This window comes from Nymphaea colorata, chromosome 4 (assembly GCF_008831285.2).
Source record: "Nymphaea colorata isolate Beijing-Zhang1983 chromosome 4, ASM883128v2, whole genome shotgun sequence".
NCBI lineage: Eukaryota > Viridiplantae > Streptophyta > Magnoliopsida > Nymphaeales > Nymphaeaceae > Nymphaea > Nymphaea colorata.
The window spans coordinates 19,969,991-20,042,079 of record NC_045141.1 but is presented as its reverse complement, the minus strand read 5'-3'; the positions used below and the strand labels follow the sequence as shown (position 1 = coordinate 20,042,079).

At 39.7% G+C, this 72,089-nt stretch overlaps 5 protein-coding genes across 6 annotated transcripts; 3 read left to right on the top strand and 2 right to left on the bottom strand.

The window, feature by feature from the left end:
- Window positions 1-6,720: 6,720 nt before the first annotated feature.
- Window positions 6,721-8,972, top strand: LOC116252891 (probable inorganic phosphate transporter 1-3). Its single transcript, XM_031627503.2, has one exon. It carries the CDS (start codon window positions 7,100-7,102, stop codon window positions 8,729-8,731), a length of 1,632 nt encoding a protein of 543 aa, XP_031483363.1. The 5' UTR covers window positions 6,721-7,099; the 3' UTR covers window positions 8,732-8,972.
- An 18,702-nt stretch (window positions 8,973-27,674) lies between these two features.
- On the top strand, window positions 27,675-29,116 carry LOC116253128 (AP2/ERF and B3 domain-containing transcription factor RAV1-like). The gene has a single exon (XM_031627898.2). The coding sequence runs from the start codon at window positions 27,985-27,987 to the stop codon at window positions 28,957-28,959; it is 975 nt and encodes a 324-aa protein (XP_031483758.1). The 5' UTR covers window positions 27,675-27,984; the 3' UTR covers window positions 28,960-29,116.
- A 10,150-nt stretch (window positions 29,117-39,266) lies between these two features.
- On the top strand, window positions 39,267-47,855 carry LOC116252750 (serine/threonine-protein phosphatase PP1-like). 2 transcript variants are annotated; one of them, XM_031627252.2, is made up of 4 exons: window positions 39,267-39,833; window positions 41,886-42,445; window positions 42,532-42,759; window positions 47,315-47,855. In XM_031627252.2, exons 1-4 carry the CDS (start codon window positions 39,656-39,658, stop codon window positions 47,336-47,338), a joined length of 990 nt encoding a protein of 329 aa, XP_031483112.1. In that variant the 5' UTR covers window positions 39,267-39,655; the 3' UTR covers window positions 47,339-47,855. The 2 variants fall into 2 exon arrangements, with proteins under 2 accessions (XP_031483112.1, XP_031483113.1); XM_031627253.2 differs by having other exon boundaries at window positions 39,833-39,964.
- A 4,843-nt stretch (window positions 47,856-52,698) lies between these two features.
- LOC116252751 (ethylene-response factor C3-like) lies at window positions 52,699-53,789 on the bottom strand. Its single transcript, XM_031627254.2, has one exon. It carries the CDS (start codon window positions 53,646-53,648, stop codon window positions 52,962-52,964), a length of 687 nt encoding a protein of 228 aa, XP_031483114.1. The 5' UTR covers window positions 53,649-53,789; the 3' UTR covers window positions 52,699-52,961.
- Window positions 53,790-68,130: 14,341 nt separating this feature from the next.
- On the bottom strand, window positions 68,131-71,088 carry LOC116252746 (putative receptor protein kinase ZmPK1). Its single transcript, XM_031627245.2, has 2 exons — window positions 70,168-71,088; window positions 68,131-69,971 (listed from the first exon to the last, which is right to left on the bottom strand). Exons 1-2 carry the CDS (start codon window positions 70,839-70,841, stop codon window positions 68,252-68,254), a joined length of 2,394 nt encoding a protein of 797 aa, XP_031483105.1. The 5' UTR covers window positions 70,842-71,088; the 3' UTR covers window positions 68,131-68,251.
- Between the last annotated feature and the right edge of the window lie 1,001 nt (window positions 71,089-72,089).

The following is a 72,089-nucleotide window of genomic DNA, read 5'->3' as shown; positions in this document are numbered from 1 at the left end:
AAAAAGGGGGAGGAGATGACTGTGTAGAAGGTATAGAACAAAAAGGTGTTGTACTCGTCGAGTTGAGACTTTTGATTTCTTTTGTATTCTTGCCCTTGTTAGTGTGCGGATTCCTGGGAGGTGCGTTTGCTTTTGCTTTCAGCTCCTTGCAAACTCGACCAGCCCACTAGCCGTGTCGCTGGACCCAGTGTCCCCGAATTCAGAACTGTCGCAGGGTCAGCCATGAGCAGCTGGGACATGGATGTGAACCCACCTAGCCTACTTCGTGCGTCGATAAAGTTCGGAATCACGAATATACTTTTTTCTGATTAGTGGCGGAGCTAAAAATCTAAGCTATGGACGCCATGTTCCCATTGGTCCAAATCCGCGACCGGCACCGGATGGTGGAGACTTGTTGAAAGGGAGTGACATGTAGCGTGCTCTTATTTTTCTTCTAAAAGTAAAGATCCTGTTAATCTTTTTTTTTTTTTAAAGAGGTTTTTGAAGTTCATGCTCAAATTGAGCAACAAATAATGTTAAAAATTTAGTAAAATAGAAAGGTAAGAATTGGTTTCTAAAATTAACTTAAAGCATATGTGAATGTTTTTTTTTTTTTTTTGGTGAAAATAACTTCATAAATGGGTTCTCCATCTTGGGAAACTCAGGAAGCAACATACAAAGTCTTGTTCTTCCGAAGCATTGATAATGAAGGACCTGAACTTTTCCTTTTAACTCAAGTACATATTTGCACCACGAGGAAACATGAACATTCGTTCAAGTACACCTGCCAATATGAACATTCCTTCAAGTAGTTATCAAAGACAATAAAATAAATTATCTCCTATTATGACCAGGTTGAAACCGTTGTTTGAATTAGGTTATTAATTAATTTATAATGATGTTATGATGTTTTTAATCATTAAAACTAAAACATGCATTTGAAAAAGAAATGATGTGTATATAATATATTATATATATATATAGTTTAGTCATAAAGAGCATAGAAAAAAGCTGCAGCTAAAGTTTCTATTTTTCAGGTCAACTGAAGCTCACTTTAAGTCATTACATAACATTATCCATCAAAATGTCGCTCTTTAAAAATAAAAACCACAAAGATATAAGCAAAATGGTAGGCTTGAAAGTGGAAATTTCACAATAAAACGACCGGTTCTGTCCTTGTTGCGATTTTGCAACCAAACGCCACAAAGGACAACGAGAAGATATTTTTGCAAAGTGAAATTGAATCTGAAGAGGAAAAAAAATTGTGTGACGGCACGACAAGTTAGCAAAAGACACTATGGAGAGGAGCGTTGACGTACAGACTTAACCATATTTTATTCTCATGGTCTTCATCACGTTGGCAGTATTTCTCTTTCAAAAAAAAATATTTTATATTTTAAAAAATTATTTTTTTTATAACCTGGTTGGGCTTATGCCTAAGTTTAGGGTGTCAAACCGAGCCCAAGTTTCAGACATCTGCCCCGGCGGGGCCAAGCTGGCGTCATGCCCACCCTTAATATATATATATATATATGACAAAAACCTCACCCTATGATATTTAAAGTTTTCTTTTGAAATATAACCTTACCAATATGATCTTAAAGATGAGTTGATGCAAAATATATATTAAGTTGAACATTTTTTGGGTTTTAAAAGCATTTTTATCATAAGCAAAAATGAATGGTTGTCATAGCCTAACATTTTGACAATAGAATAAAACATGTTTTATATCAAAATAGGTTTTATAAATATACTAAAATGTTTATATTTTATTTAAAATATATTTTTTTAGCAAAAAAATTAAAGGGTCTTGTTTTTGTCCTTGAAGAAAGTTTCTGATTTCTACAACTCTCTCTCTCTTTATATTATATTATATTATATATATATATATATATATATATAGGGAGAGAGAGAAAAAGGCCGTATTGTGTGAGATTGCACCGAGTGGCTCTGCATTCATCACGCTCTCTCTGCCACTTGCTCATTCTGCTCTCTTATTTCTCCTTCATTAAAACTCTTGTCCGGTCTTCAAGCATTGAAGGTGGTATGGAGCCCCTTGACAGACAACCTCTTGTCCGAAGTCTAAGATAGCCCGTTGACTGACCTGAGTCTTGCAAATTGGATGTTTTGAGTGTCCCTTCTACCAAATGGGATTTACATTGAGAATTAAATGAATCTCGGCGCCGAGCCAAGACATGATGATCAAGGGTCTTGCCGGACCCATGCGTTTGGCTTTGTGCGGTAACAGCTTCATATTTGGGAGCAAGCCAACGGCATCACCTGGGTTGAGAATCATCCCAAAACATTCATGATAAAGCACCTGCTCCTCCCTTTGAACTTTGAAATGGCGCCCAAATTTGTTAAGGAATATATTATTGTGAGTTGTCTAATCAACATAATCAAATGTCTTATAAACGACCCTTCTTTTTTTGTTGTTCAAATTAGTATCATTAGGTTCTTAAAACTGTATAGAGAAATCCAGCCGTAGGGACATTTTATGAGTCTCATATAAATTTGTCCCAAAGATTAAGATAGATAAATGAAATACTCAAACTAATGTTTTATGAATCTTCTTTGAAACAAATAAATTCATAGGAGTGTCCATGCTAAAGGTTGTTTGGTAGATAGAAGGTTTTGTGAAAGTTTTACCAATTTGTTTTAAAGATTGTGACAGATTCATAAGCACACACAGTATTTTATGAATCTATTACTATACTATATTTGAGGGTAAATATATGGTAATTGCATATATATATATATATATATATATATATATTCAAAATTCATTCTTATATGACTATGACGTGGAGTTGACGTCAGCGAGTATGAAGATGTCGTCTGTCACAGTGGCGTTGGCGCATCACGCTCGACAAGCGAAAGTAGAGGGAAATTTTGAGGAACTTGGAATTCCAAGGCAACTAATTTTCAAAGGAAAGGGTTTGCTTGTTCCTCAAGTGAGTAAGATTATCGCAGCGATGGCGAATAACGTGTTGACGCAGCTGAGCTTGGTTTGGCACCTGTTTACTTACTTTTTTCTCTTTTTCATAATATCAAGAAAGATGCGATAAATATATTTAAAGTTAATCAGTCACCTAATCTCCGACAAGCAAACCGCGGAACCATATAATTTGGTTCCCACGACTTCTTATGCTCTTGATTTTCTATATTTTTTTTTTACGAGTTGTTGTAAAATCGTCCTTATAGGCAATGGAGGAATCCATTAAAAATGATTTTATCTATCTAATTTAACATGGACGACTGGTTGGTTTAACATGATTTCAGTAAATGGTTAGCTTAGCTATGTCATTAATGATGTAAGCATGACACATGGTGAGGTTTTTATTTGGTATTTTTCAGTAAAACTTAAAATCTCTAGAAAATCTTGCATGTATTTTGGCAAAAAAAATCCTAAAAATTAGATTTTTGAGAAAGGATAAAATCAATTTGAAAAAATAATTTTTTTTTAATGCAAACTTTTGAAAGTGAGACTTCAAAATGACTCCGTGCAATTCCATGATTTTTCGAGCAATGCCATACTTTTCCACACTGGCAACGCCCTTGACTTTGCCTTCAATAATTGCACTTTCGCCCCATGCATGTAGTTGCTTTTTAAACCTAAGGGTCGGTGTGGAGCCGAGTCGGCTGAATGGTAAAACCCAACCTGGGACTGGTCCGATAGCTTGGGTTTCAGCCTGGGCTCGGCCCGTTTGATAATAATTTTTTTTTAAATTATAAAATAAATTTTTATAATATAAAATATATTATTAATAATAAATACATATAATTAAATTAAAAATAATAAAAAATTAATTATTAACGTTAAAATTTTTATTAGCCTATTTAAGCCCAACATGTTTGAAATTGATGAAATCTAAAATAACATACTTTTTGCTAACATGGTAAAAGAACCGTCGTGAAATGTGTGGTTGATAAAGATCTTAGATCACACTTAAAATCCTTGTTAAAAGAAAATTTGTGTGTATATATATATATATATAATGGAACCGAGCCAACATATTAGGGTTGATTTTAAGTTTCAATAAAAAAAAATTATGTTAATCGATTCCAACCTCCCTTTGTTTTCTTATTTTAACTTTTTTCATGTAGGGCTGGACCTTGGGCCCGGCCATCGGTGGGGGCGGGGAACTCGTTAAGGATTAAAAAATATTTTTTTGTTTTTAATTTTAATAATAAATATTTTATTATTAAAAATATATATATTTTATATTTAAAAAATTTATATTTTATAGTTCAAAAAAATTATTTTATTGAAACCAAGCCAGGCCAGGTCGAGTCCGAGTATGAAGCCAGACCCGGGCTCGTTGGAACTATTTGGGCATTATTTTAATGGCCGGCCCTGGCCCAATGCCCACCCGAACATGAAAAAGTTCGGGTTCGACAATTATTTTTAAAATTTTTATTAATATATATTTATAATATTTTATTATATATAAATATTATTTTATATTAAAACATATATATTTTAAAATTTAATTGAGCGGAGCTGGGGCTCACGTTTTTCTAGTTGGGCCCCAGACCTTTGACCTTTGCCCAGGTTGAGGACTGCTCCTTACCTTAGGGCCCTTAGCCAGACTTAAGCGCGTCTTTCAAGGTTCACTTGCTCCCTCCATTGGTTGTTTAGATAAGCAGCCTGTTATCATTTTGATTGTTTTATAAAAATATTGTGCACCAAATCAAAAATTGGTAAAATTCATTGCACATGATTTGAAAGTTATCGGTCTCTGGGTTGGGTTCGAAAAACCGATTCAACTGACCTAATTATGCTCGATTTGATTTAATTTTTATATTATTTTTTATTTAATAATAGTAAATATTATTAAAAATATTTTTATATTTAAAATTTTTATTTTATATATAAAAGTTTTTTTTTATGTTAACGGGAGTTGCGGGATCCAGGTAAGCTGCATCGAGTCCTTAATTGTGACTCTTATCGAACCGGCCCGAGCCGAGCCGAGCCGAGCCGACAAAGGTCACCTAACAATCCCTCTCTTTGTTTTTTTATTTTAATTTTTTTTCCCTCACTTTTATGGAAGCATAAAAAAGGGAACCTCTTTGGATATTTTATTGGGCGAAAAAGGAAGGCGTTCCGTACTTGGCTCTTTTCCAAAGAGTTGGGTAAAGTTTAAGGGGCAGAAGAGTAAAATGGGTTTCTGTCGGTAAAAAGCCAAAGAAGTGTGAATCTGGAACCCACGCGCCTTGACTGGCACGGTCCACCGCCGGGACGGGCCAGCCCATTAGGCCCGAGTCGTGGCCCGACTCGCACCGGCGCTTTCTTGGGCGTCGCAATCGAGTGGACGTACGCGCGGCGACTTTGACCTTTCCATCGACACTGTTCCTCCGGCAAGCTGTACCCCTTGTTCTTTTTAGATGGAACCGTTTTCGCCCTCTCCTTTTGTTGTAATCCCAAAAACAAACACGCCTACAGTTTGCACACTGTTCACGTAACCTTTTTATTATTGGCTGTTTGTTGGATATTAAAATTGAATTTTGACAAAATTTGTTTTTTTGTATAAAACTTAATTTTTATTAAAGACCCATAAATTTATTTTTGTTCTTTTTTCACTTGTCATCCAAACCAAACTTACAAAACTGAGTTTTAATCAAGTTTTCACAAAACTTGGTTCTCACAAAACCTTTTTTTTTTTTTAAGATGTCATTCAAACACTCCCTCACGCTTTTTGTCATATTATTGAGTTTTGGAGGAGCTGAAAAACAGGAGGCTCGCATTGCATTGAGAAAACAGCATAAAGGTTCCTCTCAAGAAGGAAATTTTTATTTATTTATTGATTTATTGACTCCTGACCTCTACCGACGCAAAGTCAATGCAGCAGGTTCGTCGCAAACGTAAATTGGTATCCTAACTGTGCATCTCCCAAATAAATGCATAAAACGGACTTATTTTCAGAAATAAAATATTTCCGTCTGTATTTGAACGTCAACGGGATGGATATATATATATATATAAAACCAAGTTCCAAAGTCTTTTATATAAATAAATAAAAAGAATAAAACGCCAATTATCTGGACCCAAATTCTCTACCTTCAAATACTCAACATCGCGTTCACATGCAGAAGGAAAACACCATTATCGTTGCAGTTTCGGAATCAGAAGGTGCCCAAGGTATATTCGGTCTCCCCGCGATCCAGACTTTAAATCCACACTGCGCTTCCCACCTCTTCGACCAACGCTTGACTATTTATGTAAACTGCATATTTTTTAAACAAATTTTCTAAGCACCCACCATATTACTTTGCATTCAAATGTATTTTTTTGATTTAACCATCCACAGAACTACGAATTAATTTGTCTACTTTTTTAAAAGTATTAACATTGCATAAGAACAAAAGAGGTAGTTTGGCAGCAAAGCAAAGACCATCTTGTAAGTGTCTCATCAATTTGTTTTGAAGATTGGAGTAAGTTTAGGAAACAATAGTTTTACAGTAACAAAATGTTTTTTGTGACAAACTAATCCAAATCCAAGATTCCTCTAAACAACTGCCCTCTTAGACTTTATTTTATTTTTCAAAATATATCATATATTTCTCATCAAACTCTTTTTTCATAATCCCAATTTCCTAGGAATTGAATAGGATCCGGTTTTCTGCTGAAGATCCAGATATTCGCTATGGCGAGACCAGATATTTATCTTTCCCCACGAAGAAAAGTTCGGGCGAAGCTGAGGTGGAAGAAGGACGGGGCCAAAGCAGCACAGAGGCTCTCTCTCTCTCTCTCTCTCTCTCTCTACAGGAAATTTCTTGGTGTTGACGGGGGAGGAGGAGGGGAGTGCCTAATAACGGCAAGCCAGCGCATAGACGGGAGATACGGAGAGAACCCAGCCGGCTCCCAACCACCGCCACAGAATATTCCGTCTGCTCTTAACAGTATAGCATAGCTGCCCCTTCGGTCCTTGCTATAAAAAAGACCGATTCCCCTTCTCTTTCGTCCATCCCCAAAACCGAAGCTCAGGTCAGCTCAGCTCAGCAGCGGGGAAAGAGAGAACCAGGCGGTCAGTCCAATTCCTCCTTCTTTCACCTCCTCTCCTATTTGGTTGCTCAGAAAGTGGCAGTGGCAGCTTCGTCTTCCTGAAAGTAAGCGGCCATGGCCAATAAGCAGCTCCAGGTGCTGGACGCACTTGATGCTGCCAAGACTCAATGGTACCACTTCACTGCCATCGTCATAGCCGGTATGGGTTTCTTCACCGACGCCTATGACCTCTTCTGCATATCCCTCGTCACCAAGCTCCTCGGCCGCATCTACTACTTCGATTCCACCTCTGCCAAGCCGGGAACCCTTCCCCCCAACGTTTCCGCTGCCGTCAACGGCGTCGCCTTCTGCGGTACCCTCGCCGGCCAGCTCTTCTTCGGGTGGCTCGGTGACAAGATGGGAAGGAAGAGAGTGTATGGTCTTACGCTTCTTCTGATGTTCGTCTGCTCCATAGCCTCGGGCCTCTCCTTCGGCAAAAGCCCGACCGCCGTGATGGCCACGCTGTGCTTCTTCCGCTTCTGGCTGGGGTTCGGCATCGGCGGCGACTACCCGCTTTCCGCCACCATCATGTCCGAGTACGCCAATAAGCGCACCAGGGGGGCCTTCATCGCCGCTGTGTTCGCCATGCAGGGGTTCGGCATCCTCGCCGGAGGGATCGTCTCCATCATCGTCTCCACGGCGTTCGACAAAAGGTTTCCGGCACCCGCCTACGCAGTCGATCGCGCGGGATCGACCGTCCCGCAGGCCGACTACATCTGGAGGATCATCCTGATGTTCGGCTCCTTCCCGGCGGCGCTCACCTACTACTGGCGGATGCAGATGCCGGAGACGGCAAGGTACACGGCGCTGGTGGCGAAGAACGCGAAGCAGGCGGCGGCGGACATGTCGAAGGTGCTCCAAGTCCAGTTCGAGAGCGAGCAGGACAAGGTCGAAGTCATGACCACCGGTGACAACCACAACTACGGCCTGTTTAGCCGGCAGTTCATGAAGAAACACGGTCTGCACTTGCTCGGAACCGCCTCCACCTGGTTCCTCCTCGACATCGCGTTTTACAGCCAGAACCTCTTCCAGAAGGACATCTTCTCCAGCATCGGGTGGATCCCCAAGGCCGAGAAGATGAACGCCATCCACGAGGTGTACCGCATCGCCCGCGCACAGACGCTCATCGCCCTCTGCTCCACCGTCCCGGGCTACTGGTTCACCGTCTTCTTCATTGACGTCGTCGGCCGCTTCGCCATCCAGCTGATGGGCTTCTTCTTCATGACCGTCTTCATGTTCGCACTGGCCATCCCCTACAACCACTGGAAGCAGCCGGACCACCGCATCGGCTTCGTGGTCATGTACGCCCTGACCTTCTTCTTCGCCAACTTCGGCCCCAACGCGACCACCTTCGTCGTCCCCGCTGAGATCTTCCCGGCGAGGCTCAGGTCGACCTGCCACGGCATCTCGGCCGCGTCCGGGAAGGCGGGTGCGATCGTCGGCGCCTTCGGGTTCCTGTACGCGGCGCAGAGCAGGGACCCCACCCAGACCGACCGCGGCTACCCTCCGGGCATCGGAGTGAAGAACGCCCTCATCGTGCTCGGCGTCGTCAACGCCCTCGGGTTCTTGTTCACCTTCTTGGTCCCCGAATCCAAGGGTCGGTCCCTCGAGGAGATGTCGGGCGAGGCGGAGGACGAGGAGGCGCAGCCGTCGGGCGAGTCCCGCTCTGCTCGAACCGCCTCGGTTCAGTACGGTTTCAGTTCTTAGAGGTATTGTCACCGGCGACGACAGAGAGATTGTGGGGAAATATGGCCGCACAGCCGACGATCTCGATCCCTCACGTCCTTCTTCTTGCGTGCACAGTCTGTCAGACGTTTTCATTCTTTTTTGTCTTTCTTAGTTTCTTGATTCTCCTTCTCTTTCTCTCTTCCGTCCTATCAGTTGCTTGGGATACGTGTAATATGATTTTGAAGATTAATAAGTACAAGAAACCGAAGGTGAAAATGCATCTTCTTTGTGTCTTTCTTTTTTGTATTTTTTCCTTTGTTGAGTTCGTCGTGAATTGGTTGCCGTCCGGCGTCGAGCGCATCCGGTAAGCCTCCAAAAGGTTGCTTTCAAGCTAAACGGGTGCATGTGAGGGACTCCAATTTGGGTGTTGGAACCACATGGCATCACAATCTCACAATTATTAATCCGTCCATCGGGGGCCTAAAATGTTATGTGTCGATTCGATTCGACAAATTCACCATAACCTCATCACCAATTCGAGCATACTCAAATACTTGTCTTTTTTGCAACAGAACCAAAAAATTGATTATAGAGCATTGATTAGTTTACAAGAGCATATGCCTTTATATTATGCGGTTCGAAAGTGGCAATGTTCTTAATATTTAAGAAGCTTGGTGTGATTATGTGCAGCTTTTAATCATCGAGTCTAGGAATAACTGACATAATTAGCGTGGTATTTTTTGATCCATTGTTATGAAAGGATTGTTTGTTTGGCGTGAGGCCAAAAGACTCTGCCAAGTTTGTTGGAAAAAAGAGTACTCCGATGGCCTCTCACAAGTGAAGTGAAAGGAAGTTTCGAGGCATCGCCCCTCGCATGGCATTATATGGAGTGGGGACCCTGCAATTAAAGAATGCCTACCGACTGCTGCATGTGACCGTTTCTCCCACATCCAAGTTTAATACTTAATTGATTATATTCCACAAACTTACTTTGGTTGTTCTACTTACTAACTAAAGTTGTCTCCACATATACATCATACTCTACTCTACATCTCCTTTTTTAACTTTAAACTTTAAGGGCTATTTATAGTGACAACATTTCTTGTAAGTTTTATGAATCTGCCTCAAAGATTGAGGTACATTCGTGAAACACTTAGTTTTATATCTGACACATCTACCCTAATCTTTAGAAGAGATACACCTAACATATTGTAAATTTTAAAAAATTTTAAGGATTATTCATATATGAATAAATAAAAAGAAGTATTAACAAATAAGGAGTTATTTTTTGTGGGCAATAGCAATTCTTGATTTTAGCGTTTAGGTAGCTTTGACTGCCTCCTCCTCTAAATTCTCAAAGAATTGAATGAATATTTTGTAAGATGCCCTTTGCCTCGTTTCTTTTCTTGATCTCCTCCCCCTAAATAATAATAATAATAATAATAGTAATAACAACAACTCTTGGCATGCATGCTTACCTAGAGCAACGGAGTGAGCAAACCACTTGTATAAGGAATCTGACTACTTGGGAAAAGGGAAGGGAAGCCCTTATTTGGTGTGTGTGTGTGTGGAAGTGGAACAACAAGACTTGGCGGTTGGCGTGCAGGAAACAGGGTTAAAAGGCGATGGTCCTCAACAAACAAACAACTTTATTGGGAAGAGCGTTGCGCAACACCAGCACGTTCTTCCCCTTCTCAACAAGTTGCTGCTTCCTGTAGCGAGGCTACATCTATTTATAAGTACCTATGTTACATAATCTTAATGCATCTTTAGTTCCTAGCTCTTATAACCGTCTGGCTTTGGACACAAAACCATCCATCCCTCTTGCATCTGAGCATTAACTATCGCCAAAAATAAAATTTATATATATATATATATATATATATATATATAGCCTTGATTTTCAATTGTTCAAATTTTACACCGATTTAATAAAAACGTATAGGCTCCGATGGAAAGTGATGGTAACCTTAGTCAATCCGTGGCTTTTAAGTAACGATGAGGCCAGAGTTGAGGACCGTGTGAACTATGGAGAGGGGAAAAAAGAGGGGACGTCACGGCCAAGTTTGCCTGTGCAGAAAGCGAACCAAAGGACAGCTTGACAAAGACAAGAGGAGCCGCCATATTAGACCCGTTAAAGCTATCTCATATCTTCTTTATCTCATATTAGACAACACTTGTTTGCAGGCGAGCAAATCCAAGGAGATCAAGCCCATTTGATTTATATCATGTGAATTTTTTTTTTTACAAAAGTTTTCAAACTTGGAAAGAAGATTTTATAAGAATTCTGGAATTAATAGCGCCTGAATTTTGGATCGTAAGTTGCATGCCCAAAAAAAAATATTATAGTTATTTTTTTTATTTTTTAGACATGAAAGTAAAAATCTATTGCTGTTTTTTTTTTTTTTTGCACTTTCTGCACAATTCAGGAGTCCTTTTAAGCAGCTTGATGGTGGATCATAACATAATTAAGTTACTATATCCTTATCCATTTATATCCCATTTGATTTATATAATGTGATTTTTTTTTTTTGCAAAAGTTTTCAAACTTGGAAATAAGACTTTATAAGAATTCTGGAATGAATAGCGCCTGAATTTTGGCTCGTAAGTTGCATGCCCAAAAAAAAATATTATAGTTATTTTTTTTTAATTTTTTAGACATGAAAGTAAAAATCTATTGCTGTTTTTTTTTTTTTTGCACTTTCTGCACAATTCAGGAGTCCTTTTAAACAGCTTGATGGTGGATCATAACATAATTAAGTTACTATATCCTTATCCATTTATATATACTCTCATATGTCATATTTGATGAGAATTATTTGATTAATTGATTTTAACTATATTAGAAAGTGGATACTAAGTTTTAAAAAATTAAAAACTTAGCTGGTAGGTTGTTTATCTTTATTTCAAACTTCCGGAATGCCAACTTTTTATGTTGCAAAAGAAATGATATCAATATGTAAGTTGAAGAATAGTGGATTCGTCACACCGAAGTATCACAAGCATGTCATGATACCTTGGTGGTAGGACAAAATACTCTTCATGCAATGCAAGTGTTTTTCTTCTTCTTTCTCTTCTAGAAAGCACAATTTCAAAACCCAAAAATATTCATGAAAAACTGAATTAGCTAGGCCCCAAGATTGTAACAGAATCATAAAACACTACGCTATGGTGTTTAACGAATTCATGGAATCAAGGGCGGAGGCAAGGTAGGGCTCCCGCATAGGCTCTGGCCCTACCTCAATTTTTTTTTTTATTACATATAAATTTTAAAAAAATTCACTTGTTATATATAAAAATTTAAAAAAATGATATTTCGGCACTACTCAAAATTTTGAACTTCTTCATTAAAAGTTTGTGGTTCCACTCCTACATGAAATGGAACTCATTGCCAAACCGTCCATCAGAAAGTGAAAGAAAGGAATTAGCTCCGGCAAGGGGACCTCGGAAATGGACCTTGTTCCTTAGCATGCACATCAATCAGCATCTTAATAGCTACAGTGACGTGAACTTTCATCATCCCGTTTGAATCTAGCGTTTGGGCCGGAACGCGTGAGAACGTGGGAACTACGTTCCAACTTCTAAGATGGCTCCATTTAGGGGTCGCCAAAAAATTCTTCCTGAAAAGTACTGTTGACCTGACGGGGGAGACTTCTTTGGGGTTCATATCCACCAATCCGTCCAGTTAGTTCGAAACATGAGAACCGGGCGAGAGGTATTTAATGTGGTCGATTTGCAGTGCTTTAAGTGGTAAAAAGATTTACCGTAATGAATTCATTATATATAATCTCGCTATTATTCATGCTCTTTTCATGCTCTTTTTTACTTTTCTTTGTTTTTAGGATCCAGAGCTATGTTAATGCTTGGCGTGACCTCCTATAAAGTTTTTTACAATTTAGAGCTGCGTCATTGCCGAGTGTAAGTTTAATGTGTCGTCTATTACTAAAATGCTCTTATCCTATTAGGTAGAGTACGCGCATAGGAACCAAACTCACAACGGGTTCTTTCTGCACCCTTGTTTGACAAGTTATGTTATACCCCTCAACATAAATGCACTTAAACTTCAAAAGTTAACGAAAAAAAAGTCAAGGATACAAAGCGTGAACACGAATATTCGTTCCTTTTATGTGCTATAGTGGGAAAATGCTTGTTTGATTTATACGACCAACGTTTTATATGTGCTTGTAAGAAAAGAGAGTTTGTCAAGACTATTGTCTGCTTTCAAGCAATACGTCAATTGGTAATCAATTATAAGAGTCACAATAATATAATTAGTGTTGCACATGAGGGCCCTTCTCTTACACTCTCAAGCTAGCTTAAGGTTAGGAATTTATCTGTGGGTTCATGTGCAGCCAAAAAATGTACATGAGCGACTTTCGAAGCAACCCTTGACCCTAGGCTCTGGGGAACGCGGGGCAGCCTTCACTGTTCCTCGGGGTAGCCTTCACCTCTCACAAATTGCCAAAACAGATGTACCTTATTGCGCTCTCGCAAATTGCCAAAATAGATGTGCCTTATTGCGCGCTAGTCAAGCCCACGGTTTTCTGGGTCCCATAAAAAAGCACTTGGTTTTCTATGTTACCATCACCTTCTATTACCAGGTGCAAAATTTAAGTTAGGGGAACATTAAATTCATCAAAAAAAAAAAAGTTTTAAACAAAAATATTGGAAGAAAGTGCCGGATATTTGAAAAACAACAAATCACCACTAACCTTTTTAAAATTAACAAGTACATGCTCAATTTTTGAGGATATTCTTGAAAGCCACATGCTCATAGAAGCCAAAATTACCTTTCTTAGGGACAAGATAACTGAAGTGGTGCGAGCGTTATGATGTCAATGTTTTCTGTCTATAGACAACCTTTCGAGAATTTCTCTCGATGCTCGAATGCCTATTCATTAACTTTCAAAAAGTTGAGTAGTCCTTTGTTATTTGCCGAAATGTTAGACATTTTCTCCTAATTTTTTTAGATATCTATAGATTAAATAAAATGTTCTTAAAAATAAATAACTAATGAAATTGAGTGCCGAATTGCTATTTTCCGAAATATTAGACACTTCTTCATAATTTTTTTTTTTAAATATTTGTAGATTAAATAAAGTGTTGTTAAAAGTAGTTGAGAAAATGAAGGCAACCATTTATTGAGTCAAAAGTATCATCAACAAAATATTTATTGCAATTATAAACGACAACTAAAAACAAAAGAAAAGGATAAAAACGAATTTAAATAATAACCTAATTAAATCATAGAAAGTTGAGAGGTCAAAACTCATTTGTATGTCATCACCCTGTTCAAACCACGGCTCCCCCCACTGACTTGACATTGTTTTTGATTCGGACATGGATATGTTACATCGAGAATCTTATCAGATCCAAAGCTAAATCCAAGATCTTAGCGTCTGAACTAAGACCGGAACAAGATACAGCCGATTACATCGAATTGAGAAAAATTTAATAAAGAAGATTAATTCCTACTCCCCAAAGTTGGAATCAACTCTGATTTCATGTGCACAACAACTTCACATATTTAACCGACTTAGCTAATCCAAAATTAATCACAAGGTGTATAAAATCTAACTCTGAAAAACACAGGCAAATTTGATTAAACACAGTCAAATATGCTATCCCTTCTTCAAATTGAAGTTATACTAATCTAAAAAAAAAAAAAAAGGTTCGATCACGAAACTCAGATCTGTTGGACAATCCCATCCAAGCACATAATTGGCATTGGAGAACACGGAATTCTGATTGTCCAGTCCGTGGGCTCGAAGAAGAAAGCGATGGGTTCCCTGCTTCCACAGGAAAATTATTGGCTGAGATCAACTGAAAGTGACAATGCAAGATTCCTTTGAGAAAATGTGGTGAAGCAGATGGCAAGTTTATCTCTTTCAACAAGAGAGCAAGAACCACAAGGAAATTAAACTAAACCCATTGACTTGACTCTGGAGTCCACGTTTGGGACAAAATCCGAAACTCGGAACTTAAACGAGTGATTTCACCGTGTGGGGTTCACTCGGCCTGGTGAGCAATGGGCAACTGCCCACACCAGTCTCTTAAAATTTCTTTATTTTTAAATGATCATCTTTAAACATTTATCCACACACACATATATATATATATATATATATATATATATGAATATTTCTAAAGGAATAACCCATTAAACTGCAACGCCAAAAAGGCTGGCAAATTAAAACTTAATCTACACTCCAGCTCGATGCGATTCAGAACTTCCTTTTGTCATTCGTTCCTGAACAAGATTTAACAACATTCACTTGATTGATTTTATATGTATGTAGAGTAATGGGTTTAACCAGTCTGAAACTCAGTTGTTCTACTTTCCTCATCCTCTCTCACTCTCACCATTTTCTTCTCTACTGCTTTTCCTTTTTACTGCACAACAATCTTCATTCTTCCCCAACCTCAAATGGTGAATTTTATCTAGGAGGTAACATGAGAACTGACTTTACAACATTCCATGCCAAAGGATTCTAATATTCTAATTTGATATTGCTAGATGATTAAAAATTAAAAAGTCATTGGTATAAGTATTATAAAATGTTGCTAAAGCTACCATAAACCTTTGTTGTATAATAAACTGCCACTGAAGTTCATATTGACGGTATTTTTTAAAATAAATTTTAAAAATTTTAACCATTTAGCAACATAGACTATGTTCAACAAATTATTAGAAAATGCCCTTGTATTTCAAAAACAGAACTTCCCATGTAATGCCAAAGATGGAATTTAAGAAATTATTTTTTTCTCGAGAAAATAACTAAAATGCCCATTTTCTTCAAAACTGATACATAAGATCCTCCTCTCCCTTAACACAGGGCTCCAAGTTAGGTGCCGAACACACAAACTGTTCTTGGCTTCAGGTATCTCTTTTAATACATAAATTTGAAAATTTTACAGACACGCTCCAACATTTCACATTAAGCTGCGTGAATTATATACAAAATGAGCAATTAATTGAGAAATTGAAAGAATTGCATTTTTTCAAAATTGTCGTGCAGATTTGCTTATATTGTACTTCATATGGCATCAATGTCACCTGGGTGCATTTCCCAGGAGCTCGCACCTGCACCGCGTGCGTTGCGGGTGCGCTCCAGGTGCGCACCCAAACCGCACCCGATGATGAGGCGCACCCAGGAGAGTTGGATCAAGTTCCGAGTCGAATCCAAATCCAAACCAAGTTCATTGCGTGTATGGTGTGTATGGTTTGGATCTGGATATGATTTCGAGATGAAACCAGATTAAAAATCCACAAAATCAAATCTTCGTCGGCCATCACATCTAATTTAATACATCTATAGATGTATCATATGTTCTCTTTTCTCTTTAAAAAAAAAACGATACAGGACTAAAAAATTGTGGCTTTCATAAAACGATCTGTTTGCCTTTTTTTCAAACATTTCTTTTTTGATTTTTTCCCACTATCATAAAAATGTATAATTTTAATTGTGTTATTCAATTTCTACGAAAAATTAATAATAATAATAATATTAATATTAATAAAATATCTTCACCGCACCGCCGCACCTAATTTTTTTGAGATGTGCCGCACCGGCACCCGCACCCGCACCGGCACCCGCACCCCGCATTCAGGTGACATAGTATGGCATGAAAAATCAGGCGTCTCATTAAATGGTTCAATCTGTCAAGGTATCTATGAATATGGATCGATTCGGATTTCATGTCAAATAGTAGAGTATCAAATAGCAGCCTTGAATCTGGAACCGCTAGCAAAACCAAAATATGTGCCTTCGAACTGGTGTTGCTTAAATGTGAAGCCACATAAAACGTTGAGTTAGGTACCGTAGTATCGGATCGACAGTAGATATAATCCAAGCAAAACAATACGAATTCGGTTGAAACGCAAGATCCAATTCATATGTTAACAAATCATGCATTCGAAATCTTATATTTCCAATATTGTGCCCATAAGCCATGAAGTTTGTACAAATTCTTGCTTTATTGAGTTTGAGTGCAAATATCTAACATACTTGTTTGCCTCAAGTTACACTTCCTAATCTCGTTTACATGTGCAGGAAAATTGTTTCCCATTCTAGTGAGTTTTTCTTTTGGATGTTTACTTACGAGAAACCACCTTTGAGCGTAAAACCCTCAAAGCCATACTCTTATGCCTTCAAGGCTTTGGCTTCCTTTGGGGTTTGGATGAACCTACAATAAATCCTTCAACTTGGATGTCGTGCTTGCTACCGTTTGCAGCCCATAAGAATAACACACCGAAACATGATGACGGCCACTAGATTCAAACTTTGAACCCTTTGACTGTGAACTACACCCCTTTAGACCATTCCCATGAGTTGAAAGTTGTAATTAGATTCCCTAGTTTTGAGATTTTCTTCCAAAGCAATATGGGCTAAGATATGATCTTCATGCCCAAAATCTTCAACATTTATACAGAAACTGCAGTTCCTTTATTAGCAAATTCAATTCTATAAGCTCCAAACATTGAAATCTTTAACTTTCAAACTCTTAAATAAACAAGCTGAAATAAATGTTAATCTGACTCGTTAGTAGTGAGTCTGATTCTAGCTAAGCATGCATGACTTGTTCAATTAGTTTTGACTCGTTCCTTAGCAGTACTTGCCCTTTGCATTGGCCTGGACTTCTTAATTTCGTGGCAAACATACACATACACCAGTTCCGGTCGAGGAACATGCGCGCTTGTGTAGGCAATTGCACACACACACACACACGATCTGATGCCAAACGGAGCAATGTGATTTTCAATTGAAAGAAGGCCGCATGATGCTGCCAGCAGGTCAGGTTCGGAGTGTTCTCACCATGGGCAATCGAATTAGGAGATGAAGAATAGACCACAGACTAAACTCTTTCCGAACTTCGAGATGACATTTCAACATTGGTTGAGAGCTTCAATACCTAGAGTGCGTTTCCATGTTCATAATTTGACAGAAGTCTGCATAATCACAGCTTATCAATCAAATAAGAAAAGAATTTAACAGCAGGTAAATTGATCAGTTTATATATAGGAAAGCATCATGGCTGCAGTGAACTAGCTTCTCTGTTTCAATTCCCTCTTTCTCATACGTGCATAAAATTCATGAATTTTGTCGTCCAGCATTTGTATCCACACATCTGGCTGTTCCTTCAAAACTCTGATTGGATAGATCCAGCTATAGTCGAACTGCCCAAATCTGTGGTTTCGAAAATTAAAGACGTCTCAGATCGGGTCTGCAGATTCACATTTTATGATACTATCAAGATTCAGGGTGCACAAACTCCAATATATTCATAAAATTTTCACTGGGTAGCTCTTGCATATTGAAGTGATCCACATTCCATTTCAACTTAGGTTGTCTACTGCATATATAGGTGTTGATCCGGATTTCCTCTTTACAGAAATCACTACCACTGGCACTGGGATATTACTTGAATACGAATATTGCACCAAAGTACAGGTTGAAGGGGAAAAGAACCACTGTAGGTCAAGACTAACAGAATGGCGAAGTATGAAGAGAAATGTGGTAAATTTTGAGTTTGGTCCAAGCTGAGTTTTTTGCTTGGTTTTAAAATTAGTAGAGGATCAATTTCCTTTCTTGAGATCTCTGATTTCCCGAAGCAATAGCTCTAATCTCACTGTTTCTCGACCTTGACAGCTCTGATCATCAAAGTCACTCTCTATTTTTCTCCACTCTTAAGCGTTCGATGGTCACCGAACCCATGAGGAGATCAGAAAGGAAACATGCTTGTCAGCATCCGGGGTAGTTGTCAAGTTTGATAGTACTCCACACTCAAACCATGTGTATATTTGCTGAACTAATGGCATCATAATGGTCAAATGTGGCTCGGAGTTAGAAATAGCAAACATTCATTAATGCTATGAATTCCCAACTGTTCCATGTTCTTGATAAAAATCAATATGGAAGGTTCTAGGTCCATGTCTGCACCTACTACATGAACCGACAGTTTGCTTTGGAAGTTTCAATTGAAACATTTACTCTGATTTTCCAAGGACCTTGTATAATTTGGTTTTTCTCGTTATATAATAATGAAGATTCTAGATCCATGGTTAAGTTAATGTTAGCTGGGTGATTCCAATCCAATTGGTTTCAATCCAGTGGCTGCAGATTCAAGAGTGCCATGCATCATGTTTTAAATAGTTTTGAGTTTTCTTACTTCAATATATGTATATTTAAGGAGATTTGATGAGGGTCTGATTAATTTTACCAAGGGGACGTTCTAGCAAACAATTAATATTTGGTTTATCGTTATCACTATCTATGTCTTAAATTCATGGATTTTTGAGTCTAGATGATGGGTGTCTAACTTGAGATCAAGTTTTACAATTCTAAAGTGTAATCTTCGCATCTTGCAAACATATGATTCAGATGATCATTTTTAGAAATCAACGGCATAAGATCCAAGGATCAGATATAAAATCCTAAGAGCTTAGATCACTTAATTTAGATCGAAGACCCAAGGTAGTCAAACACACCCAGTTCACACCTACATCCGCTATACCGGCTGCTTGACCGATTTGATTTCAAAATCAAATTTTCTTCAAACTGATTTAACTAGCATCGTGATAAATGTGAGAAGGTAGGACCGGAGTACTACGGCGGGGAGCACCAGCATAGTATACCCCATTGATCTGTCGATTTTCTAAATGAGTCTTGTCTGGGTATCAGTTCACCGATGTAATGTGGGAATCGTGCCCATATTAAAAATATTTTGGCATCGTAAATGTACCACCACAGTCTTAATACATTAATATAAAGTACAATTATACAGCTCTAGTTCCCCACTTGAACTCGAATTGGGGAACATATATACCAACTCTTAGAAGCTGACTGGTGCATAGTTTTCTTTTGGAACTAATAATTCAATCATCAAACAAGGAAAACTAGCCCATTCTATCAGTAAACTAATGTACAGTGGTCTTAGCTAGGTCAGACCAAATTGGTGGTTAAACAAGTACTTTGGTATATAGAGGCAGCACGCAGCCTTAATCTGTAATATAAGTTCAAACTATGCATGCTTATAAGAAGGTGATTGATGGAGTTTTGAAGAAAACTAGCTCATTCTATCAGTAAACCAAGACACAAGGTTGGCCCTGATTGATGATAAAAGTGACTTGTTTGTAAGGGTGGTTGGGCTCCGGATAGACTGATCAATCTCCTGTCTTATGGTCTGACTGTTTTGAGAGATACAGAAGGGACTGAACGCACTGATTGTTCATCTGATCTGTGTACGTCTCCTTGGTGAAACATTGCCAAGACGAGGATTTTGTTTTACTGCAGACATCAATCTTTACTACCATGGGAGCAGTTGCTAGGCCCAAGGAAGAAGAAGTTGTTCTGCATGCATGTTGGGAGGTTAATTTTTTCGTCTGAACTAATCTAAAATTTTGCTGAGAGAATAAAGAAGGGAAACTCATGTAGACTTCATTTCGTTGTTGAACTAGAAGAAAGTTTCTTAAACCCTTCTTGTGTGACGTTTGTTGTTGTCAATTAAGGTGCAAAGTGAAAGTAAACTTTTGTACTTTAAAAAATACACCTGAAAAAAGTTTTTCTTCCTGCCCCCATCAAACATCTGATCCGTAGAGGCTAGTGCCTTGGATGCTTAGATGACGGTAAAACACCAGCTCATATAAGGAAAAAGCAACCATGCTAAGGAGACATCATGTACAGTACTGAAGAAGGAGCTGAACTGGGTGCCAGGTTAAATGCCCAGTTTCATCCGAAGTCATAAAGGAATCGATCCGATGAAGAATACAGTGAAAGATGTCAAAGCTCAAGCATTTGGGCATAAATAAATATTAATGTTTCTGTCAGGAAAACAAATAGTATGTTCTCATGTCAAAGTAGAAATCAGTAAAAAGGATGAGATCTCCTTATCCATGACAAGATGTCCGAAGCGTAGGGCATAAGAGATCTTCTTACCATATGCAGATGATAAATCAATTAATGAGAAAACTGGCGGCACAGAGCTAAATTTCCATGAAGTCTCATCTTGTCATGAAGATTACTCTTTTTCATTTTTTCCCTTAAATTGGTGCATGCTTCTTGTAGCACACTATAAATTTAGTCTCATCTTCAAGATTGTGAGGGGGCTTATAAAGAGGAGTCAATAATGAGATGATTGTTCTGATTTTATTTTTTTGGGGTTAGAGCCTAAATTACTAGGAGACATGTTTAAATCCATCGAATGAGTAGCCCAAGCCCAAGAGTAGGTCGAGTTGTTACACTTCTTGGATCCGATCGGTAACCTCTCTTCTCTGTGTGGATGTAGTAAGATCTCTTTTCTCCTAGAACCTATCCCACGTTAAATTTTCTCTCTGGGTTTCCTTTATTATCGTGTCCCACCACATGCCATTGAAGTATTTCCCAGTTGCCGGTCTTTGTCAAAAGCTGACGTTTTTAGTTCACCCTCTACAAGAGTCACTTGCTATGGAGAAGATGGATCACAACTGAGGTCGGTATTATCTGCCCAAGGGTGGGTGGCATAATGGCCTGGACAATGGTTAGGCTGTTGTGGGTCACTAATTTGAATAACATGCGAGTTACATTCTCTTTGTTGAAAGCGGATGAAACTAGTGTACTAGGCGACATTTACATCGGTGGCTTTATAATAAGCACGGACACAGTCTTGCACCTTGAGAGCAAGGGGAAGGCTGAGGGGAGGTCTGCATAATCATTTTTTATGAGCAAGAAATTATCAACCCAATGACCTGAAAAGTAGCCCAAAAGCCCCCTTCTCATTTGCCTCTGGGGTTCTAAATCTATTTCAATATTCAATGTCTTACCACTACCACTTAAGATGGAGAGGTATAGTACTTATAAAAAATGAACTAAAAGCTCCGACCAGCTATCCAATGCCCTTGAGGCGCATGATCATACTTTACAGGCTTACCAGAACTGAGGCAAGGCAGATATTATTTTACAATACCCTTCTCGAGTTACATGCACTAGTGCACAACATTTTAAGGCATCCCAACTGACTCCACTTGCATTGGGTGATATGCATAGAAGCCTGTGTACAATGCACAGGCCTGTATATATAAAATAACAGGTTGAAGGTTTTAGCGCATTGGTGATGCTGCCACGGTCCGTACTTAATTGAAGCAGCAGGACTGTATGCTTTGATAAGAATTAAATGTTCGTGGTTTGTGCCTTAGCAGTAGTATTGTACTGTGGCATTGTGGGTCTTTTCGCCCAGGAAAGAAACACAAAAGGTGTCCTGACGTAGATTGACTTGTACACGTCCTGAAACGTCTCCAGTAGTTGGGGCCACACAGTTCATGCATCTCCATGGATGGAGCTCCAGTTGGTCCCGTTCAGGACACTACATTGTTCAGCTCAGTCGTCCTTGAAGGCCCCAGCAGTTTCAGACGAAAACAAGCAGGTCCCCTCTACCTCCTCATTGCTGTCGATCGCAACATAAAACGCCGATATTCTCTCTCTTGATAACTTTGATGCAACGGCCGGGATGCACACCATTCATACACACACCCAAAAACAATAAAAGAAAAAGGTAAGCAGAGGAACAGAACTGCCGTATGCATTATTTCGTATCTTCTTTTCACCACGGAGTTGCACTATTTTTCCCCCCTTCAAGTTGAAATTCTCTCATTATTGGTTGTACATTCAACAGGGTGAAACTTTATTCGAGTCCTATTCATCTAAAAAAGGCAAGGTCTCAAATATTTACAGTAACTCCAATTGGCCAGTAGCTATTGTGTACAGAAACTATCATTGGAAGGAAAGACCAAATAGGGAGACGATCTAGTCATTGAATTGAATTGGGCATCAGATAAATGTCTTCATGAGCTTAGGACGTAGTACCGGATGGAACCCGCCACCCGCATATTAAGTTGCTGCAAACCTCATCTAATTACCAAGCCAACCAGTTCTGAGATTAGCTACCGCACAAACTATTGAGCCGAGCAAGCAGCTGATTGTGACTTTCTTTTTGGGGGTTATCTAAATATGAAGGCTAACGGGGCTACTCCTTTGTATACAGAAGTAACTGGTTATGACCGAGACAGATTGGGAACACATTCCTTCGTCAGGTTTGTTTGCATTTTTTTGCTTGTAAATTATCAATTTATGGCTAGATATAATATTGCGTGCAGTCAACCATTTTGATGCTCTCTGAAATGAGGAAACAAAAGCTCATATATCATCAAGAAGTATGATCCATCTTAGAAGCTCAAGTTGGTTGACATTTTCAGAAAAACGTTATTCATACTAAAGCATGATTCATAACAACTAAATTCTAGTGAAGGCATCCTTGTGGTTCAAGTGAGAATCATGTTGACGTGTATATACTCTTTAAGGATAATTGAAGCGCTGCCAGTTTCTTAACACACATAAAACATCCAACTTGCTACTGTTGGTCAGTGGTGGAGCCACAAATATCTGGCTGAGGCAGACCCTTCAAAAGAAAAGAAGGGTCTGAGGGGCGCCAACACGTAAAATAAAGAGCTAATTGTATATCTCTATGTGTCTCAGATATTAATTACGTCAGTAAATGATGGGGACGGTGCCATTGTGCATCTACCAATGTTGTTCATCAAGGAAACGATGAACGGCGTGGCGATGCACTTGCTTGCATGATTATCAACTGCCACTGCACGAAGATCAAAGCCTAAAGCTTTCCTCCTATGGGAGAGAGGTGGTAGTCGTAAGCAGGCAGCTAGTTCAGCGGCGCCCGTGGACAGGCAGCTAGCAGAGTGATGGTCACCACACAATTGAAAGCACACTTATCTGCATGACGCTGCCAGTTGAAGGCAAGCACACACACACAACCATTTAAGATGAATCATTGGTTGCGTCTGGTCATGTATTTGATACCTCATTGCTCAGACGCCTCTTTTTAACCGCACTAGACGGGCCTTGTCCTGGCAGCGCTATCTCCCACTCTGACGTACTCCTCCTGCTGCTCGTGAAGCTCTTCTTTCTTCATTTTGATAGTTTTATCTCGGATACCATTCAACTTTACCGGCCCCAGCTCATTTATCTCCTTCATCAATCTGCCATTAATGGAACCACAATGGAAAGCACAACCATGTCCCGGCCGTTGCCATGCTTTTGAAGTAAAAGCGTTCCCAAACAAACAACAGACACGACTCTTTTTATTTAAGATATTTTCAGCGGATACATGCACCACATTTGTCACTTGAAAGTTTGAAACTGAAGAGGAAAGGTAGAATAAAATTTACTGTCATTCACCCTCGTTGTTCGTTGTTAAAAGTCAAGTTTAGAGACTTCAAAAATAAATCATGGGACTCTTTTATTTTGGAGTCCCCATCAAGTTCGGTGCCCACTATGGGTGGGCTTCAACTCACACCCGAGCTCAGTTAGGATGTCATATTATTAAATTACTTATATAATAAATGTTCTTTTGATATTTTTTTATATAATATAATTATTCAAGTATGTTATATACATAAATAACTAAATTGTAATAGTATGTTTATTTTGTTATCTATAATAAAATTAATAATAATAATAATAAAATATTCTCACCGCACTACTGCACCTAAATTTTATGGGATGTGCCGTTCTGGCACTCGCATGACACCAACACCCGCACCCTGCACTATGGTAACATAGCTTCAAAAAACAAAAGCAAAAGGCAGAAGGAATCAATATTCAACCCACTCGATGGCGCAATCGCTATATTGGACCACACCAGCTTGTATTTAATTGTGAAAATGGTGTGGTCCGGTTGCTTTCTGGCTTGCAGGTTCACAAATGAATCAAGTAGTTCCATGTTCAGCCACCCCCGCCCCCTCCCACTGCCCCTTGAAAAGAAGGGCCACAAAAAGAAGGGGCGGTGACCCGAACAAGAAAAAGAAAGGAAAAAAAGGACTTGTGTGGTTTGTTGTAGGTGAATAAGAACACATATGTGGCGCTGCAATCAGTCCTTAACACACAGCCCTCGGTCAGATATGCACTGAATAGTTAAACTCCCTAATGCTGTCCACATGTAACTCAAGACATTTTTTTCTTTCTTCAAGGAAAATCTTGTATCAAGATAAAAAAAAGTTTAAGAATGACTTCAAAAAGTAGTAAGATTTCTAATTTGATCAAGTTCAAGGTTGGTTTTGAGGTCGATCATCCAACAATCTAAGCCACTCAACTGGTTGGTATCCAGGTGTCGTGTACACTCAAATGCGCACCACACTATAGCTAATTCAGGTCCATTCTATGGCAGATCATTTGAGTTATACCACAGAAAAACTGTTGGACGGCGATGCCGCAAACCGATGGGCTCCGATCCCCTCCAAGGTTCCATCAAATCGATCTCCAACAGTAGCAAAATCATGCACACTCTTGTGCATGAAAATTTGTATGCAGGACCAGGATGCCTTCATTGAAATACAAAAAGAAACTTTTGAAAAGGTAAATAAGGAATCTGACAAAGTCTAAAGTGTCCGTTACTTCGTAAAAAAGTTTCGAAAATGCGTCTACCTCCTTTGTTGCGTGCACAGAGGTATGAATGGGAAGACAAAGAATCTCCCACAATAGGCATCCATGAAACAGTCTCCGAGTGGGTTGTCATATGTCATAAGAGTTCTCAGACCCCATCTGATCTGAGACCCAATTTGGGTGCACCTACATGCCCAGATCGAGTCACCAGCAGTGCCGAGCTTAAAATGGAGGAGTAAAAACAAAGGATCAGCATCAACTAGAAAGATATATTAAAAGGCAAGTTTGGCTTTGTAAATATGCTAATTAAAGACCATGATAAGAAATTGATCTCTCTCTGTCCCTCTTTCTTAAAGTAGTCAAGGCCTGTAGCGTAGCTGATTAGACCTAAAATGAATCAACAACACATCTCAAGTTTGATCCCGTGGGTGTTACATATTGGTCGGTATTAAAGCGAGAGATTGAGGGTGATGTCCTTTGGATTAAACACAAAGGTTGTGGTTGCGCTCCCTTCTCCTTCCTTTCACCTCTCTCTTTCTCTCTCTAGCTATTGGATTGATGGGCATTTCACCTCTGTCTTTCTCTCTCTAGCTACATTGCATTTCAACTCCCTCTTTCTCTCTCTCTCTCTAGCTGCTTGGATTGATGGGCATTTCACCTCTCTCTTTCTTTCTCTAGTTACTTGGATTTATGGGCAGGTTGAAGGCTTGCCATCAGTCTGTGGGTGGGCGTTAGGTCATTGGGCAAGTTGCTTTCTCTCTCTTTCACTAATCTCTTGACAGTCCTTTAGAGCTGGACTAAGGGGTGTTATTCAGTCATTTTGGAATGGGCTGTTCCCTTCTCTCTTCCTTCGAACGGAGCAAAGAAAGTATGTGGTATATTAGTTTATTAAATGATACCAATTGGTCAACCTTGGCCTGTTCTTATCGCTGGCCAAACTCTAATTCATGACTTGTCCTGCTCATCAACGTGACTTGCCCTCGTTTGGTCCTTGACTTGTTTGGTGCCTTTCATGTTCAACAGACCGGAAACTTCAACCAAGCTCAATCGCAGCTTTTGGGAGTGGTTCATAATCTTTTAGGCTTATGATATTCTGGGGATATTGTCTCTTCGGTGACATCTGATCTTCTGGAAAAGTTGGGACCCATAATGGTGACGTTTCAGAGTCTTTTTTTTTTCTTCAGAAACGAAATCGTGGTCTTTTACAGCCATTATAGATCTCATGCACTTTGAGTAGTCAATAAATCTTGTCTATAGATGACATATATACATGGATAAAAATTAAATTCTAAGTTTCTGTAATCTAATTGCTTAATTAGTCTATCTCTCTTTATTTCATTCAATTGCAAGTAGAGATCAAATAGGAAATAGGAAGAAGCCGAGCAAAGTTTTTCTCGAGCTGCCGGAGCAATCACATTAATCCACAACTTGATGGATACCTGTCGGCCGTCTATGATCATGCCTTACCTCTCTCTCTCTCGCTCTATAGATCTGTAGACACACATTGGACGAATGGTATCTAGTGATGAACTGAGCCAGACAATAAAGTGTAGAAGCGTGTGAGGGCAGCCAACCTGCTGGTGGGTCCAACAGCACCATCAATTTGAAAAGGTGGCAGAAAAACTTGCTGAATCTTTTACCGCCTGCTTCCTCTACCAATTTGGATTGGACGCAATAATGCTAGGCTGATTGACAGTTCTTTGAATTGAAATCAAATGGTCACAGAACTAAGATTGCTGATTAGTTGATGGCAGCTCGGATGAAAGGTTTTGAAAGTATAAACAGATGAAGCTGTTTGTGACCTGATCTCTACTAATAGCAATGTCTTTAATTAGTTATTTCCAGCAACTTTTTTTGGGTATGCTTTCCCAAAAAAATAACTACGAATTTTTTTAATTGTTAATCTACCAAATTTAATTTACTGCAAAAGTGTGAATCATTTAAAGTTTGGTCTCAATATGATCAACAATCCATTCTGCATCGCTAATGTAAAGATTGGTGGTCAGTAACGTGCTACCAGAAGAACAGAGTCTAACTGCCAATTTAAATGTGAGAAGTAAAAACCTTAGTGCAAATTCTTTGCGGGGCCCTGAAACGAGGGTGGGATGTGGGCGGATGCATTTTCCCGCATTGATTTAGTAATGCCCTTCCTGGGATGCACCTTCCTTAGGAACATGGAGAAACGCTATCTATAGCTGTTCTATTGTTGAATCTGAACAACATATGGATGCATTAAAATTTCATAAATTATTTACCAAAATCCTTGTCCGAAGTGGTCTAATTGAATGACAAAATTAAGTGAGTTATTTTCTTATGCCAATCATAATAAAAAATGCAAACCCTCTCCATTTTCACCTCTGAATCTGGCGGATGTTTTCCGTTAGCTAAAAACATTCATTAGTTTTAACAAACAAACTTTCAAGAACATCTGATGCACACAGCCAACAAGTAATAAGGGACACTCTAAAGTTGAGAGGGTCGATAAAATAGGAATAAATACTAAAATTTGGAGATAAGAAGTCTTCGATTACAATAACAAACACAAAACATACGGCAGATCCAAAGGGACAAGTGGGGCAGAGAAAGGGGCAAGTGGACGAAATACAGTTGACACCACAGAACGCTAAAGAGAGAGAGAGAGAGAGAGAGGCGTGAAAAATGAGAAATACAGGAAGCTACTACATATATAGAGATGGGGCAACCGACTTTGGAAGCTTGATAACTTTTACTTGTGTTTTTACCAAAGCAAAAATGTACTACAATCTTTCAGTCCTGTACCTATGATTCCACCATTTATGCAAAGAGCTCGGCGACAACACAACCTACGTACATACCACTTCCAGTAAGTCCACTCCTTTCAGCATGGATAGCTATGCCGACGGCGGGGGACACCGTTGGGAGGAAGACCCCTGGCAGAGCAGTACTCAGAAAGGCACGCTTTTAGCACTGCCTATGGCGCCGCCGGATGAGGAGGAGGGGGACGGGGAGGATAACGAAAGAGGCAAGAAACTTCCATCTTCTAGATACAAGGGAGTGGTACCTCAACGAAACCGCAAATGGGGAGCTCAGATATACGAGAAGCACTTGCGGGTGTGGCTGGGAACCTTCCGGACGGAGCTGGAGGCGGCCGTGGCCTACGACGTGGCCGCGCTCAAGTTCAGAGGCAGGGAAGCCATCACCAACTTCAGCGCGGCCTGGGAGGACCCGCACCAGGCCCGCTTCCTGGAAGCCCACTCCAAGGATGAGATTGTGGACATGCTCAGGAGGAACGTCTACCACGATGAGCTGTCGACGGCAAGGAAGGACGGCAGCGCGGCGGCCTCGTCGGCATGGGCGAAGCGGGCGTCGTTGGCGGCCGGAGCCACGGTGATGAAGGAGATCTTCGACAAGGTACTGACCCCTAGCGACATAGGGAAGCTGAACAGGCTGGTGATCCCGAAGCACCACGCGGAGAGGTTCTTCCCCATCGACGCGGGCGAGGGCGTGGTGCTCAACTTCGAGGATGAGGTGGGTAAGATCTGGAGGTTCAAGTACTCCTATTGGGCCAGCAGCCAGTGCTATGTCTTGACCAGAGGGTGGCGTCGTTTCGTCATGGAGAAGGGACTCCAGGTTGGGGACGTAGTAATCTTTTCGAGGTCTGCAGGGCCTGAACAGCTGAACTACATTGGCTGGAAGCACAGTGATGACGACGCCATGGTCGAGCAGGAGGATGGCTGCCGACATTGCTCTGCCACCAGGCGACCGCCGTCGCCGGTGGTCCATCCATTGGTACTGCCGAGGCCTGATCAGTCGGTGAAGCTCTTTGGGATTGATCTCTCTTCCGGCCCACTTAATTAGCGCACTTGATATTCAGATGATTTGGAGTTGAAGCGAGGTCAGCTCCCAATGTCTCTTCCCGCTGTTTCTTTGTTGAATAATAACTATTTGTTGGTCGCAAGTGATGCAATTTGTACGATAAGAATTTCTTGATTTGGAGATCGACCGATTCTTTTCATGTGTTTATTCATCTCTTCTCAAATCCACAGATTATAATCGCTCTCTCTCCACCCCCTTCTCTCTCTCTTTCTCCCATACAGACACACTGGAGACTTACAGGTTGAAACATTTCTAGTTTGCAAACTCATAAACTTTTCACTTGGAAAGGATTCAAAGAGCAAAACTAAAAAAATATGCAACTGAAAAGATTCTAGACTAAAGAAACCTGCAAAAATGAGTGTAAGGGGACAGCTTCAGACCGCCTTTGAGTGCTTGGTTTTTAGCGAGTGGCAACTCATCATGTACGATATCAATTTCCTAAGAAATGGACAAATTAAAACTGCGGGTAATACAAAATATGAATATACACATAAATTATGTAAGATATATCCACATCTTCAATATAATATTATTTTCAATTTCCCTGCGGATGAGACATTACAGATGGAATTTCAGAAGAGACCTCATTCTACTGTAGCGAACTGTACGCGCTTGAAATTAGATCATATACTCTGATCTCAATGTATAGAGTGTCTAAATATATATGAAGCGGAGCCATACATTTCCACTCTTTTATATATATATATATATATATATATATATATATATATATATATATAACCATCTTTTTCCCTTTGCAGAGGAGATACAATTCATAAACTTAAGCGTACTATTAGCGCTATTGGGAAAAGGTTATTTGAATCCACTCTCTCACTCTAGTAGCCATTGGGTATGCAGAACTATCAACATGATTTTTACCATGAAGTTAAATCCTCAGAATGGCGATGATATACCCATATGATATGCAACCTCTTATATTATATCCAAACTGAACTGTGCTTAAAGAGTTTGATGGCATGATTCTTGTTCAGGCAATTTCAAATATCGAACTAAGACATTCGGCATGCCAAACTTGAGCATTTTTGGCTTCTATACTTCATGTCGATGAGTCTAACGAGCTAGAAGGCTCTAATAGTACTTAAGCACCACCTGATCATGATCATGGTCATGGAACCCACAAGCAATTATAAGCAAGCCATTCGTGATAATTTTCTGTGTTGCCCCATTCGATAGAGAAGCTTGTGGAAGGGAATGATATATGTCTCAAACTCCGGGTATTCTACTGTTCTATGAGAAATTTCTTAGCTCAGTAATAATGAAAATAGACAATTATAGAAGCATGAAGATGTTCGAGATTGATATGCTATAATCAAAATTAAGCTCTTGGGCAACTAACTCTCTTAATCAGTCAGTCATTTTCTCATTTGATTAAAATGTATAAATCCCGAAGAGTAGCGTGAGAGTTGGAATAGCGAAATCCTAACCAGTCCCAGACTACTTATTTCGATCATATCCAAGTCTCAAATATCTATTTTCAATAAGAAATTCAGTCATGACATCATTTCGTCATGTGCTAATGAGGGCATGCACGTTTAACATCATGTCTGTCGTTAAATGTTTCTCTCCAAGTGGCCATGGTGAAGGACGAACAAGAGGTTCGGGGTGAGATCCTGATACGGGACCGTCCTACCAGATCCATAGTTTCTAAACGTTGATGAATATAGGATTTGAAAGAACAGGTTCTTCTTCTTCTCTCTCTCTCTCTCTCTCTCTGCAGTTGGGCCACTATGCTGCGCTATCTATCCACTCTCTCTCCACCTTTTCTTATTTTTGTTTCACTGTGTGATTGTCTTGTATATTAGTCTTTTATTTTTGTTTTTGTGGTTTGTTCTTATACTTAGGGGACATCTTGTCCCCAAATTTTGGGGTGAATTCTTATTTTATCAGCTCTCACTCTCTCTGCACACACACACATACACACATATATATATATAACCGCCTACAATCAGCTCAAATAAGGAGCCATCCAACGAACGTTCCTCCACGGAAGAGTCACGACATTCATTATCCCATTATAATACGAAATGCAAAAACCTTAATGATGTGCTATAATGTTGTTTAATTACGTACCCTGACAATATTGAAGCCAAATAGTGGTATAATCACTTCTGATCTATTCTCTCCATACTCGTTTAATTGCCATGAGATAGCTTTAGCTGCTCAATATCTCATAAAAAAAATTATAAAAGCCGCTATACTTTTCGTTACTATAGATAAATCGCAGCCTTTGTAACAATGTTTTGAACGAGAACTTCATGAATTGAATGTTCAGCATTCTATAAACGTGCAAAAATCTATATTGGCCAGCGGATAGCGGTAAGCTATTAATTAGGGGCCATGTGACTCTGCGTTGCCCACAGAGGAGCCAATCAACGTTTCCTGTTGCCTTCTAGATCGGCCAAGGCATTGGTGAAAGATACATGCTTGGCACTCCTAGGGATTGGTGATTGGTCAGGTAGTACATTAACGAATTAAGTGATTGGCAAGTGATGGGTGATGAACAGTTGGTAGGAAGGGAATGAAAATAGTGACAAGTGTAAGAGCTTCATCCAATGCTGCTATTTTACTGCCTAAACTTTCGTGATAATGTTATCTTTGTAAGGTGAATCCGGTGGGGAGCTCGCGCAGCTGAATCACCCTTTATCATAAAAAAGAAAAAGAAAAGAGCAATTGTCAAGAAACTAAGGCTATATATATATATATATATATATATATATATATATATATATATATATATATATATATATATATATCAAAGAAGAAGGATGAAGACGACGAACACAAGAAATTAACGTGGTTCAGAAGAAAGATTCCTACTCCATGACTCAGTCATCAATTTCATGATGATCTAGTTTCCTTAATACAGTATTTATACATTGCTATGTCTGATTCGAATTTGAATCAGTTTCCGTGGATGTACAATCTGTTTCCTTGAATTTCTCCTTTGGTTTTGAATAGGAGAAACTGACATTCTCCTGAAATCTTTCATCATTGTGAAGGGGCGTTTTAGTTGCTCGTCTGATTGGCTTTGCTTACATATTTGTTGCTCTTAATTTGCTGGAATTCTGTTTTATTGCTGGAGCCTTATGAAGATGCGTTTTAGTCACTTGACGCTTGTGGCTGATTTGATTTCTTGCCATATTAGTTACACCTGATTTCCTGCAGTTATAATCCACACCTGATTTCTTGGAGTTATGAACCGTTGGAGATGCACCTGATTTTCCAGAGTGAGCTGGTGCGTTATCATCCCCCCGCAACCGAAGGGAAGGTTGCATACGTAAGCCTAGATGCTGAATGAGAAAGGTGAGGTGTTGCTGAGACAAAGGTTTGGTAAAAAGATCTGACCTTCAATTGTGACGAAATGAGTATGCATATTTCCAAGTGCGACTTGTTCACGAACAAAATGATAATCGAGTCCCAAATGTTTCATATGTGAATGGAAAACTAGCTTGATAGTGGTATGTAGTGTTGAAATGTTGTCACTCAAAAGGATAGGAGCTTTGGAGAGGTAAACGACGAGATCTTGTAAAATAAATGTAACCCATTTAATTTCAACAGCAGCTCCGACGAGGGCCCGGTATTCAGCTTCATAGGACGAGCGACAACAATCGGTTGTTTCTTAGAGCTCCAGGATATACAATTTGGACCAAGAAATGTGCAGTGTCCGGAAGTCGATCGGCGTGTATCTGGACAGCCTGCTCAGTTTGCATTAGAGTACGCTCGGAGAGTCAAATCTTGGGATTTATAGAACTGGATAACATATTGAGGCGTGCCTCGAACATATCTTATAATGTGTTTCTTCATCGTTGGGGCATGCATGAATTGACATGAAAAATTTACTGCATAGGAGAGATCTGGCAGTGTAAGGGTCAAGTATTGAAGTGCCCCTGCAGAACTTCGATATGCAGTAGCATTGGAATAAGGTGGATCAATTTCCTCAGGAGATTTGGAACCGATAGTAATAGGCGTGCTCACTATTTTACATTGCTGCATTTGCACTCTAGAGATAATGTCTTCAACATATTTAGACTGATGCATAAATAAGCCATTGGAAGTCCGTTCAACTTGAAGTCCCAATAAATAATTCAGATCACCTAAATCATTCATAGCAAATTGTTGTTTGATGGTGACGAGGAATGACATTATAAATGAATGTGAATTTCCTGTAAGAATGATATCATCAACATACAATAATAAAATGGTGACCTTTTTTTTTGTCTACGAACAAAGAGAGACGAGTCAGTGGCACTGGAAATGAAGTCCATAGAGAATAAAAATTGAGCAAATCTGTCATACCATGCTCGAGGTGCTTGTTTCAATCTATAAAATGCTCAATTTAATCTACAGACATGATCTGGCTTGGACGGATCTTTAAATCCAAAAGGTTGCTCAATATAAACCAGCTCACGAAGATGCCCATTTAAAAATGCATTTTTTACATCTAATTGTTTTACAGGACAATTAAATGTGAGGGCAAGGCTAAGAACGATTCTTGACCATTGGGGAGAAAGTTTCCAAGACGTCCAAATCTTGAACCTGGTTATATCCTTGTGCTACGAGATGCGCTTTGAGCCTTTCAAGCTGCCCATCTCCTTTGAGTTTAGTTTTGAAAACCCAATGGCTCCCGATTACATGCATGTTTGGTGTATGAGGCACGAGATCCCAAGTATGATTTTCCTGTAAAGCAACCATTTCATCTTTCATAGCTTGATACCAGCCTGGGTGTTTAAGGGCAAGGGTGTAATGTGATGGTTCAAGTGGAATGAATGAAGTGGTGAAGGCATATTTAGGATTATGTTTTATGATGTCGGATTTGGATCGAGTAGTCATAGAATGAATTGAGGAGGAGGTAGTCGATGGGACTAATGGTGAACTGGGTGGCTCGAGTTGGAGAGGTGATGTAGGGGTTGGTATGGGTATATGCGGCAAAGGAGAAGGCTATTCAGTATTATGCATTTGGGCTAGACGTTGAGATTCAAGATGAAGCTCATTGGATGAATCTGAAAATGATACAAAGTCAGCATTAGAGGTTATGGGCCTAGGAGTTGGTATGGTGTTTTTGTAGGAAAAATGGGTTTCATCAAACACAACATGACGGAAGATACATACACATCCAGTGGGAGGATATAGACATCTATACCCTTTATGATGTTGTTATGTCCAATAAACACACAAAGTAACGACTTTGGCTGAAACTTATGATTCATATACCCGCTAAGGTAAGGATAACATCTAGATCCAAAAGCTCGAAGACAAAAATAATCAGGTCGTTTCTTGTAAAGCAACTCATACAGACTTTGCATGTGTAAAACTTGTGATGGAAGTCGGTTGATAAGCCAAACTGCAGTGAAAAATGCATCGACTCAATATTGAGTTGGGAGATGGCTATGAAATAACATAGTGAGACCGAATTCTGTAACCGATCTATGTTTTCTTTTGACCATACCATTTTGCTCTGGTGTCTTAGGACAAGATTTTTTATGTTTGATGTCATTCTCTTTTAAATAATCTGTAAGAACCAAACTGTTAAACTCGCCCCCTTCATCACTTTGAAAAACTCTGAGCTTTGCATCAAATTGTGTTTGAATCATTTTGTGAAATTCAAGAAATTTGGCAAAAAATTCAGATTTTTGTTTTAGAAGATAAATCCATGAATATTTAGAGAATTGATCCACAAACAAAGCATAATATTTAGATTTTGGCAAGATACAATAGGAGTTGGTCCCCATAAGTCATAATGTATTTTAGAAAACAAAGAATCACAATCATTATCAATAGGAAAAAATGGAAGTCTACAAGCCTTCCCCATCTGACAAAAGATTTTAGGCAAATTTTCTGTCATCGTATTCAACTTACTTGCAGTCATAAAATCTAACACTTTATGATGTGGATGTCCAAGACGTCCATGCCATACTTCAAAGGGAGCTGATCGGAGCCATGTTGAAAAAAACACATTCTTCGGTTTTAGCTTGAGAGCATACAGATCGCCTTCTCTAGACCTTGTTGCAATCACTTCATTGGTCTCATTGTCATTAATAACAAAGAAATTTAAAGAGAATTCAAACACATAAGGCATAGTAGAAGTGAGTTGACTAACTGAAATCAGATTTTTCTTAATGTTAGGTACAACAAGAACGTTGTCGAGAGGAATCGTGCGATTTCCTACATGAATATCGGCAACTCCAATATGTGTAATATCAAGATATTGACCATTTCCTACCATGATTTTGTTTGTTCTTTTATATGGAATGCAACTTTTGAGTTTATTTGGATCATTGGTCACATGGAAACTTGCTTCGGTGTCAAAAAACCAGTGTTGATGAGTCCGATCAACAATTTTTATAGCAACAAATGCTCGTGGCATATCACGTGGTTGATAGGCATGATCAAATCTGTGATAACATTTAAAGGCATTATGATTATTTAGTCCACAAATCTGACATGATACCTTGGATTTGTTTGTCTCTCCATTGGCCGATCCTTGCTGATTTTGAGTCATAGTAGCTGGATTGAACTCATGTCCCTTGGAGTTGAACCGACTATTGTTGCTATTGATATTGCATCAACTATTGTTGTATCATTTTCTATTGGTTTGATTGCTGGATTGTTGTGTGAAGAAGACCATTTGGTTGTTCAATCTAGCCTCTCCCACATGCAAGTCCATTGTTTCATGCCCTTGAAGTAGTGACACTGCATCAAGATATGAGGGCACCAGTGGCTTGAGGATAGAAGTCATAACGACTCATATCCTGGTCCGATACCATTAACCATCCAAAAGACTTTGTCGTCATCCTCAAGAGGCTTCCCGATTGTTGCAAGTTCATCACATATAGCCTTGAAACCAGTAACATATTCAGTCACATGTTTACCTTGTTTGCGGTGGAATTGTAGTTTTCTTGTCAGCATCATTTCTCTATCCTTTGACTCACGAGCGAATGCTCTTGTCAAGGTTTTCCATACTTGTTCAGGGGTTTCAAGTCCCACGACAAGTCCAAGGACTTCTTCTGTGAGAGACCCAGTGAGCCCTCCTCTTAGAAGGCAGTCTGATTTCTTCCAAGCAGAATAATCAAGGTTTGGTCGTCTCACAGTTTCACCATTCTCAAAAGATTCAATGGTAGAAGATGGTGTGAGAATCGTACCATCAATAAACCCAAGCAGATCTTGGCTTTTTATGAGACCAAGTTCCACAACAAGAAATTTTTGTGTGACGGTTTGATTGAAACGAAATTAGTCACATTCATGGTGGAAGGATAAGGATACTTAGCGCCCAAAAATAGTAGACACTTGCCTGAATCCACACCGTCAAGCTCGACTTCTAGGTCGTCTCCAGTACAAAACGCGCCACAGATAAAGTCACGCCTAGAAGCTTTTATGGCTCTGTTACCATGTCAAAGAAGAAGGATGAAGACGATGAACACAAGAAATTAACGTGGTTCGAAAGAAAGATTCCTACTCCACGACTCAGTCATCAATTTCATGATGATTTGGTTTCCTTAATATAGTATTTATACATTGCTATGTCTGATTCGAATTTGAATTAGTTTCCATGGATGTACAATCTGTTTCCTTGAATTTCTCCTTTGGTTTTGAATAGGAGAAACTGACATTCTCCTGAAATCTTTCATCATTGTGAATGGGCGTTTTAGTTGCTCGTCCGATTGGCTTTGCTTCCATATTTGTTGCACTTAAATTGTTGGAATTTTGTTTTATTGTTGGGGCCTTATCAAGATGCATTTTAGTCTCTTGATGCTCGTGGCTGATTTGATTTACTACCATATTAGTTACACCTGATTTCCTGCAGTTATAATTCACGCCTGATTTCTTGGAGTTATGAACCGTTGGAGACGCACCTGATTTTCCAGAGTGAGCTGGTGCGTTATCAATATAGAAGATTATTCAGCTCCTTGTTTTGGCTGTTGATTAGGTTCGGACATGAACGATCGGCATCCGACTCGCTAACCTTCAATATATGGCCCGATCGGCATAGAATCTGCTTATATGAAACTACCCACAGCCATTTTTCGATGGATCGATCCTTTGCTGGAGATGAGGCTATAAATGGGTGGAGGAACAAGCAGAGGCACTCCTCCCCAAAGGAGAGCCATTCTCTAAAAATTTAGAAGACAGGAGATTGACTTTTGCTCTTTCTTTAAGCTAAGACTAGCCCGTTGCCTCTTCCTACAAGGTTTTTCTAAGAAAGAACCTGAGATTAGGTCACCCAGTGTTTTAAGTAGGAGCTCCAAATGACTTGTTTTGTAGTATTGATGCAAGAGCAAAGCTCCAAATGACCTCAATTTGGGTTTTATTTATTATTTTATTTTATTTAGTTCCTTTCTAGTATTTTAAGTTTTTATTTATTATTACTTTTCGATCCTCACGTAGGGATCTGTATGGTGGCTATATAAAGATGTTTAGAGCCTCATTTGTGACTAGCTTTTGAGTTAATGAAAAACCTTGATGGTTCTTTTGCATTATCTTTCTATTTTCCATTCTCTTTTGCTACTCCTTCGACTATCCTTAGATTAGTTAGATGTTGATCGTGGATTAGAGGAGAAGACCTCCTTACCACTGCATCAAGTATCCTCGATCGAGAGTAGGAGGCTTCACCTGAGTACTTGTCGGATACTATTCGTCTGTTCTAGTTTGCAGGTTTACCTTAAATCCTAAAATTTGCACTTTAAGAGAAAGCCCTTAGAACTAGCTACTAGTTTATAGGGTCGAACAACAATGGTGGATGACCATACATGGGTACTCAAATTTACCGTCAGACACTTGCACCTGTGCCTGCTTTTGCTATGTCCTCATGTTAGAAATGGACGCACGGATTAGAACTCCATGCTAATCCAATTGAACTTGGGTTAGAAGCTGTTCAGCGAGGGCTATCACTTCGGCTGAATAAAAGGTTAACAACTGATGGCTAGAAGAAGATCTGAAAGCCTTCGATTCTTCCTGCCTTTAGGGTCCTGTGTTGTATCGGGACTTGAGTTGGTATAATATACCCTTCAACTTGAATGTTGCGAGCTCACTCTTTATAGTCTAGGAAAGTAACACTCATAGAAATCAAATACACTATAAGCCTTCTAAGTGTTTGCCTACCCAACAAGTTCTACTATGCCACTTAAGCAAAACTGGAAAATACGCTGACTTCAAGGAGGAAAATTGAATCTCCTAATAAGATAGACTGCTATTACTGGCACCACAGTACTGATGAGAGTTTCCTGACAGGAGGATCTGAAGACTGGACTGTTGTAAAGAGAAAAAGAAAATGGGTGCTAGAAGTGAATAGATTATATGTTTGACATGTCATACTTTCTAGGTATACAAGGAGTTGGGATAAGGATTTGGGAATTTGTTATTTTCTTCTAGCTGCAAAAGTTTGACTAGAATCTGATTTTCAACGGATTCAACTGTAGCTGTCTTACCGACCTTACATCCTTTTAAGTAAAAATTCTTATGAGGCTATGCAAGAAAATGGAGAGAAACCATAGAAAGATTTCTGCGTTCTGATAAAATAGAGGAACTTGTTCTTGACCTACATATGACCATTTAAATCACTTATGGACATAGGCAAGATGAAGCTTTGAATGTTGCCGACTGGCTATGAATAGAAAATGGGCTTAGGGTTTTATTGTTGAAATGACCAGATCAGTAGGCCCCAGAATTATCTGCAACCGCGTTGCTGACCGTGGTACGAATTATAAAGCTGCTTCCTTTATATGGTTTCCCATTCCATTTAATAGGTCCATGCCAAGCAATTATTGTGATCTTGCCAAATATTATGGGCCATGCAACCACTTATATCTCTACCTTATCCGCCTTTTATGTGGGAGTCCTTAGTCGTGGGCCAAAATCCTGTCATGATCCGAATGGGTGCCAATAGATCGCCGAAGACGGCCCAAACTTAAGCCTATTTTAGTTTAGAAGTCCAACTTGGCTCGAGCGTTTATGCACATATTCACAAAAGGCACGCATACGAAGTATGGAATGCTCCTTATTCCTACCTTTCAACCATGTGATTCGCAGCAATGAGATCAATATTTTTGACAACAGAATTCTATAGTATTCCAGAACCTTGATAATCATGCATGAAAGTGTCAACATTTTGCAACTTAGAAGCATATTTTTGTGCGAGCAAGTTCACTGCGAGGTGCAGTTAATATTGAACCAACTGGATCATATCCAGCAGCTAATATTTGGTTGAAAAAATTAAAACATTTTGGCTCAACATGGACGTTCGTAAGCTCTTGTGGGATTTAAGAGAGAGAGAGAGAGAGAGAGAGAGGGCAGGACCATCCATCTGTTCTTCTTTTCTTTATTTCCTCCATTTGATATGTAAAACCCTCACCGTTCCGATCTTCTCCTGCAGTCTTTTGTTGACAGAGAGAGGAGAGAGAGGTTTCATCGCACGGCGCGGTTGAGATACAGAGTGGCCCCATCGCACATCTCGGTTGATTGCTGCGATCAACATGTCTAGGTTTTTTGGTTGTGCCATTTTATGAAGGGGGAGTGGGGAGAGGAGGGCAAGAGTGGAATCTGTAGAAAATTGATTGTTTTTGTTTCCTCTGTGTGTGTCTGGTGGGTTCCGTTTCGTGAGGAGGAAACTTGTGGAATTGGAGTTTGGACGTGAGGAGGAGGGTGGTTGTGCAGTGCGTGCGGAATGGACACGGTGGTGCTCGACGACATCATCAGTCGGCTGCTTGAGGTCAGAGGGGCGAAGCCCGGCAAGCAAGTTCAGCTCTCAGAGAACGAGATCCGGCAACTTTGCGTCGTTTCCAAGGAGATTTTCATGCAGCAACCCAATCTGTTGGAGCTTGAAGCACCCATCAAAATTTGCGGTCAGTTTCTCCTTGTTCAGAGGTTCAAACCCTCAGAAACAGTTTAGAAAGGGGAAAAAAAAGTTCCCTTGTTCGTTATGCTGTTTCTTCTGCATCTCGAATTATGATTTCTCAAATGACATATTCGTCAGGTTTGTGACCTCTTTTCTTGGTGAAATTTGTTCGCAATAATATGGGAAACTTTTCTTGTTCTATTTCTCTACTGCCGAAGTTGCACATCAGACATCCAATAATTGATATGTAGTTGGAGGATTTGTGAGAAAGATGTCCTGTTTAGATGGACAGAAGTATTTCAGAGTATTTCTTACAGTAGTCTGCACTGTCCAGCTGTTGGGGTTTCGCTTGAAAGAAATGTGGCTATTTATGAAAGACAGGTTGGTTCTTGGGTCATGCAGCCTTTGAGTTTCTGCCTTTATAAGTTGATGCTTTGGCTTCGAACCTCGAAATGTTCTCGTCGGCTTTTATGAAGGAGCTCAAATGATCTGAATTATCAGTATGAAGTCATAGTTAAGGGAAAGCCGCTTGAGTTGAAACTGTGTAGTTCATATGCTTGTACACGCTCATCGAGTCGCCAATGTAGCGTGTAATGGAACATTCCGAAATAATTGACCATGCATTGGAGACGCAAATCAATTGGTTGGGAACTTTTTCTCTTCGATTTTTTTGTTCACTTGAATAAATAACCTTTAAAGGATGATGGCGCTTAAACTAGAGTCTTATATTGCTGAACATATTCTCAGGTGATTCTGCCGTATGGCAACATTAGACTTTCTGCCTAGAAGACCAACATGTGAACCAAATGTTTTCGCCAACTTTGATCAGAAATCTATGGAAAACCGAGAGGTTGTTAGCGTGTTGAAATGAGAAATATGCTTTATTCTTCAAGTAGATGTTGAAATATCTGAAAAGAAGAGGTAAATGCCATAGATGAGGAAGCATAGGTAGAGATGCTCGTTGAGTGAAATGTTTAGCAAAAAAATGAAGAGATTGATACAGTTTGAAAATTGGAACAAAGGAACAAGGGGGATGAAATTCTACAAACTAGATGAAAAATCAATTGATGTGCTGTTGAGATGCTGAGTTACTGGTAACTTCCCTAGGTGGTTTAATATATCCAGTGGTGAAATTTCAGCGTAAACAAGAAAGACCACTTATTGGGAAGGGCGCGGAGCAATTTAATGATCTGTATAAGTGGTGTATCCTGGCTAAACTAATACGTAAAATTTTGAATTTTTTCCTGCAAGGCATGGTTGAGGACGTAGCATGTACCTGCTAAGCTACTACGATCTGAAGATGACTAGGTAGATCTTCAGACCACAACATCAATGAGAAATGTTAGTATGAGGTTGTAGCACCCAACAGAAATCTTTTTCTTCATACAATTCCAAAGCAAACTTTGGTAAGATCAGTTGAGGGAGACGGCACGCTGGGGAATACGCTGTATTCAGGGTCATCTCATTATGACAGTGTGATTATTTGTCTCGCTGCATGGTCACTGCCAGTTGTTTTTCTTTAATTGCTGCTTGTCTGCTGGAATTGAATTTTGTATTTTCATCTTACAAGGAACATAGTTGGACACTTTATGATGATGGTGTGTGCTAAAGACTTGCTATTTTCACCATTGTAATAGGATGTTAGTAGCCTTTGTTGGATTACTGTGTAACTAGTAACATTAAACTGTTGAGCCTACTGTTAGTTATTATGATCGTGGTACATTGTATTGGTGCTTTGGAAGGCTTGCCTGCTGGCATTTAAGTGAATTATATAGGAGTTGGACTGTTTTATCTGGTCCCATCACGTGTATAGCTAAGTTTCGGGATTATATTTATACATGAACTATACAATTGTGCATGATGATGCAATCCCCTTTTACATCAGTGTTACTTCTTATCAACCTATCTCTGTCTCTCTCTCTCTCTCTCTCTCTCTCTCTCTCTCTGTTTCTTTCTTTTTTGGTTGGTTTTTTTTATTGTGAATCTCTTGCATGCTCTGAAGCTTTTTTCTCATGCTGCGTTTGGTTTTATTTCTACCTAACCTCGCTATGCAACCCAGGTGATATCCATGGTCAATATTCTGATCTACTGAGACTTTTTGAGTATGGTGGTTTGCCTCCACAAGCGAATTACTTATTTTTAGGGGATTATGTTGATCGAGGAAAGCAAAGCTTGGAGACAATCTGTCTTCTCCTTGCATATAAAATCAAGTATCCAGAGAACTTCTTTCTTTTGAGGGGTAACCATGAATGTGCTTCTATAAACCGCATATACGGATTTTATGATGAGTGCAAGAGGCGATTTAATGTGCGGTTGTGGAAAGTTTTTACAGATTGTTTTAACTGTTTGCCTGTGGCAGCTCTAATTGATGAAAAGATACTCTGCATGCATGGTGGTCTTTCTCCTGATCTCAATCATCTAGACCAAATTAGAAATTTAAATCGTCCAACTGATGTCCCAGATACTGGTTTTCTATGTGATTTGTTGTGGTCTGACCCAAGTAAGGAAGTTCAGGGATGGGGAATGAATGATAGAGGGGTATCCTATACCTTTGGCCCTGACAAAGTTGCAGAGTTTCTGGAGAGGCATGATCTAGATCTTATCTGCCGTGCTCACCAGGTCATAACATTTCCTTTCCCTTAATTTCTCTGGAGTGCAGTTATTTTTTAGGTCCATAAACATGTCATTGTTTTTAACGTTTTCAGGTTGTGGAAGATGGATATGAATTCTTTGCTGACAGACAGCTTGTAACAATATTTTCTGCACCAAATTATTGTGGTGAATTTGATAATGCCGGTGCTATGATGAGCGTGGATGAAACTCTGATGTGCTCTTTTCAAATACTAAAGCCTGCCGAAAAGAAATCAAAGTATCTTTATGGAAGTTCAAATGCTGCTATGGTTAAACCTGGAACAGGACAAACTGGAGTCAAGGTATGGTCCTCATTAGATGTTCTCAGTGATGAAAAGGAAGAAAGCTTTATTGGCAAAGTTGCTTTTGGCTGCTGCCTATAGTGGACCATGTTCTAATAGAGTAATAGTTGTTCTCATACAATGATATCTCATTCATGTTTGTTCTGACTTTCTTTTGGTTTTTGAATTTTGTTTGGTATGTAGTGTTAGTTTTAGCGATTGTGTCTTCAAATCTCCTATGGGCAAGTTACTGTGCTTTATACTATTTTATGATTTCCTTCAGTCGCTTCTTCTTTGTGTATCTGCTTGGAAACAGGTGGTTCATCTTGACCTCTTGGTTATGTTTAAGATGGCTTGTTCGTGATACCTAGATGAAGGTTAAGCATAATTGAATTTTTTTGGCACTACCGTTTTAAGAGTGGAAAAGATGGGTAAAAAGCTAGTGAAATATTGGTAATTACTCAGCGAGAGGTTGTGTTTGATGAGAAAAACAGAGGATGAATACATATTGGCTCCATCCACCCAGCTAGAGGTTGAACGTAAGGCCTTCAGGTTGAAGGATATTTAGACTTCAATATCAGAGTGTATCTATTGGGTTTAATCTGATATAACATGTCTAGCTTTTGGTTATCAAATGACTCAAACCAAAGGCAGAGGGAAACTTATGGGAAGTTATAAAACGGGCATGCATCCTATGATGATGTTGGTATATGGGTGAAAAGTTGGGGAGAATGCAGATACGTTGTCCACGATGTCATGTTAACAAGATAAGTAGGGGCTTTGGTACGTTACATAAAATCTATTCATTTGCTTGTCTTTAGTCACTCCTTTTTGGTTAAGTAGACTGAGTTATTCACTAAGTCATTTCAGCTACTTGCTTATATAGTCTATTCACTAATCTAGTTTACAAGTACTACTGTAAGAGGTAGGAAAACTAATTTTCTAGGAAGGTGTTTGGAAGCATAAAAGCAGTGGTTCTAAAGGGTGGTGAGTAGGTTTATGTTGGAGAGGAGCTTTTTCTCCTAAGAATGGCTTGCTTCGGTTGCTGGTCAAAAAACCAATTACCTCCCTTGTGAAGCTTACTTCCATTTTGAAGGGCACACGATTTGGAAAAGAATTAGCGTGCCTACTTTTTTCACTCTTCTTACTTGTTTGTTTCTTCTCACTTACTTCCTAACCCACTTTTGATTAAATTTCTTTTTTGCTTCTAATTTTTTTCTCCATTTTCATTTAGTTCACTTCCAATTTGTTCCATCCTTCCCACTTTGTAAAGTGCCTAACTAGTCATCTTGTTCTCACTTCTCCTAAGTTGGTAAGCTTCTTACAATTCATGTTCTAGTTGAATCCTATGTCACCAAAGTGCGGGATGCGGGTGCGGGTACCGGCGCAACACATCTCAAAAAATTTAGGTGCGGTGAGTAGGGCTGGGCATTGGGCCGGGCCGGCCCGTTTTTGAGCCTGGTTAGTTTATCGGGCCGGGCTGGGCCTGTACTGAATCGGGCCTCGGGTTTGATCTTATGCCCGAGGCCCGGCCCGGCCCGATTATTAACGGGTCGGGTGGGCTTGGCGGGTCAGCCAGCCGGGCTTTTTTCTAGCGAATGAAGAAGTGTGAAATCATTCACAGTTCCAAAAAATACATGACTTTCATTTTAAAGTGATAATTTTGAGAGCAGATAAAACGAGAGAAAGAAAAGGGGAGAACTAACACCCCACTCCAGATAGACCATTCCTCGCACCAAACAAACACATCTCAATGCCATTGAACAAGCATCTTCTTTCTTTGACGCATGTAACAGCTTGATTAAAGGTCATAGACCATTCCTCGCACCAAACAAACACATCTCAATGCCATTGAACAAGCATCTTTCTCTAAAGAAACACAAAATATAACAAAGAAAGGTAACCGGACAACAAAAAAGCCACTCATATCGCCTCAATCAAAACCCTCTAGAAAGCGTCAATTTTCACCATTCCAAAGCACTCCCCGGCTTGAAACATGAGCTTCTGCTGGCTCTGCGCCTGCGTGTACAGCTGCGAAGGAGAGTTGGCCGAACTGCAAAAGGTGGCGTACTTGGTCTTGTCCAGCTTGTCCAAGTCTGTGATGTCCGATTTCCTCTTCTTAGCCATGGCATATCTCTCATTTACGAAGTAACTAGGATGGGGAAATGGGGGAAAAGTGGCGCAATGGGGAAATGGGGAAAAGGCAAAGATGGGGGAAATGAGGGAAAAGTGGGGCACCTGTATGAAGGACGGACTGAGAGAAGAATCCGGTGAGAAGGGGCAAAAAACAGGCTACAAGAAGGATGGACGGGGAGAAGAATCCGGCAATGGGCAGAAGCCGCAGAACAACACCAGCGGAAAGGCCGAGTTCAGTCGTCCGGAGGAGAAGGAATGAAATTCGATGCGTCTCAGCTATGCCTTTGCAGCTACGCAGTTTAGAGGCACCACGAAGTAGTCCTGAATGAAGAACAACAAAAAAGTTCAAAACCCTAACATAAGTTTATCACTGAAAAAAAAAATATTAAAAAATGTCGAGCTTCTTGGGCCCCCGATGTTCACAGTTGCGGGCCCGAGCCCGACCCGTTAGTTATTGGGCCGGGCCCGATAAGGTGGGCCCGATAAGGTGAGCCCGATAATCAAATTTTCAGGGCCCGGGCCCGAGTCGGCCGAGTACCAGGCGGCAGCCTGGCCCGGTGCCCAGGCTTAGCGGCGAGAGTATTTATTATTATTATTATTATTATGAATTTATAATACTAATAATATGTATATAATATATATGACAAAAAGAAATAAGGGAATAAATATTCACTTCATCAATATAAAACAAAAGAAATAAGAAACAACGGAGAGGATGCTCGACAATTTTTCTCAATGTAGCATAACTGAAACCAGTACTCTGGCTTAAAGAATTAAACAGAAGATAACGAACAGTACTCTAGCAAGAAAAAAACAAGTGGTGGTTTCATTAACACATTTTAAGAGCTAACCAACAGTACTTTGGTTAAGCAGAAGCTAGATGTTCACATAAGTCAAGTATATATACATAGCTATGCTGCCTGCGGCAGAGAGAGACAAGACATAACAAAGAGAAATCAAAATTGGAGCTCGATATCAGAATCAAACAATAAAAAGAAAAAATTGGAGAGACGATCGATCAACAAACGGAGACACACTGCTGCAAAGACTGAGAGAGAGAGTTTATCGGAGATGGAGAGAGAGCAGCAAACGGAGAGACACGATCGATCACAAGATGGAGAAAGAGCAGCAGACGGAGAGACACGATCGATCAGATGGAGAAAGAGCAGCAGACGGAGAGACACGATCGATCAGATGGAGAAAGAGCAGCAGACGGAGAGACAGGTATGTGTTTGTCTAAATCGGAGAGAGAGCAGCGGACGCCAGACGAAGATGATGCCATTGGTGGAGGTAGAAATCTGTGGGAGCAGTGGACGCCGGTCGCCCGATGGAGAGGAAGCTGCCAGTGGAAGAGATGATCGTAGTGGAGAGAGAGAGAGAGAGCAGTGGCAAGGGGCGAACGAAGTCTCGTGCCCTTTCAATTTTCTTAAAAATAAAAACAAAAAAAACCCCAAAATGGACAAAAATGGACCTGGTGCGGTTTGACCGCACTCAACTCGTGTTTGACGTGAGTCAAACGCAAGTGTGGTGCACGTACAGACCGCACCCGACTCACCTTTGACATGTGCGGATGCTAATCTGGGTCACACCCGCACCCGCGTTGCGTCGACGCTGGTGCGGGTGCAAAAAAAACGCACCCTGGTGACTGAGGTTGAATCCTTTTTTTGTCCTTATACTGAAGATATTCTAGGAGACTTTTTCAAGAATTTCTAGGAAGATCTCTTGTTGGCTAGTAGAATCATTCTCTAGGATGCATTCTATTTGTGTGTGTGTGTGTCTCTCTCTCTCTCTCTCTCTCTCTCTCTCATACTATAGTTGTGTACATGTCGCTTTATGGTTCATTTCATGTGGGTTTCACATGCCGCTTATTCTTCAGTTCCGCATTGTCTTATGAACTTCCTGTGTTTCATGTAGCTGCATTGAGAATGAAAGGATTTGTGTGTGTCAATTTGTCAATACATGCACATCGTTTAGACACATCCTCTGTTGCACTGGCGTGATCATTTTTTTTTTCTTCATCAATAACACATCCTCTTGCACTATGGTGACCGTAACCTCTCTCTTCTGACAAGTTAGCTTTTTTCATGTTCATATCCTTTTTCCAGAATACTACTACCACGTACCATATTGTGTGATACATGCGGATGTGGTGTCTGTGAAGCAAAGGTGACACTCACTGGATAGTGCTGCGCAAAATATCTGCGTCATTGGTTTAATTATGTGAACTTGCCGAGAGCACTAATGTCTCTTTGGCCTTTTTTTTGTACTTGTTGGAAAAATCTTAGGTTGGTAGGAATGGATTTGGTGCTGCTAGAAAGTAGACGATACTGATTTCACTCTAGAAAACGTGCATATGTAGTTTTGTCCTACAGAAACTCACATTTACATCTGAATTCCTTCCTTTTCCATTCTTTTGAAACTTTTGTTCTGTTATCTGCAGCCTTTCCTGGGACCGAAAGCATGAGGTTCAAGATTTGATGAAGGTGCAGTTGCACATTAAATATACCCCGTTTTGGCTGCATCATCTAAATTCATTTAATTAGCGAAGACTATTTTATCTGGGAGCAGAGGTCTAGAAGCGCTGATATACAATATTCACAAAGGATTGCAATGGGACTGCAAATAAGATTACTCCAATTTCCAAGCTTATTATTGTGGCAGGCCCATCTTTTGAATGCATGATTTTCATCTAATGCATGAAGTACATTCTTCCGAAAGGTGGTGTATATAGTTGCATTTCACCAACAAAGATTTCGGGCGATAACTATATTATTGCCTCCACGCTGAAACCTGAACATCATGTAATTGCCTTCAAGTCGTGGATCATGAAGATTGCTTTTGACAAGCAATTGCATGGTTTGGCATCAATATTTGTGATTACTCTTACCAGGGGTCTCACTGTCTCCGGTTTGTGTTGTTGGGGACTTTGTTGTAGGAGTTTATTAGAAACTTGGTATACCGCATTGCAGTTTGTGGTTTCAGGATTGCATCGTCTCGTTTCCTTCTGATTTTTTACCTTATGATTTTTTTTTCCTATTGGAAGCAATTTACTATTTGCATTGCAAATTCCCTGTTAAATTAGTTATTGATGTTGCATCCTTATGTAAGGAATTGGTCTGTCGCATAGTCCAGATCCGTCAAATAAGCATGATACCGGGACAGAGATAGTATTTCCAAGCGCCGTATCTTGACAGAAGTTAAAGTTCATGTCATGAGACGATTCAGGGTCAGAGATAGGATTTGCCATCATCTCTCTTCTTTGTGGGTCTGCAAGTGCACGAGAAACTAGAATTGAGCCGCTACCTCGTTAAAGGCAGGTTGCCTACAGATCAGCCGACCCCAACTTGTTTTAATAACTTTCTAAACACATTTTCCTTTCATTTCCCTTCAAGTATGTACCACGGTCAGACCTTCACCAAAAGGAGGACCACCGATACGTAAATAATCAAAACGTTGAGGGTGTGAATAAGCAAATTTTGTGGATCCGTCCCAATTTATATTCATTTTTGCAAAACTAACTTAAAATCTTAAATTGGTTTTATTAATCCGAGAGACACAATTGGCAGCGCTTTGGATCAATGGATTCGACGGCGAACTGGCCGAAAATATTAAAATATCATTTCAAAAAATAAATAAAATTATTTTTTAAATAAGAAGCTATCATCTGAATCTCTTGAATCTGCCATTGATACGTTGAATTGATCTGACTAGGCCAATTTAAGGTCATATTCGAGCTGATTTTTTATGACACTGACTTTTATCGGCGCATTTTGAAAAGTAAAAGTTTAACAGTTAATATTTTCAAAAAATTGTAATTTGACCCTAATAAAAAAATTGTAGAGATATGTTAAAAAATGTAGTCGTACTTTCTTTAAAGCTCCACCCACCCCAGCCTTCAGCCAAATAAAAAAAAATAAAAAATTAAATTAGCTGAACATTTTGACTTTTTCATTTTCCATCTTTTGTTCTTGTAAGGGGGGTTTTCTTTCAAATAGATAAAAGGCATTCTGGTCATTTCACACCAGTCGTGTTAGTGATGGCCCATATGACCGGTTTCCCTTTAGTTCGAGCTAATATAAAACTAATTTCCTAACCTAAATGAATGAAAATGACTCGCATGTTACACCACTATGGATGCATGGCTTCAAAAAAGCATTGCGCACCTTTTATCAGAAAGTGAAGGACGCCTTTTCTTTTCTTTTCTTTTCTTTCTTATTTTTTTTTCTTTAATTGGGTAGGACAGCACATGGACAGATCTTTACTTAAGACAAATAATCGGAAATAGGAGCATTCTTGTTCTAAATAAATTTATTTTTTTCTACACCTCCAATCTTTATGTTAGTTAAAGATAAGAATTGGACCCAAAATTAGAGCAAACCACCAACATGTTTTAGGTAAACGGCCAATAAGGTCTATAATATCAGCTGATGCTGGCCAGCACTGACACCAATGAAAAGTTCCTTGCATGGCAATTGATTCAACATCATTTCATGAAACCAAAAATATGTTACACGTTTAAATGAAATAATACAATTTTGACCCCTTTTGTTATATCATTTGCAATCGTGTCATTCATCAAATGTTTTCCTTTTCTGCGTACATATATAAACATATACCCTTATTTCAAAATAGTTAGTGAGCCAGGAGGCACGTAGCAGGAGCGGTTTTATTTGATTCTTGTGAGCACTACTCTTTTGATGGGGTTAATAGTGCCAGTTTTTCAATTTTTTTTCATTTTGACATTAAGATCGTTTGATATTTACTTTGTTATACATGCAAGTGTCTCTCTTCTTTAAAAAGAATTTTTAACTCCGCGCCGCTGGTAGGTTCCTCCACCACCGTTTTAACTTTTGCGTGAATCACAATGAACTTTCTTATTTATTGTACGCAGTAAAATTATGATTCGTATCCACGAAATCTTCTCAATTAACACGGCCTCGTAAAGTGGCCAATCGCCACTCATATGAAATGAATTTCACTCGATAAGAAGTTCTTCTTCTTTTTAATTTTTCCCATTAATAGGAAAGTGGCAAGAAATCCAACAAAATAGATGACGACTGCTCATGGTGATGGCTGATGCCCTTTACATTAGTTTGATTCCTTTCTCAAAGCAACCCGATCATTTGGGTGGTGAGAGTCGTAGAAATGGGGCCTTCGTTGAAAGCAACTGAGCATTAGAGTGAAGGACAAATCCGCCGCTGTCATGGGCCGAAGAAAACCCGATTAGTCCCCATCACTAGAATGTGAAAAGCTTCGCTTAGTGCATTCAACTTTAAATGAATTTGACTTGGATTCTATGTAACTAGATTTGATTTGGACCCAAATTCAATTTTTCTCAATAAAATTCAAATTTGATTACAAAACTCTTCAAGGATTGTAACACAGCTGGTTGGATTACGGCAAAATCGAAGGCGCAATACTTAAGTTGAAGGGTATACCGCATGAAGCTCAGGACTTTTTGAGCTTTTTTTTGTTAGTCGGTAAGTTATGAACCTCCCATTCACCAGAAAATTTGGATACAAAACTATACCAACTCATCCAAATCCAGTCGCTAAAGAAATCTGGATTTCTTCAACAGATTTAAGTCAATGCATTTGAATTTAGACTAACAACTGGATATATCTGTAACTTAGTCCAACTCTTATGGGACCAGGTTTTGAATTTGAACTGCCCGCAATCGGTTGCGTATCTGGCTACTCCAGGAATGGCCCCGTTTCTTATCCCTTCCACCGTCTCTTGAGCTTGTTTGCACTTGCGTCAGTGAGAACTTATTTTGTGACGCAGAGATGTTGTTGTCAGCTGCTGTTGTCAAGGAGCGAATCAAGCCATACGAACGCTCGATGATTCAATCGATCTGTGACTCGAATTTTTGCATTATTACTTGCGAATCAAACGCAATGGAGTAGCATCAATGACGTTACTTTAACATAGAGGACGGAGGTCATTAGCATGCATCACTAGCTTGCATCAGCAACTTTACATCTTTGACACATGGTTCGGTCGCTTCACTGCCACTGACTGAGAATTCGTCAAGTGTCCGCTTCTAGACGATCCGAATCTGTACCATTCAATGGTCGCAGCATTCGCAAAAAATGGTTTGATGAAAGTACGGGTTTCAAATTAAGTTTTTAATTTTGTATAAGGTAGGTTAAATTAAAGTTTCTAAATTTTGACTATGATCAAAATATCATTTTTCAAAGTTCTTTTTATATAAAACAAGTGAATTCTTTTTAAAATTTGCATGTAAATTTTTTTTAAAAAAAAATTGAAGTGGGGTAAGGGCCCATGCAGGCCTACCCTGCCCCTGCCCCTGCTTCCAATTACTTGGCTGGAATGGGCACTCAACCTTGCCTTGTATCCAAAAACAAGGGGCTAAGGCAGGGGCCATGGCGCTCCTTCAAATGGGATTTGTTTATTTCCCAATTATGCATCAGCAACATGTAGATCCAAGGCATCTAATCACAGCTTGCCGTCCAAAGACAACCAAATAGGTAAATCAGAAACTTAGCTGTTCTCTTAGCTGTTTCTATTATTTTAGGGGTCTAGGTAATAGTCTACCCCACTGTGCCTCAGTTAATCAAGCAGTTTCAGTACTGCTCTGGCTAACTTTTACCTTCCTTGAAATTCCCTTCTTGTGTTTAATATTGAGGGTCGAAGATAGATTACATCCTCATCCTTATGTCAAGTTCTTTTGATCTATCAACCCTTCTTTTGTTTTGTTTACGATTCTTTGCCCTGGTTTTTATTGGTTATGCATGCTATAAAAGATCATAACCGCTTGCAGATAGTCGCTTACAAGCCACAGGAATTTGACCAACAATCAGACTTTCACTGCTTGATTAGTCTGATTAACTATAGTATGGCCCTTAAAACAGGGAGACAACAATATCTTCGAATATAACAAGACCCCATCCTCCAAATTAGCCCAGCAATATTGAAAGTGCTAGTATTGGCCAGGTAGAACTGGAGTAATGAAGACAACATTGCTTGACCGAACTCTTACCCAATTTACTGGAGTTAGTAAAATTAAAATTGGAGCCTGTATTAGAAACTATGATAAAAGAAGCGGGAGCAGCTGGAAGTCTTCAACTTTTTCTAATTTTACTCAGTTGAACCGCTTTAATGCGTGAAACTGACACTCTACTTGCAGATTCGTCGATGGCCATGTGAAAAATTTTGAACAGGACGAAGGCGAAGCCTGAAAAGAGAGGAGGAATTGACTCATGGCGAGGGGCCCTCAGATCTCCTGTGCTATCTACCGTGGACCGATGTCGTCACTTCACTTGATTGCACAGGCAGGAAGCAATATTCTATTTCCTTTCTCTCCTGCACATCTCAGTGCTTCCACGTTCATTAGGCGACAGGTGCCGAGCGGGACTAAGACATTTGACAGACTTCAGGAAACCCGGCGGAACCATCGGCCGGTGAAAAGTTCTATAGGTGTTCGCTGTAACGAAGAACTACCCCGCCCTTTCTGAGACTCCCCACCTGGAGCTTTCTTCGAGAAGTCCAGAAATTTTGAACAACTGTGAACAATTTTCAGCACGTCTCTCTGTTTGTTCGCAGATGAAATTAGAAATATCGGGGGAGATGGGGAAAGAAAGAAATGGTCAACAGATGCTCTCTTGATCTATCAATTGCCCAGATAAGTCCAGGCCAAAGTAAAATTTATCAGTGCGATCCATTCATTCAAACCTGCTCTAAAGGCACACGTTCTGCCCCCTGACTTGTGGACTCCTTACACATATATGCGCTTGCTTTTGCTGCTTATATTTATGCCTTCAAAGTAAACAGGTGAGTGAGACAAAACATAAAAGCTATAGGATTATTAGAGATGTCAAAACCCTTGATTAATCAAGTAGCGCAGATCATCTACTTTCCAAATTCTCAAAAATATGTACACGGAACCTGTAGAGCAGGATGAAGAGAAAGTGGCACAGTTTCAGACCATGAATTTCATGTGCCAAACAAGATTAAGAAATATAGAAGGAAAAGAAAAGAATACATGGGAATATCCTATATTCTACAAGTCGCGGTGCGTGGAATCTACTCTTCTGCAAGAGCGACGAAAGAAGGAAGGCATATGCTTAGAATCCCCCTTCACCAGCACACGAAAAACTAAGCAGCTGTTCCAAGTACTCGGTGCCCAAGTCTTCCAACTCCACCGCACTCTGAATCCTGATACCGGGCCCGTTCGCCGGACCGCTGCCCTGTTTCTTGGGTCCCTTCCTTCTCTTCCTCATGGAGTGCTTCTCCTTGAGCGCGATCGCCGGCGAGCAACCGTCTTTCCCGTAGGTGGTGTCGCGCAGAGAATCCCTCACGTGCTCCACCGGAAAATTGAGCACCGCCAACGACCCCCGCATCGCAAAAGCCGCTTGATCATAAGCCAGCGCGGCCGCTTCCGCGCTGTCGAAAGTCCCGAGCCAAACTCGGATTCCGTTCCTCGTGGAGTCCCTTATCTCGGCGGCGTACTTTCCCCACGGCCGCCTCCGGACCCCCCGGTAGCCCTTCTCCTGTTTGGCCATCTGTCCATCCGGTCTCCCCCCACCGGTCTGATTCCCCCGGCCTTCCTCTTTCTTCCTCAGGATCTCCGTCTCCATTCCTTCGCTTGTGGCTTCAACGAGCATGGCCAACAGCATCATCTCATCTGAATCATTCTCATTGAAGGGCAGCGCTTCCTGCTTGGGCGCAGAATCCCCCCAAGAGCAGTATGACTCGGTGATTGAACCACAGGAGGATTCCATCGAAGGGCTTGAGTTGTGCATGAAACACATGGAGTAGAGAGTGGCTCTCTCGGACTGGAAGCCTTTGTGGTTTTGATAAAGCAAGCAGGGCGATGATAAATAAATACCCAACTCATGAACCGATCATATATAAATTTTTCTTCCAAAGTTGGTGTCCATTTAAGAGAAAGCAGAGAGGTAGACGAGGGTGGGGCTGAGCCTGGACCCCTTCGTTGGCTCGGCCGTGAAGGACAGGGAGGGGCAAGAAGAGGGTCAATGTCGATCGGCGGCGTACGTCCGGTGACGCCAGCGTGCACCCGTCAGCAAGCTGCCGTCATCGGGAAATTCTTGGCAGGCACAGTGATGCTTGGCAAATCATTATGGCAGGCGTTGGGGTGTGCCCCATTAAATGGCCGTGGTGAAAGCGAAGTTACGGCGGAAGGAGCCAAATGCCGGAAAATAGTCAGGGCTTGTTTTGGATAAAGTTTATTGTTTTCATTGTTCTATGAATGTGAACGCTACGCAACACAGCCTCTTGACAAAACAGTCGCCGGAAAAAGATATCTCCCGGCTGCGATTTGAATCCATGGAGAAGACTTACTCATCCACCATTCAAACACTCGATAAAACCATATTTGATAGCTCAAAAAATAGTCATGTGAGGTTGCACTTGCTTACCATGAAGCTGAGATCCATCATGATCTGAGAAATATTTCAGAGATCGCCAAAGATCTCAGCTACTAGAGAAAGCCATCCTTTTGTTTAAAGAGAGGATTTCATGTAGCATTGATGCCAACTGGCCGCGCGTAAAACTCATAGGGTAGTACACCCACCTCCTAACTTGTGGTTACTTGGGTTTATGGAAAAGAGAAAAGGTGGTGTTCAGGAATTTGAACTCTTGACTACTTTGTTCACACACAGAAAAAAGTGAAACCCACTTGTCCTCTTAAGCATCTTTTACAAATTCTTCCGTATCAAACTTTAGGGAATGGGTCCATGCAAGGTGACTTTGTTGGCAGCAGAAGCAAAAGCAATTCATTGGTGGCGAATTTCTAATAGGATTTACAGAATTCTTGGGTCGATGACGAAACTTAATATAGTAAATAAGCATGGAAATTGTTTCTGCGTTTGAAAGGATATGCAGCAGCCTCAAAGGGTGTCGCATAGTTGATTGGACAAGCGAGCATGTACACAGCACATCACCTAGAGTGTTAATTCTCTAAAACCACAAACACACACTTAACAATATCCTTACATGTTATGGAATATCCTTTATGAAATCTTAATAACAAAAGAACCCCTCTCTTTTTAGGTATTTTTCAAACTATAAAGACACGTTAATTGTGTTTTCTCATAAAAAATGGGAACGGTAGGTGCAGCAGCCGTGGCTGTGAAAAGTGACAAAGCAAAATCAATAAAAACTTGCAAAAACACATTTGACTTATAGCGATACGAGAAAAAATATGCTCAAAATTTAGGGAGTTTTCAATTGCACTTCCTTTATTTTAAATATGTACTATTCAACTATTAAATACAGCATATCCAAACCTGAGCGTGTTTTTCTTAAATATTCATGGCAAAAGATTCGCAAGTAAAGTTGCAGAAATTGGTCAGTAAAAGCGAAAAACTATTAACAAATAACAACTTGTGGATATTAAATAAATAGGAAAGGGTTGCAGTATAATCTTCGGAGAGCCCACGCAGCATTCAACTTTGTTTTTTCTTGTTTGATTGTTTTGTAAACAGCTGACGTGCTGCATTATTGTTTTTATGGCCATTAATTAATATGATTAAGTTATATACGTGACAATGTTGCCGGATGCCAGATAGTCGCCGGATGGTTAAATTTTAAAATTAGTTGTTAAGATATCTTAAATTGTCATTAAAGCAATCATAGACTGTGGGTGCACCATAAGACACCGCTAATGTTAATGCAGCGATTATTTTTCGGGTGATAATAAGTTTTAGTCATCCTCAGTAACATTCACATCCAGTAAAGATGGGTATATATATATATATATATATATATATATATATATATATATATATATATATATATATATATATATATATATATATATATATATATATATATATATATATATATATATATATATATATAGAGAGAGAGAGAGAGAGAGAGGGGCAGGGGGTGAAGACAAAGTTTGCTTATTGTTACACGTGATCTTTTGTTAACTGTGACATGCATAACACTATAGTCCACTTGAGAGTATTATTGGCGCATTTCTTCTTTATTTTAGTTGCTTGGTCTATTCTACCGTAGCAGAGCTACATGTGAGTGGTAGGGACAGCTGTCCACATGATCGAATGAAAATTTCTCTAATTTTTATATTGATACATTCAATTATTCGCTCTTTTTTATATATTGGTGCTCTTAAAAGTTTAAAATATTTTGAATTAATTCCTACCAAGCCAAAATTTCTACCTCTGGCACTGCAAGAAGCCCTTCGAGGGCAGGAGAAAGAAAAAAAAAAAAACAAAAAAAAGGTGAAACTAAGAACCTCATCTTAAACCCTTCATGAGAGTAGCAGTAGAAGAAGAATTAGGATCACCTATATAGCAGTCATCAATAAAGTGATAAAGAGTATGGGTAGTAGCCGAGCTAGAAAAATTCGCTGAAAGGGCACTTATTTAAAAATACTCAAATCTAGTGGGACATTTATATATATATATATAAAGATAAATATTTAAGATTCTCATTTAAAAATAAAAAACTTTTAAGAGACTGGCGTGGACAACTGCCCGCACTAGTCATAATGCGGCTACACCATTGAGTATTGGTGATAGTCTACCATCTACGAAATGAAGCCTTTCATGATTAGGAGGGGATGCCCCCACTTCTATTTGCAAAAGGAATATCCTCAACTTTAGATTAGTCAGACTCTTAAGGCAATGAGCTAAAAAGGTGGGGGAGTTTCAGCACCTTTATTAAGCAATAAGATGAAATACTGATCATGCTCACCGAACTTTAGAAGAATGAACTAATTAACCATAAACGTAGTATCAACTCTTAATTATACTCCATCATTTATAATACGTTTGAGTCCAACCCCAACCATAATAGGGGAGGAAGTCAAGTGTGACAATTTTCAGAATCATTTACTGTTTGGCTGACTTAGAATATTGACGGCTAGCATGTCCTCATGCTGGGGTTCATTAGGTAGACTTAGAATGTGGATAAAGGTTGGAGGGCGCCCTGATTCAATAAATAATTGATCTGGAGCCTGCTGGCTTCTAGATGACAATGAAAGGCTAAATATCATCGAATGGAACATGGAATTGGGTCACACTCGTTCAAGAGATACTTCAAAAAAAAAATCATTTCAGGTGTGGCCAACTTGTGTGAGTTCAGTAGGTTTAGGTCCCTTTGAAACAAGAATACTTGTATTAACTCAACATCTGGGGAAATGTGCAGCGCACGTGGTAGAAACCACAAGTCTAGTTTTCAATTCAATGGAACCCCTCGAAACTTTTTGAATTTACAGTATACGGAGGCATCAGAATGTTGGGTATTTAGTGTCAGGTACTTTTTTTCCGGTTGAATTTTTGTTCCATCTTTCACATGCACCCATATACCTTGTAGGGAAGGTCATCCACTTGTACGCTTGTAACACTTAGAAATTGTTCTAGATCAATTAGTTTAATTAGTATAAACTACGGTTTTGGAAATTATATATGATATAAAGTAAGGTTGTGAGTCGAGTTGAACGGAGTAACTATAAGTTCACCAAGATTCTGACGCGGGTCTGGGCCTCAGGGGCAGGGGAAGAAGGGGGTGAAAACGTGTGTACATATCACAGGCCACTTAGGTTAAAGTACAAACCACTCTATACTCAAAATAAATTTGTTCTGCAATTTAACCTTGTAGATATCATTTAAAGAGTAATTTGATAGGAAACATATGTAAAGACTTACTAATGGCCCCTAAAACACTATAAAATAATGATAGAAAAGAACAAAATCTACTTCTCCTAGAAACGTTCCTCCAGTTAGTAAGTTGGGGTGTTAACAGCTTAGAAATTAAACAAGATACAGTCTAAGTTGGGGTGTTACCAGCTTCATATCGAGAAAGCACAAGCCTTACTTTGGATTTGAAGGAAAGGTCAGAGGACTCTTAAAGATTAAGAACAAAAAACAAAAAAGCGAGTGAAATCGTAACCTGTTAAAAATTATAAAAAGAAAGAATAGGAAAACGTGGAAAAATTAGGTGATAAAAATAAGAACACAGGGTAACAACAAGGGCGTCGCTCTTTATTTATTTTAGCAAACGCACCCGATCTCAACATGCGTGCATCTGCCACCCAGCTGCTTTTGTTTGTTGTTTAGTTAATCCTTCGCAGTAAGCACAAGCATCAAGAGATTAATATTTCCATGGTTTTTAAATCTAAAAACATGATCATTCATTATAGTTACAACCCACTTGCGATGCAACTGTCCACATAATATTAATTGCTTCAATTATTGCACATTGGCAGTTTGGCATCTCACAATCTTGCCGCAATTCTGTTTCACGCCATTTTTATATCTTCATTTCTTATTGTCGACGCTTATCGAATACAGAGGTCCAGGGATCAAGGGGCATCCGATGCTGCCTGAGCTTAGTTGCTGGCTCTAAATGGACGACAGCGATTATAAAGCCTTCTCATAACCTGCTTATCATACACTTAGAGGCATCAACCATGCTTATTTGTAGTAAAAAAAAAAAAATTAATCTTGTCTTAAGAAACAAGAGAAAAGATTTGGACCCTCATTCTTCTCTTGTTTGTGAGCCTTCTTCCAAAAAAAAAAAAAAAAAAAAAAGATTCCCTTCCCTTTTCATCCTTGCTCTCCATGAACACTTCTTTTCTTTTAACCTGATCTCTGCCTTTTCCTTTTCCTTGCCCTTTTTCAATTGGTATTTATTGTTAGTTTAACTTTTAGTTGCAGTCAAGTTGGATGGCGTTTTTGTCTTAACATTAGTTAATACACTAATTTCTTAATACTTTGTATAGGTCAGGTTCAGAATGCCTGGTAACCTTTGACATGACTGATTTAGTTAAATAACATGCACTGTGATGCCCACAATCTTTTGCTATTATGTGGTTTAAATGGGAGTCTCCATGGCTTTGCTACTTTACATTACTCTTTTAGGTCTTGAATTGTTAGATTAGATTTGGATCCGTTGAATTGCAGTTGCAGTTTCCTGTATATATATATATATATATATATATATATAAGAGAGAGCTAACTCTACGCTAGCTAGTCCTATCTAGCAATTGGGCACGCAAATGTGATGTGCACAATCTTTCAACCCTCAGACACGTCTGGAGATCAAAGTCAAAATCAATATTGGTCATTTTGAAACCTAAAGCATCCATCAACTTGTATCATTTTGCTTAGTTTGACAAGTAAAGTCTTATTGTTTCCCTGGTTGTGCAATTTTTAAACTCCCCACTATCAAAGTGTTAGAACTGTTCTTTCTTCAGAGGTCTTCTTGATCTAGTGTTGTCCCTCCTTAGGTGTTCTTCCACACAATGAGATTGGCAACATACAAAGAGAGGTAAACAGAGGTATAGTTCACCTCCGTGTTCAGAAAAATAAGAAAACTTGGCATATATTTATCTTCACTGTGAGTCGTTTCATCTGTTTCCTTTTCTTCTACTGTCTTGACTATTTTTTTTCCAGTTGTAAATTTGACAAAACAAGAAATGATTCTAGATTAGGTGGCAGTTTCTAGAAATGATCCAGTTCAGCTAATCAAACTGCCTTCACTGTCAAGCTTCCTCCTCTTCTCTAGAAAACAAGCAGGCCATGCTAGTGAATACCTTTTCATGGTACTCAAATAAGAGACTGTTCATCATTAAGGAGTCGTTTGGCATTAGGAACAGACCGCAAGTTGGTCCACGAATCTGCCCCAAAGTTTGCATAGATTGATGGAACACTTGAACAAGTAGCCCACAGATCTACTTCACTTTTGAGGTATTCGTAGAATTCTCGCATGTTCTTAACATCAAACAGCCCCTAAGAGAATTTCTTACCATCAAACACTACTAGGAGTCTCTTGTACCATAGAAACCAATTTTCAATTTCTATGGCCATCCCATTTCAACTTTTTTCAAATCCATTTCACACTTTGAATTTCAACCCTGATCGATCCCTGCCATCAATATCATCCAACTCATAAGCTCATCTTCAGTTATAATAGAAAAAAATGAAAGTAGGACAGCTTCCTTAATCAGCACTTTTTCCATGAAATTGACTGTTTGCATTCCAAACAAGTCAAAGGGAAACTCGGACCCGAACTCTCGCGAGAGCAGCAGCAGAGGCCCCATTTGAATGCTGATAGTCAAAACGACAGCAAATCTACGATCAAAACCCTCCCTTCTCTGATATTAGATCAAACGTTAATTTTTCTAATGCAGAAAATTCAAATTTGGGTCTTGGCTGTTAATCAATTTGAAAAACTCTAAGTTTTAGTATTTGATATTTTTTGTTTCACATTAGCCAATGCATTTCATATAGGACCACAAGTCTAAAATGTAAAGTAATCAAACATACTTTGGGAGATTATTTTACGTCACGTATATAAGAACAATTTCGCCACCGAACCATGCGTCAGCATAATGTAATTAATTAGAGGCGGGGATAGGTTTAGGTACACGCCTTCTAGTTTATGCCAAAACTGGAAATAAAAAAGGTTGTCGCCCCCTTCGACATTAACATGAAGATATTCTTAACTCAGGCCCGAGGCCACTAGCTAGCCAGGTTGTTAGAAAGAATTAAAAATGTAAATAGTATAAAGATCAATGATGTAAGCACAGTCCACATGAGCTACAAATAAAAAAAATAAATAGTTCATGATTGATGAAGTGAGCATGGTTATGGAACCCCAAGGGCCGTAGCATAGCTGATGAGGCTGGCGAATAGGTAGGAGCCTCGTCATAAGTTCAATTCTTGTAGGTGTTACTTTTTTGAACTACAAACGATAGTAGCATAGCTGATAAGGCTGGCGAATAGATAGGAGCCCGATCATAAGTTGAATTCTTGTAGGCGTTACTTTTTTGAACTACAAATGGTAGTAGCATAGCCCGGTCATAAGTTTAATTCTTGTAGGTATTACTTTTTTGAACTACAAATGATAGACGAGAGCACCACGGAAGCAACCTCAGACATCACTGTCCCCAGAAAGGAAAGGTTTCAACCGTTCTTGGAAGGGCTTCTTGCACCCACCAAGAGCATACCGAGCAACCGGGAAATGAAATGGTGCGCCAAAATTTTTGAAGGCGACGATTGCGAGTACAAAGTAGGATCGTGCCTTTGAATGGGAAAGGCATCAAACTTTCGGCGTTTATAGCGTGGACCTGGCTCTTTGGAAAAACTGCTTTCTGAAAGACGGCCAGCCACTTTCTTGAAAAAGTTATTGCCCCTTTAGTGGCAATGTTACTTTCACATTTGCGTCGTACCTTTCTCTGGCCTTCTAAAAGATCGAAAGTGGTATCCAGTCTGCTTAGATCTCACTGTCGCGAATTCCTTTCAGCAACTTGACTTTGAATCATGTTTTTCCATAAACAACTAATCTTGTGTTTGGAATGAATTGCTGCTGTTTATTGCAAATGAAAGTTTTAAAATGAAACTGATGCAGTGGTAATCAATTACAAATGAAAAATCAACGAATCTTGATTGAAAATTAAAGAATAACAATGAAAAATCAATAGTATAATCCCAAGCTATTCTCTAACTCACGTTTCTTCTTTTTCTCTTAATCTCAAAAGCTAGTAAATAAAATCTCACGTGAGGTACTTATACCTCGTCTCAACAAAAGGAAAATGGATCTTGGGATCCGAAATATAAACAAGGGTCTAAATGATCAAATGAAATATCACAAAAGGCTAACTAGTCTCGGGAAGGACTGACTTTAAGTCTTTTTGAGTAACCATATCATGATTTTGAACCCTTCTAATGAAATTTTTCGTGGCAGCCTCCATGTATTTCCGCCACTGCTTGGTTGGACTTGACTACGATACCGAATTTAATGTCACTAAAAGATTATATACAAAGAGTTTTGTGATTTCGTTTTGGTGAGAAAAACTTGGAATGTTGAAACAGTAGAAGAAGAAGTGGGGGATTGAGGAGTTTTTGTTGTTTGTGGTGAACGTGATCGAAACAATGACATATTTACTATACTATTCAGTTATTTAAAACTCGGGGTTACGTTTGTTTGAGAATGTCAGAGAAACCCAAATTCTGAAACAGCGACTGCAAATTCTGAAATCTACAAAACCCAGCCGGTTTCTGAATCTAAGTAAAACGGCAGTTCATTAAAACTTCAAAATCAATTAAACAAGAGAAAGTGGTGTCCTAGTTATGTCTTCGAAAAAGCGTTTGGTAAGAAAAACATTATGCTCTTAGAATATATATCTTTAGAACCAATAATCTAAGAACATTATGTTCTTGCCGCAGAAATTACTCCATGCAAATTATGTTCTTCAAACGTGTAGTATAGGAATAAATGTTTCAAGAACACAATGTTCTTATAATGAGTTTCTCATACGTTCAGCTTAATTAAGAAAATGAAGCCTCATCATCAACATCGAGCGTTCAATGATCTAAAGTTTCTGTAACGTTGCAAGATTCCTGCGGAATAGTTTACAAGTAGTAGCTGTCATTAGGGTTTCAATGATCGGATTCGGTACAGAAAAATGCAATAGGAACAGATAAAATTTGTTTCCATGTAATCTAAAAAATCGACAAAATCTTCAAGCCAGATCCGACCTACTTGCATTAAGCCTACAGGTATCAGAATAACCTTTCTCCACCATCCAGGCTTAGGTGCATTATTTTTTGTCCTTTATAATAATCGTCTCCATGTTGCCTACTGTTCTTCTATTTGGCGCTTGTCTTCATGGAACAAGTTTCCCGGCATCAATCAACACATGGAACTGAGCAATACAAACAAATAGGCGTTCAAATTCAAACAACTTATCAGTTATTCCCTATTGAAACAAGCTGTCAAACACAATGGACAAATCAAAATAATTAATCTGTCAATTACCTATGTACGACTCTTAGCTCTCTATATTGCTTCCTGGTCATTCCGATTTGATCAATTAACAAGCTACCAACATAGTCAACGAATCATTAATCAATCGATTACGTATATATATATATATATATATATATAAGTTGTGGCCCTTTAATTTATTTCATTTCAAATGATATTTAGATCAACGCTATGAAATTATGTTCATTGGAATTATTTTTGTAGATTCGTAAATAAACCAAAATGTGTAGCAGTCAGTCTTGAAGCAATTTATCCAAGCATTGTGCGGTTAAAACTTAATAAGAGTCCTGAGAACTAGTGAGGCCAATGTGAACGCTAGAAAGCAAACACGATACGGTATAAGTTGGGGTATTAAAAGCTTCATATCGAGAAAGCACAAGCCTTATTTTGGATTTGAAGGAAAGGCCTGAGGACTATTAAAGATTAAAGAATAAAAAAACAAAAATAAAATAAAAGATAGTGAAGCCATAATCAGTAAAAAATTATAAAAAGGAATAATATGAAAACGTGGAGAAAATAGGTGACGAAAATAAAAAACAGGCTCTATTTATTTTAACAAACGTCACACCCATCCAGCTGCTTTGGTTTGTTGTTTCTTTAATTCTTCGCAGTAAGGACAAGCATCAAGAGATAATATTTCCATGGTTTTTAGATCTAAAATATGATAATCCATTATAGTTATCACCCACTTGGAATGCAACTGTCCACATAATATTAATTGCTTCAATTATTGCACATTGGCAATTTGGCATCTCCTATTTCTCTTGCCGCAATTCTGTTTCACACCATTTTTATTTCTTTGTTTCTTATTTCCGCTCTTATCCAATACTCTGGTCCTGGGATCAATGGGCATCCTATGTGGCGAAAAGTCCACCCATCTCAGCCCTAAGCGGCTTCTTGGATCAATAGGCTAGTTTTATCGATGAAGCTTAGTTCCGAATAAGCGAGGTTTTCCACTACCTGGCAAAAGGCTGAAGCTTTCACCCAACCTCTCATCCTCTAAAATATAAAGTCTGCTTTTTATACCTTGGAGTGTCTCCTCCACGATAGTGCTCCAACTTGTGAATCGGTAGCCCTTTTTTTGCAGCATAGATATTACTTAAGCTTTACCACTTAAGCTTAGTTTCGAATAAGCGGGGTTTTTCACTATCTAACAAAAGGCCGAAGCCCTCACCCAACTTCTCATTCTCTAGAGTATAACGTCCTTTTTATACCTTGGGGTGCCTCCTCTACCATAGTGCTCTAACTTGTGAATCAGTGGTCTCCCTTTTGTAGCCCTAAAGTATAAGGTCTACTTTCTATACCTTGGGTGTCTTCTCCACAAATAGGTGGCCTTCCTTTTGCAGCATAAAGATCGCTTAAGCTTAATTAATGGCTCTAAATAGATGAGAGACGACAATAAGGATTTTCCATGGCCTGTTTATCCATGTACTTACTTAGGGGCATCAATATGCTTATTTGTAGTAAAAAAAAAAAAGTGTAGTTTAATCTTGTTTTAAGAAACAAAAGAAATTATTATGACCCTCATTCTACTCTTGCATGTGAGCCTTCCCAAAAAAATGATCCCCTTCCTTTTTCTTCTTTTTCATCCTTGCTCTCCATGAACACGTTTTTTCTTTTATCTCATATTTGTCTTGTCCTTGTCCTTTTTCAATTGGTATTTATTGTCAGTTTAACTTTTAGTTGCAGTCCTCTGTTATGCTAATATTAATTAATACGGAAACATCTTAATCCATTGCATAGGTTAGGTTCAAAATGACTAGTTACCTTTTCATAATTGACACGACTGATTTCTGCACCATATTTTGCTATTGCGTTGGGTTTAGATGTGTGTCTCGATTGCTTTTTCTACTTTACTTCACTCTTTAACTTTTGAATTGTTTGATTAGATTTGGATTTATTGAGTTGCAGTTTCCAATATATATATATATATATATAGGAACTGAAATCTTCAGTCATCTTGGGATCAGTCTAATCACTATATATATACACCCCTAGTCTACGCTAGCTAGTCCTTGGGCATACAAATTTCACCACATAGACACGGCCAAATTCTTTAACCGGCCTCAGATACATCTCGAGATCAAAGTCGTAGTACTGCCCCTACCACGTTAAAGGAAGAAGGTATAGTCATCCATGCCCACTTTCTTCTTTATAAAAACACTACGCACGAGACTTTCTGGCACGCTACCCATCGGCGGAACAGGAATGAGCATACTCAGTCTCGTCAATGAAAAGTAGGAGATCTGTATTCGAACAGCAGAAAATACTAAGATATATTGAATTCAGGCATTTTTCATTATCTAGATATGCTTCTCAAGCAACCAAAAACGAAGATCTTTCTGCAGAAGCATTTCAACCCAAAGTATAGCTCATAGGAATTGAGCAAGTGCTAGCGCACACGCGTTTAGACGAGTGAAAGCCATTATCGAGTTTCTCCTTTCCATTTCCAAACATTTTTACATGGGCTACTTATTAACTTCCGTGAGTTGAAATGGTAAACATCAAGTTGAAGATTTGGGACGCTTATTTTTTTAAGAATCCGAAGTTTTGGTTCCTGCAACATCTGAACCCTTGTTATCATGGAAGACTGCGTATAATACTCCACAGGGAAATAATTAAGACAGGAAGATATTTGACCTTTGAATTGTCCCTTGTTTTGATGGGAATGGTATATATATCCCAATACTGGTAAGCGATGGTCCAAGTGAGCCGACTGGCCATGTACAGTCAACAATGGCTCCTGTGGTGGGCCGGGTTTGGGCGGCTTGTAAGGTCCCCTCCTTACCTAGTGCTAACCATATAAACATCATAGGTTAGGCAACTCCTTTCATCATTGGGTTAAAAACTGCACGACAGAGATCGAACCCCCCTCTTATGTTATGAACATTGGCTTGAATTGGGCAAATTGGAATGAAGGTGTGGTCGCCAATCAATTCAATTCAGCAGTCAATTCACAAGCATTACATGCCACACACTAAGTTCTCTGCTGCGTCGGGAACCTGGGTAGGGTATAGCACACCCATCAAAAATGTTGTCCTTCTACCATCTATAGTTTTAGAAGAGTAACACCCATTGGAATTAAATGAAGGAGGTGCCTTCAATGCACTGTTTGTGCCCTTCGTATTGTTTCCAACGGCCATTGTGTGGTTCTTATGAAAATATTTTTTATCATCTTGATTCAAATCAAGTGAGCCATGGGATATGTTGAGACCTAGATATGTTGAGACCTAGTTTGATGGGACTCTTGAGAAGTCTATGTCAACCTTTACGAATTCACTGATGAAACGAGGCCAATCAAGAACTCCACTCCAACAAGGCGCTGTGCCTTCCCATACTAACTTACGTCGAAGACAAAAGCCAGACCACTTAAAATTAAAAGTTATTTCAAACAAAATATGAATATGCTACCATTCACCATTATTATGAATATTAATTTAGTATAAATATGCTTTTTGTTAAATTGTTTTCAAGAAAAGTACTTGATCATTTTCTTATATAGTCGAGTGGAAGACAGCATGCAACCCACTACCCACCAGATACAGCTCAAGACCCCTGAAGCAGGGGAAAAAAGGAGGGTCTAGTCAGAATATATTCTAATAATCAACTTTACTATCACTGGTTTGTTGTCTTTAGTCTTAGTACGAGATCTATCAGTAACGGCTTAGGTATATATATATATATATATATATATATATATATATATATATATATATATCAAACAATAGAAGTAAAGTTTATTTCTCATGCTTTAATTCAAGTTATTTTAATGAAAAATATTTGATTTTTTTCCTTTCAAACTTTGTTGTTATAACAGCCCCCAATGTTTTTATTGTTAAAAAAACCACTTCTAAATTTGAAATTGTCTCACCAAGATATGCATTTCATCTAATGATATTAAGGCCATATGTATGAGGTCAAATCGCACAAAAGAAACATTGACGATTTATTTTAAGTAGTCTAATTTGACCCTTATGACATACTTTCTGCCCCCGAAAAATAAAAGAGAGAAAAGAAAAAACTTCGATGAGATTGTTTAAGATAGAGCAGTTGAAGTTGATATTAAAGTAATTCTCTCTTTTGAACCCACGGTCCGACACTTGTTCCTAATGGGGTAGATTTGAGCATTTCTATAAAAGAACGAGTTGGGTATTATAATTGTATCTAGAAATTTTGAAGAGACACGAATACACGTCTTATGCCCCCAATGAGTAGGGTTTTTCAAATGCCAATAATGTGTTTCATAATGAGAGGGAGGCTCTGCCCGACAGGGAGATGATGGTTGCCGCCGTTTCACATGCCTTTTAGGTCTGGTTGGTAAGGCAAGTCAACTGCTCTACTATTATGTCATTCATCTGGGCAGTCTGAAATGGCTCAATTCAGAATTACCAAATCAAAAGCTCATTACTGAGTAGTTACCCATGAGATACAGGGATATATGTGCAGTGGGATATGCATGGAAGCAATGCCTCCGGAGAGCTACAGCTTTTTGGCAAATAATATTCAGAAAACTATGAAGAGATACATCCTGTAACAGTTTTTCACAGTCCCCGTCTTAATAGTAATTGACAAATTCAGCCTCATCTACACCATTTCAAATTAGTCTTCCGGTTAAATTAGTCACAAATAAAGAGTGAATTTTACTACAATAAGATAAAATTAGCACAGCTGAAAGAAGAACCAAACAGTAACTTTATTGAAACGACAAAAATAACAGGCACATATACTATGCCGACATCTACATCGAAATTAAATTTCACTCAAGCATATTTAAGTTTGAAAAGTGATATGATTAGCATAAAGGCTTACAACATGTACTCCATGCTTCTGAATTTAGTAGCTTATTAACCAACCTGCAGTGCTCGGGCTGCCAAACATGAACTTATATACAGTACCAAAATTCGATCACTTATTTTGAATCCCAAACTGCAGCAGAATGTTGTTCTCATGCAAATGTGAACAGGGAAATCAAACCGAGCAGAAGGAACAACTTTCTATCTTGCCATATCATATGTTTTATAAAGTAAATTGACACATATCCGTCTTATTGCAGCCCAAATCTTTATCCTAAGAAAGTAAGGAAATTGAAAGGAACACAGTAATACCATTGGGGGGAAATCTTTATCCTAAGAAAGTAAGGAAATTGAAAGGAACACAGTAATACCATTGGGGGGATAACAGCTGCTTGACAATCGTTTTTTCAGTAGCCTAATTGATGCTTTAACCATTTCCTTATAGTTCATGTAAAAAAAAAAAAAAAGAGATTAGAAGTCCCAATGACTAGACACTGGAGTGGACACAGGCACCGAATGGTGCATGCACTAGTATACACAACATGTAAACAGAGACACAAACCATGTAAACAGAGACAGAAACTCCCTCTAAAAGTTGGCCATCGACAGGAAAAAAATTTAAGCATTAAAACAAATTCAAACACTTAATTAAAAAGTCAAACACCAAAATAGAACAGCATAGCTATAACAACAGCTTTATTTCCATAGGCTTATCCAGTTTCGCACAATAAGAATAATTTACTCATACCAAATCAAATATATAGGACGTAACTCCCAAATCTTGCAACCTCTTCATGGCACTATTGGCATCCGAGCGTTATAGCATCTACAACCTGGCTCATTGTTGGTCTTGCATCCCTTTCTTCACCGACACACTTCAAAGCCACTTTAACCAAGATTTCCATCTTCAGCTTGTCATATATCCCTGACAAACTTGGATCAGCTATTTCTTCTATCCACTGCTGCCTTGTTCCCACCATTTCTCTGACCCATGGGATTAATTGTGCAGAACGAATCTCTCCGTTGTCATCCACCTGTTCAAATCCAACTGAACTTCTCCCAGTTACCATTTCCAACACCAAAATACCATAGCTGTAAACATCCACTTTCGATGTGATGGGCTGATTCAATATCCACTCGGGAGCCATGTAGCCCCTCGTTCCTCTCACTCTAGAAAAGCTAGAAACATTTGTTCCACCTCTATCTAGAAGCTTGGACAAACCGAAATCAGCCACTTTTGGGGTGAAATCCTTGTCCAAGAGTATGTTTTGAGGCTTGATATCACAGTGAAGCACCCATTCTAAGCACTCCTCATGCAGGTAAGCGAGACCCTTTGCTGTGCCCAAAGCAATGTTAAATCTGTTATCCCAAGCAAGAGTTGAAGAACTGTTGAACAAGTTCTTCTCTAAGGATCCATTTTCCATGAATTCATAAACCAAAAGCTTGCTTTGTTTTTCAAAGCAGAAACCCAACAGTCTCAATAGATTTATGTGATTAATTCTTCCAATGATGCTCACTTCACTCCAGAATTGTGCTTCTCCATGATGCACATCCTCTAGCCTTTTGATAGCCACAACCTCACCTTCCAGCACCCCTTTATAAACCACCCCTGAACCTCCTCTTCCTATTTCACTACTGAAGTTCTTTGTAGCTCTTTTCAGTTCTTTGTAAGTGAATCTTTTAAATCCTGATCTTAAGGCCGTATAACCTTGACCAATGTTGTGAATGTGGCCCAACTCTTTATGTAAGTAAGCCCACCCAAAAACCAGACATATGATTTCAACTAGGCCAATGGCAATGACAAATCCAACTGGCAGTTTCAAGTAGTCACCCTGTACATTGCCACTAGAAAAAACTCCAGCCCTAATGATGCTCAAATTTGCCAGTGAACAATCAGTGTGGAATTGACCTTCCAGATAATTGTTAAAGTTCCCAACTGAAGAAACTTTGATATAAATGTCAATAAGAAGGTTAGGACCAGTTTGACCGTTGAAAAGAATGTTCTTTGGGTAACAAGATCCAGATCCATCATCTAACCTATATCCAAAACCACGACACTTACAGTCACTCGTGCAAATGTTTTTACATGCTTCAAATGATACACCTGTTTTGTATGTGCTCATATCATAACCGTAGAAGTCAGTATGAGGAAGTTTAACAATTTGTACTCGGGAATCGTTGCAAACAATCTTGGAATTTGGTTGGCATCCCTGAGTCCAGTCGGTTCTATTTTTCATACTAAATCCAGGAGGGCAAGTGCATTCAGGTTCTGGGTTGTAAAAACAAATCCCATTTTCCCCACAAAGGCCATGAACTCTGCACCTCTCCAACACCGGCAACCATGTAACCTCCCAACTTTTTGTTGTACTGTTAAGACTATATAGCCTGAGAACTCCATCATAGTCCATAGTTAACCTTCTCTTGTTTTTCAGGCCAACGTCTGACGCAGAAAAGATCAAATTGTCACTAGAGGTAAATCGACCCAGGTCATCAAAACTGGCATATTTGGTGCTGTTATACCTAATGACAAAAAAGTTACTGGAGAATTACATTGTGATCAACTTATAAGCAAACGTGCAAGTTAAGCAGAAGCCATATGTTGAATGAACTTTAGTTCAGTGAACACTACAATTGCGTATTAGATATTTCAAAGCAAATGTTATTACGGTATGATCCTAATCATGTCAAGGGAACAAATGAGATTGTGTAGACTTGCCTGGTCCTGCCGTTCCCAAAGATGTCCATGTCGGGATTGGGCCAGTAGATGCTGGACAAGTCCGACCCTTCGTACAGAAAACTGAGCACGTTGTCGTCGTCGAATAAGAATTGGTATGGCCCCGATGAGTAGTCCTCAGCCGCTCTCCTCGACACCAACCTCTTGGATCTCGTCATCCCCTGGAACGCCAGAAGCGTGTCGGTCGGGAAATCGAAGCTCTCCCACAACGCCTTCCCCAACCTGTCCCTCACCACGAGGTTCCCGTCCTCCCCAATCTCCATCTGCTCAGCCACGACGCCATCGACGTCGCTCGTGTTGGTGGCCCAGACGATGCTGCCGTCAGCGTCGATCAGGGCGACCTGGCCGCTCCGGAACTCCAGCCGGGACTCCCTGCCGTTGACCGGTCGGTCCCTATTCGCCATCCACACCACCGTCCCGTTGGCCGGCTCCGTGAACCAGACGGCGAAGGCGAAAGCGTTGTCGCCCACCGGGTAGAACCCCGTCTTGAAGGTGCCGCCCTCCGAGATGAGAACGTCGTCGGCGAACCTCTCGACGGAGAGAGAAGATCCCCTTTTTAGCACGGACGGCTGCTGAGACGACACGACGGCAAAAAGCATCCCGGCTGTCGCCGCCATGAGGAGAGCGGGCGCGAGCCGCCAGCTTCTTCTTCCCATTGGAAGTGCCAAGTAGGAAACAGAGGAGGAGCGAGATGGAGAAAACGTTCACGGTGAAACCAGAGGAGCTGGGACATTGTCTTCTTTCCCCTCGAGATATTGGAGCCCTTCTTTTCCTCTTCCCAGCCCTTGTTGTGCATTGACTTCGTCATCCTCGTCCTCAACTTCCTCCCTTCTCGCCGTGTCGGCTTACTCCATTGATTGAGGTCTCCTATGGCCGCACTTGCCTTCTCTTCTTCAGACACGTCAATGCGAGCACCGAGGACGAACGATTTTGTTTCGCAGTCCTTCCTTTCCCGCACCTACCCCCAAAACTGCTTCTATTTTTCAGCATTTTTAATATACTCCTTTTCTTTTGAGATATTACTAATTCGGCCGCTTCGAGTAAGCCTGGGCATCGGGCCGGGCTACCGCCGGGTACGCGGTACCCGGCCCGCCATGGGCTCGGGCCCGAGCCTTGAAAATTTGAGTTTCGGGCTTGGCCCGGCCTGGTAAATAACGGGTCGTGCTCGGGCTAATTGCTGTGATAATTGGCGGTCCGAGAAGCTCGACATTATTATTATTGTATTTTTTTTTTACAAAAATAAAGTTAGGTAACTTAGGGTTTTGCAGTTTTTGTTGTTAAAAGTTTCATTCCCGTCGTCGAGACTGCCTCTTACTCCTCGTCGGCCTTCAGTTGCCTCCTTCGGTCCTCCCCGTCAGCCTTCCGTCCTACCCATCACTGTCGCCATCGCCGTGAAGGTCTGACTTTTTTTCGATGATTTTTTTTTCTGCCCATTAGGGCTTCTTCCATCGCGCTCCTTTCCCTCGCTACCGCCTCTTCATCACTCTCTCCCTCGCTTCTTGTTATCATCGCAACCAGTCGATCATTTTTTCATTTCATCACCAGATTTTGCATTCTAATGAAGTGTCTACCACAACCACTTGATCATTTCTCTTGCGAGAAGGAGGAGAAGAAAGAAGAGGATTTGCCTCCGCCATCTCATTCAAGCATGAAAATTCTTGCATGCACTGAAACCCTTTGAAGTTCTCATCTGCAGCCCCCTACCCTTGAAGCTTTCATCTACGTCTTGCTTTGCCATGTGAAATGCTGGCAACTATCGTGAGAAACAAGCATGCTCCGCCCAAAAGCCCGACTAAGCTCGCCCGACCCATTATCAATCGGGCTGGGCTTCGTACATTAACGAAAGCCCGAGGTCCGAAATTACATTGGCCCGGCCCGATGCCAGCCCTAGCTTCGAGTTCGGT

What these genes read in the sequence shown, in the direction of transcription:
- LOC116252891 (XM_031627503.2), top strand. Translation starts at nt 7,100, where the DNA reads ATGGCCAATAAGCAGCTCCAGGTGCTGGACGCACTTGATGCTGCCAAG.
- LOC116253128 (XM_031627898.2), top strand. Translation starts at nt 27,985, where the DNA reads ATGGATAGCTATGCCGACGGCGGGGGACACCGTTGGGAGGAAGACCCC.
- LOC116252750 (XM_031627252.2), top strand. Translation starts at nt 39,656, where the DNA reads ATGGACACGGTGGTGCTCGACGACATCATCAGTCGGCTGCTTGAGGTC. An exon ending in AGCACCCATCAAAATTTGCG is followed by an intron (nt 39,834 to 41,885) that starts GTCAGTTTCTCC and finishes TATGCAACCCAG; the next exon opens with GTGATATCCATGGTCAATAT. An exon ending in CAGGACAAACTGGAGTCAAG is followed by an intron (nt 42,760 to 47,314) that starts GTATGGTCCTCA and finishes TGTTATCTGCAG; the next exon opens with CCTTTCCTGGGACCGAAAGC.
- LOC116252751 (XM_031627254.2), bottom strand. Translation starts at nt 53,648, where the DNA reads ATGTGTTTCATGCACAACTCAAGCCCTTCGATGGAATCCTCCTGTGGT.
- LOC116252746 (XM_031627245.2), bottom strand. Translation starts at nt 70,841, where the DNA reads ATGGGAAGAAGAAGCTGGCGGCTCGCGCCCGCTCTCCTCATGGCGGCG. An exon ending in TTTGGGAACGGCAGGACCAG is followed by an intron (nt 69,972 to 70,167) that starts GCAAGTCTACAC and finishes TTTTGTCATTAG; the next exon opens with GTATAACAGCACCAAATATG.